This window comes from Antechinus flavipes, chromosome 2, assembly GCF_016432865.1.
Source record: "Antechinus flavipes isolate AdamAnt ecotype Samford, QLD, Australia chromosome 2, AdamAnt_v2, whole genome shotgun sequence".
Classification (NCBI taxonomy): domain Eukaryota; kingdom Metazoa; phylum Chordata; class Mammalia; order Dasyuromorphia; family Dasyuridae; genus Antechinus; species Antechinus flavipes.
In genome coordinates, this window is record NC_067399.1 from 235,313,800 (window position 1) to 235,385,888 (window position 72,089).

At 39.6% G+C, this 72,089-nt stretch overlaps 2 protein-coding genes across 5 annotated transcripts in view; one reads left to right on the top strand and one right to left on the bottom strand.

The window, feature by feature from the left end:
• The first annotated feature begins 2,438 nt into the window (after positions 1 to 2,438).
• On the top strand, positions 2,439 to 31,772 carry LOC127548893 (somatomedin-B and thrombospondin type-1 domain-containing protein-like). 4 transcript variants are annotated; one of them, XM_051976554.1, is made up of 7 exons: positions 2,472 to 2,703; positions 3,956 to 4,219; positions 5,864 to 6,058; positions 21,494 to 21,688; positions 25,037 to 25,115; positions 29,847 to 30,023; positions 31,397 to 31,772. In XM_051976554.1, the coding sequence occupies exons 2-7, from the start codon at positions 3,988 to 3,990 to the stop codon at positions 31,512 to 31,514; spliced, it is 996 nt and encodes a 331-aa protein (XP_051832514.1). In that variant the 5' UTR covers positions 2,472 to 2,703; positions 3,956 to 3,987; the 3' UTR covers positions 31,515 to 31,772. The 4 variants fall into 4 exon arrangements, with proteins under 4 accessions (XP_051832517.1, XP_051832515.1, XP_051832514.1 ...); XM_051976555.1 differs by lacking the exon at positions 29,847 to 30,023 and having other exon boundaries at positions 2,470 to 2,703; XM_051976556.1 differs by lacking the exon at positions 5,864 to 6,058 and having other exon boundaries at positions 2,477 to 2,703.
• Positions 31,773 to 53,401: 21,629 nt separating this feature from the next.
• Positions 53,402 to 72,089, bottom strand: part of KCNB1 (potassium voltage-gated channel subfamily B member 1) — a 130,852-nt gene continuing 112,164 nt past the window's right edge. Inside the window, exon 3 of the mRNA XM_051976558.1 lies at positions 53,402 to 65,230. Within this exon, the coding sequence (XP_051832518.1) occupies positions 63,179 to 65,230 (2,052 nt within the window). The 3' untranslated portion in view covers positions 53,402 to 63,178. The remainder of the gene's footprint in view (positions 65,231 to 72,089) is intronic.

Sequence of the window (72,089 nt, forward strand, 5' to 3'; positions counted from 1 at the left end):
TCTGTTCCCTGAATGAATGTAGAACTGAGGACCAAGACTTTACCAGAGTAGCTGTTGCTGAGCAGTGGAAATTTTAGAGCTTTATTGGAATGGTTATACCCAGGCCTTTGGGAGTTTTAATGTTATATTCTTTTATTTTCAGTTCCATTCAGTAAGTGTATTCTAATCTATATTGTGAGTGCATAGTTCTTTTGGGGTCACTCAGAGTTGAGGAGACAAAAATCTTAATGGTAATTGGGGGTCCAAGCCAAATAATTTACCGTAATCTTTATATTTTCAATTTTAGGCTAAGCAAGCCAAGAAAAAACCTGAGTGAAGGCACTAGGAGATTGAAAGCTTCAGGAAATTCAGCTTGTTCTGTTCTCTCCCCAACCCAAAATGATCAGACTGGAAACTCTGGCAGCTTAAATGAAATCCGGCATTTGAGCAGAGGTCCTGGGTAGTCAAGACATATTTGCATGTTTTGAGAGGGATTGAAGCTGAGCCCGGGCAGCCTGAACTTCAGTCACTATCTAGTGACTTATGCAGGGATTACATTCTATCTCTATTTATTTTCTTTTCCACACAGTATCCCAGTAAGGCAGGGAATCCTGTGGAAACAATTTTTATACCATCCATAATAAGTTCAATGGGATTAGGTTTCCAGAATCTTTGTGTAACTTAGTGAGGAATAGACATGTTACTTGCCAAATTCCCCCCTCCCCAGTTCCAAGCCCCTCACATAGGGGACTGCTGAGGGAGATCAGCTGAGAACTGGGTCACCAGATGGTCTGCTACCGAAAACTTGGTGGGTGGATAAGGATGGAAGCAAGATAAGAAAACCTAGAGAATTTTTAAGGCAGTCAAGTGAATCATCCTTTCAGGTAGATTCAATGGCCTGCTTCCCCTTTAGTCACTTTATGACACTTTATAACTAACATTTACAAGCATTTTAAAATTACAAAACTCTTTCCTTACAATAACCCTATGAGGCAAATTGTATTTTACTCACTTGGAAATTTAGGTTCAGAAAGATTATGATTTGCTCATGGTCACACAGCCATTAAGTATACTGTGGCATCATAGAATAACAATGGGATTAAAGTCTTAACCTGCCAGTCTACTTCGAGTACCTCTAGCCCTACCTGTAGTTTCTTCACTTACCTCAGGCTTCAGTTTGCTTATCCGTAAAATGAGAGGCATGGACCATCTGGTTTCAAATCTGAGAATCTAATTATTATACTTTTTTTCTACACAGGGAAGGAAACTGAGGCCAGAGACCTCAGGGGATTCTTGCCTGTCTTAAATTATTTGCTATTACATGGAATTCAATAAGAAGCTGGTTTGCCTTGCTTCCTGTCTCTGCCTTATATGATCAGCTACTGAAGTCCTGAAAGAGCCTCCTGCATGTTGGTTGGATACTTCGTTCTGTGGAGGTGTTGTGTATTGATGCTCAGTAAATTCTGTCTGATTGGGAGGGAAGAAGTTTTTCCTCATAAACAGATATAAAGATAATTCAGATACCATGGAAAAGGATGTCATCTTGTCTCTACTGGAAATCTATTTTTTCAAGTAGTAGTCTTTTTTTTAATATATATTTTTATTATAGCTTTTTATATACAAAATATATGCATGGGTAATTTTTCATCATTGACCCTTGCAAAACTTTCTGTTTCAACTTTTCCCCTCTCTCCCTCCACCTCCTCCCCTAGATGACAGGTAGTCCCATTCATGTTAAATATGTTAAAGTATATGTTAAATACAATATATGTATATATATTTATACAGTTATTTTGTTGCACAAGAAAGATCAGATTTAGAAAGAAGGTAAAAATAACCTGAGAAGAAAAAACAAAAATGCAAGCAAACAATAACAGAAAGAATGGTCCATATATTGTGGTCCATACTCATTTCCCAGTGTTCTTTTTCTGGGTGTAACTGGTTCTGCTCATTACAGATCAATTGGAACTGAATTGGATCCTCTCATTGTTGAAGACAGTGATGTCCCTCAGAATTTATCATTATGCAGTATTGTTGTTGCCATGTATAATGATCTGACTCTTCTCATTTCACTTAGCATCAGTTTTTGTAAGTCTCAAGGAGCAGTCTTTTTCAAAATGTTTAATTAAGGGGCAGCTAGGTAGGGCAGTGGATAGAGCACCAGCCTTGAAGTTAAGAGGACTTAACCTCAGACACTTAACACTTCCTAGCTGTGTGATCCTGGGCAAGTCATTTAACTCCAATTGCCTCAGCAAAAAAGAAAAAAAATATTAAGCTAAAAGCTCCTTTCTCTTTCATCAACCTGCCCTCTTTATTCTCCCCTCTACCCCCAGTATCTGGCCTGATTAGAACTCTGAGTCTGTTAGGTATGAAAAAAAGGAGGCATAGGAGGGGGAGTTGCCCTTAGAATCCAAGGCTGTCTCATTGGCAACCTACCATAGAAACTCTCATTACCCTTTTTGTTTCCTGGATGAGCAGGAAAAAAAATACAGCTCAGCAAAGCCCTATCTATAGCCTATCAGAAACCTCCTCTGCAGCTTCATTTCCCTCCCCAGGGCTGCTAGAGTTTATCTCCCTGAATTTGGCTAGAATTGATTAAGTCCTTCCTGCCTGAACCTCAGGGAATAAGAAAGCTCAGATTACTAACTGGTCCTACTTTCCATGCCAAGTCCCCAAGATATCCCTGGTTAGAAAAGTGTTGGTGAGTGCCTGGGACTTCTTGAAGTAAGTAAGTGTGTGTGTGTGTGTGTGTGTGTGTGTGTGTGTGTGTGTGTGTTCCTTTAAGTTCACAGGCCCCAAAGTGGAGGACAATTCAGAGTACTGAATGAGAGTGAGAAAGGAAAAACATAATATTGACCTGGGAAAATATGTGGACAGAAGTGGAGGAGATAACAGGTGTTTTCCTCTCTCTCTCTCCTTCTCCCTTTCCCTCTCCCTCTTCTTCCCTTCCTCCCTCCTCTCTCTCTCTCTCTCTCTCTCTCTCTCTCTCTCTCTCTCTCTCTCTCTCTCTCTCCTCTCTCTCTCTCTCTTTCTCGGCATTAGAGCAGATTTGATTTAGGTATCTGTATTTGGGGTGGAGTTTTGCAGCTGGGAGAAAGAAGGAAATAGGAACTAAAATGGAGTGTCTGGTAGAACTGGGAAAGTGTATTGGGTTGAAATTTATTTCCACACTTGTCAAATGAGCAGGTTAGGCTAGATTTGTTAGTTAGGCTAGATTTTTGGCCTTGCTTAAAACAAAACAAAATAAAACAAAACAGAAACAGAAACCCTCACAATAGTTTGATAATGGCATTTCACTAGATTTAGTTTCTTTTGTAACTGCATGTCTTTTATTTATGTGTTATTCTGATGAAGGGTCCACAGGTCTCCTTGCCCAAATGACCAGTGACACTTTGGAATCCCTGAGCTAAAGGATCCTAAAGGTCTCTTTCAGCCCTAATATTTTATGACTCTTCATGAGAGAGGCTGAATGTTGTAGTGGAAACAGAGCTAGCGTGGACTGAAGAAGAGCTGGTGAAATCCGGTTTCTGACACATATTGGCTATATGATTTTATGTGTGCTTCAGGCACTAAGTCTAGAAGTTGTCCCGTCAGATGCAGTTACATCACTGTAGGAAGATTCTGCATCAGGATTTATTTTACAGTTAACACCAATGAGATGAGAGGGTAGGAATAGATCTCTAGAAGCTTGTGCTAACCCCTGTGATCCTGAGGTTCCTGGAAGAGGAGGTGTCTCCTCCCTTCCTCTACCCCTCATCCCCAGTACGCTCCAGTTCCTTACAGGTTATTCCTTTTCTGCAGAAGTAGAAGATATGGAGGGGAGGGAGTGAGGGGAAGCATCAGAGTATCTGCGTACAGGACTACGTACGAATCTGGACCCGGGGAGGTAGTCTGACTTTGGTTCCAGCCCAGGGAGGAAACCTGTGGCCCGCCTGAGTGACTTGCCCCTCCTTTTCCCTTTCCCATCCTTCCCTAGGATTGTCCGGCAGGCGTGGGATTCCTTAGGATATGGCCCATAGTGCCATACTGGCCTGGGTCTGGGTCCTGGCTCTGGGAGTGATTCCAGGGGTCCAAGCTGGCTGTGCCGATCTCGGTCGCTGCTGTCCGGGCCGGGACTTGACGTGCGTTTCCCGGGGCTGGACAGAGGCAGGTCTCTCTCTGGAGCCCCATCCCTGCTACTGCGACCAGGCATGCAGCGGAGCAGGGGACTGCTGCCCAGATTATGGGAGTGCCTGCCCAGGTGGGAGCCGGATGAGCAAGGGAGGGTGGGCGTGGGCGGTCCACAGGGACTCGGGAATGGCGCGGGTGGAGGGTGAGTGAGCCTGGGGTGGGAACGTAGGAGCAAAGAAGTAGATCTGAGCGGGGGAGGGAGGAAGGCTCGAAACTGCAGAGAGGCTCGGAAGTGGGGAAAAAGGAAAGCAGAAGCCTAAATCGAGAGGTTAGGGATTTAAATGGTCATCTAGTTTAACCCCCTCATTAGGTAAATGAGGGAATTGAGGCCCAAGAAGATGAACCTATTTGCCCCAAAATCATGGATGAAGATATAAAGGGGTCAGTGGAAGTGGAGAGAGGGTCTGGGATAGAGGGGTCCTAATTAGGAATAAGGTTCTGAAAGGTTAAAGATTAGGACTGGGGAGGGGGAGAGTCTCTGAACCTGGTAAATAGTAATGGATTTTAGGCAGGGGAAGGAAAAACCAAAAGGAATTGGGGTATCTGTAAAGGGGATGCTGAGACAGCAGAAGGCCATGAAAGGTGGGACTTTGTACTTGGCCTTTGGTCTAACTTTCCCTTATTCCTAACCTCTTTCACAGGACCTTCATGGTGGTGTCTGGAAAGCCACCTTTACTGGAAGTTATTGGCCATTGCCAGTATAACTTCCCAAGTGACTAGAAATAATAGAACTCAAACCATCACCATCCCTACCACTACCTTATTAAAACCATTAACACCACAACCAACACTATCATCTGTATTAATAATGTGTGTTCATGAAGCATGATTTAAGTGAATGCTTATTCCAATTTCTTATAGATGTAGAAATTCTTTAGGGTAAAAAGTTATTTTATTCACCTCCACTTAAAAAAAAAAATGAGGCAGACACAGAAAGTTGAGGCATTGAGGTAATGCTTTAATTCTTGGTCATTAGAAATGCTGTTTCTGCTTTTTTTTTTCTTTGCAATATTAGAATTTTCATCTTTGCTTTTTTAGGGCTTGACTAGATTTGGAATCGTGATAATTTTTCTCTACTTTAATACTGATATATTATGCTATAGTGATAAGAATCCTAGATGAGGAGTCAGAAGACTAGATTCTGGCTCTGTTTCTGCCCCTAACTCTCGTGTGATCTTAGGAATCAATATCCTTCCTATTTCTAAGCTTCAGTTTCCCCATCTGTAAAATGAGTGGATTTGACTAGATGATCATTAAGGTCCCATACAACTTTGACATTTTAGCCTTGAGAAGAATCAGAAGACCTAAATTCAGTGTTATTCCAGATTCACTCTATAATGTTGGACAAGTCACTTCCTCTTGGTGAAAATCGGGTTTATCTTCTGTAAAATGAGGGGGTGGAACTAAATGATTTCTAGGATTCCCTGGAGCACTGACATAACATAATTCTAAGGTATTAACATAATAAGGTTACCTTTTCTGGTGACATTTTCATTTTAAAATAGACAAAAGCAGGAATACATTATTAACTAAAGAATAGAGGAAATTAACAGTACTGTATTAGACTTTAGTCATCAGTGGGGGAAAGTATTTTTTTGGGAGTGAGAAGGAAGCAGAGGGTGGGAGGGAATTTCATTCCATGTTAAATCCCACTAACGGTACCAGATGTATACTGGTATCTCCATCTCTTCTCTGAATATTATGAAATCACCAGGCTGGTCCCTTCTAGACTATACTTGGAAAACCATCTGCCTAGAACAGCAGGACTCTTCTATCTGTATACATCTGGTACCTGTACCTAACTGGCACACATCAGCAATCATCCCACACATACCTGCAAGGGTGGATCCTCAGGGACTCAGGAGCATCATAACTACTTCTGCCTGGCATTCTTATATACATTTTACAGGTAAGAGAATTGAGGCACATTTTCAGGGACAGGCCTTTAGCCTGAGGGGTTCTATAGAGGCCAAAGGTCCCATTCCAGTCCCAGAGAGAAGTCAGTCTGTAGTTTCAAATTGTTTTTACTTCTATTTGTTTATTTTCTATGTCCTACACAGTCTCTTCTAGGACTAATATCTATGTTTATAGATTCCTCATGAGGTTCCTTTCAGCTTTGACATTCTGTACTCTAAAGTCCGTTCCAGCTCTAATATTCTAGTCTAAGTTCCCTTCCAGTGGGAAATGCCTTTGTGTATTGTTATTCACCAGTGGAAAGAAAGGGAGTGCTGTGGGGCCCTAGGAGGGGGAAGATAGAGAGAAAGGACCAGTGGTTATATTGTGTAAAGAGCCAGAAAAATGTTCCCACATTCCTGACCTAGAGCCCACAAAACCAGTTGATGTTATCAACACTTCATCATTCTCTAGAGCATAAAGAGCTCAAACCAGGGTGGCAGGAGATGGGCAAGAGGGTGGGTGAGAGGGGGATGATAAAGATGATTCCTTGTGTTCATCAAAGCTTCTGTTCCTTTTGTTTGCCCCAATTTATGTCCTGCTTTATACAGTAGGTGCCAAAGGACTGTGGGACCAAAAACCAGCTTTTTTATTATGGGCTGGCACATCTCCATCTGCTTATAAACAAATCCCAGATTCAGCAGAAATTGTTTTAGGGGCTCAAGGCCAAGGAACTGAAAATTTTGTGAGTTCCAAAAAATCAAGGAAACTATGATTCAAAATCTCTTATTTACAGTGGTGGGAAATTCTATTCAACTTATAGAATCAGAGCATTAGAAATGGGAGGGAGTTTAGAATATAGAATGTTAGAAGAGGTTTGAAAAGTAGAGAATGTGAGAACTAGAAATAATCCAAGAATAAAGAACATTAGAACTAAAAGGGACTTTTTAGTTAGATTTAGAACTTAGATAAAATATAGACTGTTAGAGATAGAAGGGACTCCTTATCTTGTTTTACCAAGGAAAAAGAGCTGGGATTAGGTGGTTTGATTATGAATCCAGCACTCTTTCCACCATATATATCTTTATGAAAAAAATTTATCCTTGTTAGGTATTGTGTTAAATGTAAAGTGAGGATGAAAATGACTTAAGGATCTGCCCTCCCTAATTGTTGCAGACTCCCACATATGCCAAGTGTTCTGTGTGGATGGGTAGTCTACAGATTTCTCAGCACCAACCTCTTCTATCTATTCCCAAATTCTAAGATTTTTTATCACTTGTTTCTCTTACTTTACCCATTGGCAATTCCCTTCTCTTGCTTGGTTTAGCTGTTGTTAAATCACTTGAATTATAGATTGTAATCATCTACAGTTTTATTAGGAAAACTGTAATAATATTAAGGAGTAGCAAGCAGATAGCTTAAAAGACATTTGCCACAGACTGTCTAAAATTGCAGTAGGTACCATCAATTCAAAAAGTAATTTCTTCCCTCTCTTCCATGATCTTAGCATTCAAATCTAGGGTTCTAAGTGTCCAAGCTTGCCTTGTTGAGCTACTCAAAGTGGTTCTCAATCTAGAGGAAACAAGGAAGGGAGTAGAATTTGCCACAAACTCTACTCACAGATGTTATTTCATAATTAAAGTCTTAAGTGATTTTGGATTTTTTTTTGGGGGGGTAGTTTCATTGACCAATAGGTTTATCATATCTGCTCAAGATACAAAATAAACTTTTAACATAAAAGGATAAATGTTTCACAAGCCTTGAGAGGAATAACAATCTCTTGTGCTTTTAGGAGATGTAGGGAAAGGGAGGAGGAAGTGAAAATTAACAGCCATGACCTGAACAGATTTTTAGTGATGTAGATCCTAGCCTAAACATGACACACACATAGTTCATTTATACTGACCTGATACAGTAATATTCCCTTCCCTTCTTATACACTTTTCATAGCAACCATTTCTTGGCTTCTATCTACCTGGATTTCCCTACTCCCACAAGTCCAAAAGAAAAGAGGAAGTAGCTTAGAAATCAAGCAGATGCAGTAATCTCCAGGTTTTGTTCAAATGGGTTAGATTTGGGGTCCCATCAATGTCTCCATTGCCCGGAACAGGTCAACCATTGAATTAATTTCTCTGGCCCATTCCAAGAATAGGAGCTCCCCAACTAAGAGATTTCAGAGCCTCCCTTCCAACCAAGGAGTACCCACCTGCCAAAGGGACAAATTGATAGTGAAAAAAAGAAGTGGGGAAGTCCAGTATATCATAAAAGTCCTTTAATAATCACGTAGGTTACTTACATAGAGACTGTCTGGGGTAACCACCAGACAAATTTAATGGATCTCCACAGAGGCTCTGAAAAAGCCTCAGGGTTATTATAGAAATTAAAGGGAGAAAGGGCTAATGTCATTGCATATATTAGTATGTTTTGACCAGTGTTTTGATTTACTGTTCAGTACTAGACCTAGTTTTAGAACTGGGGTGCAAGGCCAATGCAGGTGGTTATATGTTCAGATCATATGTTGGTTAGTTTGAATTAGGTTCCCAGATACACACAAGGTTATTTGCTGGACCCTGTGTCTTTGTAATGGCTTTTACCTCCTTTGATATGACTTTTACTCCAATAGGATCCCACAAGACAGATCATCCCTACTCATCTCAGGGTGGTTATAAAGAACTCACACTGGTATATGACCACAGCCATTTTTTCTTTTCACCATGACCTTCTCCATCTTTTTTGCTTTCTGCCTTTACAGGTAGAGATGTGGGTCAAAGCTTCACAATTGGGAATTCCTGGGATATCACTTTTGATAGATGAATACCCTCTTTGTCCCAAAGCCATCTCTGGTTCAGAACGTGTCCTTTGTCTGCCCTGATACATTTCCCCAAACCTTAAGTGATATCCTTTCTTTACATCTCTAGGGATAGATAGGTGGCTCAGTGGGTAAGAGTGCTAGTCTTGGAGCCGGAAAGACTCAAGATTTGGATTAGCTGTATGGTCTTTGGCAAGTCACTTAAATTGTTTTGGCCTTTATTTCCTCATTTATAAAATGGGGATAATGATAGCACCTATTTCAATGGATTTTTTTTTTTTTGAGGATCAAATGAGATGATATATATAAGATGACTTAGAAAAACTTAAAGTGTTATAGAAATGCTAGCTACTACATTACTACTTTCTTCAGTAAAAATTTGCTAGACCTGAAAATTTTCAGGGGAGTTATACTCTGATATTTATAACAAACACATGTAAATTAGCATATAATATTGTTGTTGTTATTCAGTCATGAAGGACTATTTGTGACCCTATTAAAGGTTTTCTCAACAAAGATACTGGAGTGGTTTTCCATTTCCTTCTCCAATTCATTTTACAGTTGAGGAAACTGAGGCAAACAGGGTGAAGTAACCTAACCAGGATCACACAATTAGTAATTGTATGAGGGCAGATTTGAATGGATGAAGATGAATCTTTCTGATTCCAAGCCCAGTGTTCAATCCAATGTGTCACCTAGCTGCCCATTTTATGTTGAGCAGCTTTAATTTAAGATTGCCCAAGAGGCTCATGACATAAAAAGAAAATGACAACTTTCCTTTAGTTTGACTAGAGTCACGTATTCATGTATGTGATAGCAGTCTCTCTGAGTGTCACAAATCACCTTTATCCCATTCTGTGATTATTATAGCTTCAAAGTCAGGTGGCTTACAGGACAAGGCTTCATCTGCATTCATGTTCTTTTTTCCTGGCTGATAGTACACCCTGAACTCAGAGTTGCCTAACGCTTCTGCCCATCTCTGGCAGGCAGCATCCAATTTGGCACTGGTCACATACATATTCTTAGAACTTATTAGCAAAAACCTACTTCAAAGCCAAGAATGCCAAAATGTGCATGGGATAATGAGTCTCCCTCTCAGTAAATTCCTAACTAGAAAATGCAATAAGCTTTTGATGTCTATTTGTTGGAAGATCCTCAGTGCCAACAATCTCTTAATTTAGGTTGAATGTTAGAACAAAACACGATACTCTTAAGGCACTGAATGGTTAACAAAGGAGATTTACTTTGCTCTAACATAGCAAGAATATTTAACAAAGATATAGGGACTCAGTTTCTCTAGACATGACTCCCTGGTCTCCTTATGGAAAAGTTTCTGGTCATCAGGGTATGATATGATGAAAGAAGATATTATGTGTTGTGTGATCTTCAGAAATACATCATTAGAGCAAAATCCATTCCTTTTGGCCGGCAAGTTTTATGCCCTTAGATAGCTAGGAAGCTGCATCAGGGAAGCTCTATTTCCTTTTGGGAAAGGCTCATCCAAGTTACAGTAGAGAAGAAGGAGAAGTAGTTTTAACCCATATTATAGGGAAATGCTCTTAGATATTCCTATTGCATTGTTCTTCTGAAATAAGATTGTTCACAAGCCTTCAAGGCTAGCATCAGTGTGTAACACTTGGATGTGAGAAACCAGCACCAGTGCACATGTGAACTAGTCCCTAAAAACTCATTTATATTTCTTGTCATAACTACCTCCAAATTGTATCAAAAGAGTGAAATTCCCCCCCCCCCTTTTAATGCTTGTCTATCTAGTTTTTCTCATTTTACACCTACAAGTGAGCTCATTGAGAGACTTAACAATGGTGGCAATTTTCTTATGGTAGATAACATCTAGAACATCTTGAAGATTTTAAGCAAAGTGGACAGCTTGTGCAAAAACATGGAGGCAGTGTTTTGAATTTAGGGAACCAAACATGTACTTTATGTTGTGCATGAAGATAAGTGATGTGTAATAAATTTGGAAAGTAATTGGAAGCCAGATTGTGAAGGACTTTAAATGTCAAACTCAAGTTTTTTTTTTTTTTAATCCTAAAGGCAATAGGTAGCCCCCAAAGTTTTGGGACAGGAAATCGTCAAGCTTAAACTTGTGCTTTAGGAAGATAATTTAGCATCTATATGGGGGATGGATTAGAAAGAGATCCAGATTAGTAGCTGGGATTCCAATGAAGAGACTATTGTACTGTAGAGGAGGGAAGTATGAGTTCCTGAACTCTATGTGGTGTCCACACTAATGGAGATAAATGGGTACCAAGAGATATTGTGGAAGTAGAATCAACAAGTGTGGATATGGGGGATGAGGGAGGGAGAAGAGTTGAAGATGATTTTTCAACTGTTAATGTGAGTGATTAGAAGGATAGTTGAGCCACAAATAGAACCTGGAAAGTTTGGCGGGGAGATGGAAAAAAAGGCTCTTATCTTTATATAGTGAATACTTTGTCTTTGCACTGGCTAGTTTGTTATCCTTTTAAGCAGATTCCTCACTTCATCTTTCATCCATCTCCCTCTCCCCAGGAAAGTTTTAAGTTTTCTTGCCAAGTTCTTGTCTTCCATAGGGGGTCTAGCAACTAATTTCCAGATATCCTCTTCAACTTTTATCTCTTTGGGGATACTGGAGTGTTGTTCTGTATCCAGTAATTGGCAAGAGAATGAATGAACATTGTTTCATCCTCCTTTTTGAGCACTCTTTCCAGAATAGCTTTATCATAGCATTCAATGGATAACCCTGAAATTAACAGTGCCTGGTGAACTTCCACTGCCACTAGAATATACAACTTTCTTTTTTAAATTTAAATTTAAATTTAAAATTATTTTTGTTTTTTCAATTAACAAGTAATTTTTTATTGTACCTAGGATATACTGCAACATATCTAACATATATAGGACTGCTTGCCATCTAGGGGAGGGGGTGGAGGGAGGAAGGGGAAAAATTGGAACAGAAGCGAGTGCAAGGGATAATGTTGTAAAAAAATTACCCTGGCATGGATTCTGTCAATATAAAGTTATTATTAAATAAAAAAAAAACAAGTAATTTTTTCCTTCAGCTTTCTTCTCCTCCTAGCCACAGAAAAGAAGATGTAACAATTATACATAATTGTTGAAATTATGAAAAACAAATTCCCATTTTGGCCAAGTCCAAAAACTATGAGTCTCATTCACACAGAAGCAGTGGATAGAGTGCTAGACTTGGAGTTAAGAAGAACTGAGTTCAAACTTGGCCTCATATACTTACTAGATGTAGATAAGTTACTTAATTTCTATTTGTCTTAGTTTTCTCATCTATGAAGTGGTAGAAGAATATTACCAATCTCTTAAGGCTATGAGGATCAAATAAACTGATGTTTGTAAAGCACTTAGAACAATTCTTGAAGCTTAGTATATACAAATAGCAATATTGTTTTAAGAATGACTTTGGGTGAATAAGTTATTTTGCCTATTATAAATACCCAGATTAACTATAAAGGATATATGAAGAAAAAAATCTATTTGCATCCAGAGAAAAAACTGATAAACAGGAGATGTAGAATAACTTTACACACACACACACACACACACATATATATATATATATGTATGTATACACACATACACACACACATACACACACACACTAATTGGTATCTAATGGTGGGCATTTCTAGGGAGGAGGAAAAGGAAGAAAAAAAGAAATTTATATGATAGTTTTGTAGTATATTTAAAAGGAATAGCTAGTTATAAATAATAGAGTTGAAGTTTTATGTGCAATCATCTTTTCTATTGTATTATGTTATGGACATGCTTACATAAATTAAAAATTAAATAAAAAAGAATTTGTCTGGTAGGCACTGTATAAATATTAACTATACTTCTTATCATCATTGTCATTCTGCATTTTTAGTCCATATGTCTTTTTTTTTTTTTGCTGAGGTAATTGGGGTTAAGTGACTTGCCCAGGGTCACACAGCTAGGAAGTGTTAAGTGTCTGATGCCAGATTTGAACTCAGGTCTTCCTGACTTCAGGCTGGTGCTCTATTTACTGCACTGTGTAGCTGCCCCTAGTCCATATTTCTTTGTCAGTGGGTGGGCAACATTCTTCACCATTAGGCTTTTGAATCATGATTAATCATTGCATTGATCAGAATTCTCAAGGCTTTAAAAACATTTTTTTTTACAATGTTGATATTATTATATAAATTGTTCTCCTGGTTCTCCTTACTCCCCTTTGCATTATTGATTCATACAAGCTTTCCTAGATTTCTCTGAGGCCATCTTTCTCATTTTCCTTATAATACAATTGTATTTCATTATATGTATGTACCATAATTGGTACTGCCCATTTTCTTTTTTCTTTTTTTTTTAATTTTTATTTAATAATTACTTTATAGTGACAGAATCCATGCCAGGGTAATTTTTTTTTTTACAGCATTATCCTTTGCACTCGTTTCTGTTCTAATTTTTTTCCCCTCCCTCCCTCCATCCCCTCCCCTAGATGGCAAGCAGTCCTTTATATGTTGGATATGTTGCAGTATATCCTAGATACAATATATGTTTGCAGAACCCAACAGTTCTCTTGTTGCATAGGGAGAATTGGATTCAGAAGGTATAAATAACCCGGGAAGAAAAACAAAAATGCAGATAGTTCACATTCGTTTCCCAGTGTTCTTTCTTTGGGTGTAGCTGCTTTTGTCCGTCATTTATCAACTGAAACTCAGTTAGGTCTCTTTGTCAAAGAAATCCACTTCCATCAAAATATGTCCTCATACAATATCGTTGTGGAAGTGTATAATGATCTCCTGGTTCTGCTCATTTCACTGGTACTGCCCATTTTCCAACTGATGGTCTTCCCATTAGTTGCCAGTTATTTGCCAACATGAAAAAAGTTGCCATAAATATATAAACAAAAATGTGTGATTTTTCTCTTTCCTTTTTTTTAATCTCTTGGGGAGTATAGACCTTGTAGTGGTGTCACAAGGTCAAAGGTTATGCCCAGTTCAGTATCTTTTGGAGGGCATATTTTCAACCATTTTTCCAATTTTCTGTCTCAATTTAAAATTCCACTGCCTTATATATACACATATAAAATATATATATTTGCCCGGAATAGTGATTTCATGAGTGTCAGAAATACCCAGTGTGGAAACCACCCCTGTTGATATATTGATATAGACCAGTCACTTGGATGTAACTTAAAATCTTAGTTGCTCAGAGCCTTGAGGAATTAAGCATCTTCCTTTTGATTATACAGGCTACTCAGTGTTAGAAAGAGGTTTGTGCTTAGGTCTTCCTGAATCCAAGAATACTTTCTTTCTCCTGTGCCATGCTGCCCTTAAATAATAACTGTCCTTTATGTAACATTTTAAGGTTTGAAAAACTGCTTTACAAATTTACATTTGAGAATATTTGATCCTCCCAGAAACCCTGTGAATTAGGTGTTGTTATTTTCATTTTATAGAAGATATTGAAGATAAGAGGTAAAGTGATTTGTCAAGGCTCATACAACTAGTAAATATCTGAGGTGGGTTTCAATCCATGTCTTCCTGATTTTAGGTCCAGCACATTATCTATTATGCCATACTTTTTTGAGACAGCATACATCTTGGTTCTTACTATACCACAATATCAACGTTATAGTGAAATAATAGTTGGACCATTCAGGAAGAGTCTCAATTGGAAACAATAATTTTAAAGGACAAAACTTTAAGCTACCATATACCCTGGACAAATGACCAAAAAAAAAATTAGGGGGACATCAATCAACACTCATTCAAACTTATAGGCTTACAAATAAAAAATCCACACAATTCAAAAAAGGAAGAAAAAAATCCACCAAATTACCTACACATAAAACAAGGTTTTCCCAACCCAATGTAATAGATTTTCCCTTCTGAAATCTCTTTCTGTGTGAAACAGACTAGTCTTCCCAGTACTGCTTTCTTTCTATTATTCCCAAAATCAAGGATTATTTCTCGCCTGTGATATTTCCCCTATCTATTGGTAAGTCTTTTCTCCTAGGATGATCTAGATATTGATCCAAAACAATTTAACTAGAAAGAGCTGTGATTTTTAAAAAGATTTTTTTTTCTTTTATAGCAGGTAATTTAAATTGTAACAGGTATCAATAATGATCACAATGATAGCTAACATTTATATGATGCTTTAAGGTCTTACAAAGTGCTTTACATACATCATCACATTTGATTCTTACAACCCTAAGAGGTAAGTGCTACTATTATGTCTATTTTACAGACAGTGAAACTGAGACTGAGATGTTGCATGACAATGTCCTTCCCTTTCCCTCTTTTCCCCACACTGTCACTTGAATGACTGAGATGCTGAGAATGCAGGGTTTTTTAGTCAAGTCTCATTGTCAGAACAGCTCTAAATCTAAGCAGAAAAGATTTGGTCAGTGGGAGTAAATCTTATCATAAACATTGCCCCCAAACACCGAAGTTGCCACCTCCTTCAGCTTCCTTTAATCTTGAGGCACAAATTTCTCTGGGCTACACTCATCCAATTAGAGCAGAAGGTTAAATGTAAAGGTTTGTGGAAGATAAAGTTGTAGAGGTCAAATCACCGATGGTGAGATCTGGGAGGGCCTTAGGTTGGAGAATGTCAAAATTGGAAGAGACCTTTAAAACAAGAAATGGCAGAGCTGCCAAGGGTCTTTGCAATCACAGAGTCCATCCAACTCACTTATTTTTCAGATGAGCAAACTGAAGCCCAGAGACCAGAGCAAAGTTTCATAGTTACAGTTTGTACATAAGAGAAAGTTACATAGTGACAGAGGAGGGACTAAGCTCTTCTGGGCTCCAATTAACTCAGATGCCATAATGTTATCTGGGTAACCTGGGCAGGCTGGCTTGCTTTAACTCAAGGTGTTCAGGAACTATTGCTGCTAAGTTTAAGTAAGTAGTTTCTACTAGGGAAACAATGTATTAATAGATACTCTATATAAAGGTTATGTACAGTTTTACATAAATTATATATACACTATTTTTTTCTGAAATACTGCCACCTAGTGTTATATATATATATATTTTTTTGCTATGACATGGTCCACTCCCTAAGTTCTTTGTATGTGAGGCAATTTTTATAGAGTTAATAGTTTCATTTCCCCCTTTACAGGTATGTAGATGAATTTGTGGTGAATTTACATTTTGAAATCAACTTTCTTCCCCTCAGTAATATTAGTCTCTTGCCATAAGAGGAATGGATTATATTAGAATAGAATCTCTCATATTAGAATAGATTCTGTTAGAGAATGACTTCTTTTTTTTTTTTTTTTTTTTTTTTTCTGAGGCAATTGGGGTTAAGTGACTTGCCCAGGGTCACACAGCTAGGAAGTGTGAAGTGTCTGAGATCGGATTTGAACTCAGGTCCTCCTGACTTCAGGGCCGGTGCTCTATCCACTACGCCATCCAGCTGCCCCCAGGGAATGACTTCTTATTAATATTAGACATTATAAATAATCCTCTCCTTCTGCCTCACCTGAGTTTTCATGACATTACTTGGTTGTGGTTTTTATCTTATCTAACAGATTTGTATTTCTCAGTCTACTTTGTGTATTAATCACTTGTGTCCTTTTTCATATCTGTGGGTGTGCTCCAGGATTCTATCCTGGGTTATTTTCTTTTTCTTTTTCTACTCTTTCTCAATGGTGTCCTTAACTAACATGAATTTAACTCTCTATGTGGGTGATGCTCACATCTCCATAGCTAGTTCATACCTCTCCCTGAGCTCCATTTCTGGCTCTCTAACTACCTGCTGGACATTTCCATCTGGATGCTCCATAGACATAAACAAATCCAAAACAGAACTAATTCAATTATTTCCTAAACCCAGCCATTCTCATTTTCTTTTTTTGTTCAAGGACGCTACTATTCTTCCACTTATCCGGATGAGAAATTTAGGAGCCATCCTAAACTCTCTACTCTCATTCACCCTTCCACAGTCAATCAGTTTTGAAGTCTTGCTTCTACTTCCTTAGCATCTCTCAAATCTGTTTTTCTTCCTGTTTGCTTCCTCTTCCCCTCTCCTCTCTCCTCTCTTTCTTTCTTTCTTTCTTTCTTTCTTTCTTTCTTTCTTTCTTTCTTTCTTTCTTTCTTTTTTCTTCCTTCCTTTTTCTCTTTCTCTCTCTCTCTCTCTCTCTCTTTCTCTCTCTCTCTCTCTTTTCCTCTCTCTCTTCCTTCCTTCCTTCCTCCCTCTCTTTTTTTCACAGCCACAACCCTAGTCCAGGTGCTCATTGCCTCTTACCTAGGTTAGTAATAGTGCCTAATTAGTTTCCCTGGCTCTCTTCTCTTCACTCCATTCTCCATATAGCTGTCAAATCAATATTTTTAAAACACAGTTTTGATCATGTCACTCTCCTACTCAAAAATTTCAGTGGTTTCTTGTTGCCTATGGGATAAAATGCAAACTTTTTGTTTGTCAAATAAAGCCCATCACATTCTGGCTTCAGTCTATTTTTCCAGGCAGATTAAATATTATTCTGCTTCACATTTTTTCCCCACAAGCAAATTGGCCTACTTCCTGTTCTCTGTATATACCATTTATCTCCTGATTCCTTTTCTTTTCATGCCTAGAAAGCTTTCTCCTCACCTCAGTCTCTTGGGATCTTTGGCTACCTTTCAAGGATAGATTTCAATGTCACCTCATTCAAAAGTCCTTCCTGATTCCCATAGATATTTGTGGACAAGACAGAGGATCAAAAGTCCATAGATTTCCTGTGGGAAGGGATCTTAAAGATCACCTAGTACTCTCTCTTCATTTTATTGAGGTTCAAAGAAACTTGACCGAGTTCACTCAGCCACTACATGAAAAAACCAAAATTCTAGCTCAGGTTCTGTGACTCCAGGTGCAGTGTTCTTTCTATAGTACTACACAATTCCTACTCTGCTGAAGCCTCAGTTTCCTTGCTGGTTTTTTTTTTTTTTTTAAATAAAGGACCTGGAATGGGTGATCTTCAAGGTACCTGTGTGTCTATATGTGAATTTAAACTTGTTTCAGAATGATTGAACCTGAGACCTGTGTCTATATGTGAACTTAAACTTGTTTCAGAATGATTAACTTTCAGAGAAGCAGCAGCACAGTGTAGTGGAAAGAATATTGCTTCTGCACCAAGGAAATCTGATTTTGTTTCCTGCCTCCACCACCCAATAGCTTTGTTACCTTGAATGAATCATTTCTGAGATTCAGATTTTTCCTCTCAAATGATTTACATTGCTTTCCTATTAGATAGCATTGCTATTCCTATTTTGGGGAAAATAGTTTATAAACCTTAAATGCTATAGAATTGTGACTATTGTTCTTATCTGGAAGCTTTGTTACAGCCCTTCTAGTTCTTTCTCTTAATTTTACTAAGGATGGAAATGAAAAACTGTTGGCCTAAGGTGGGCTGGGGAGTTGGGGGTTGGGTGGAGGAAGGAATTATCTGAGATCACAGAGTAAGTTAGTGGCAAAGCCAAGACTAAAAACCCAATCTTGTGACTTCCAGTCTAGAGCTTTTCTGATATACTGGGGTAATGCCATTTACTTTGCTAATAGTTGCAGCTCACTGAACAATAAAGCTGCTTCCATGGAAATCTTTGAGAATTACACTAATTTTGGAAGCTCGACAAATGGCTAAATGCTGGGGTGTCCAGGCTGCAGACAGTCACAGCTGAGAAATCATAGCATTTCAGCTGATTAATGGTCTTTTGAGTTGACCATTACACAAATAATCAGAATATGTATGTTCCTTGTGAATTTTTGCCTAGAAAATAAAATTAAAAAGCTGGATTTTGGTATGAGGAGTAAAATATTTGGACTGGGAGGCTGAAGTTATGAGTTCTAGTCTCTGCTCTCTCACTAATGCTTCGTGTGATTTAGTTTTCATATCTGTAAAATGAGGAAGTTGGAGTAGATTAACTCTAAGATACTTTAGCAATAATAAGGATAATTCACATTTCTAGAACACTTTAGGTTATAGAAAGTAAGTAATCTCCATCAGCTTTAGCATTCTGATTTGGTTCAGTGAAATGAGCACTAACTTAGACTCGGGAGATGTGAATTGGGGTTTTGGCTCAGCTACTTGACAGTAACAGAACTTGAGGGAAATGACTTCCTCTTTCTGAGTTTCCATTTTCTCATCTGCAAAATGGGAGTAAAGATAAAACTTTGTGAAACTACCTGCCTCTCAGAATTATGAGGAAAGTGGTTTGTAAAATACTATATGAATATAGCAATGATGATGACTTATTTATGATTCTCATCTTGCAGAGAAGGAAATAAAGAATTTCCTCACTAGCCCCAGGATCAATGCAGCTTCTTATTTGGAAGCTGCAAGAAGGTAAATACACATCTGGTCTGGAGCCTAGACATCTCCCTGTAGTGCTGGGGCTGAAATGTTTAGGGCCTTCAGACTGTTATCAGTTTAGGACCCAGCATTTGCAAAGATTTTTGTTTAGATGAAGTCAGTATTTATTAAACTTACTATATAACCTACTATATACCAGGCACTCTGCTAAACACTTTACATATATTTCACAACTCTGGGAGATAGGTATTGTTATTAACCCTATTTTGAATCCATAGATGAAAATGCTCAGAAAATAGTGCTGAATGAATAGGGAGGAGAATTGAGTCTGACTGAGAGCCACCCCTTGGCCACTCACTCATTGTGTAACCTGGGATACTTCTTAAGTTGTCTGAGATTCCCTATCTGTAAAATGTCTTTGGGGGGAAAGCAGGGATCATTGTTGGCCTACTTGATTTCTAAAATCTTTTCCAACTTTGATGGTCATAATGATTCTTGTGAGCTAGGGTTTAGTTAATAGAAACAATAGTATTAAGAGCACTGGTTGAAGTTTACCCTGGGGAAGAGAAGGCTCAAGCAAAACGTGAGAGTTATCAAGTATTTGAAGGGCTCTTATGTAGAAAGAGGGATTTGATTTCTGGTGATTGACCCAAGAAGGCAGGACGTAGAGTAGTGGGTTGAACTACTGGTTTATGGATCATAGATTTAGAGAAGGAAGAAATTTTTGAAGTAAAATGCAATACCTCTGGAGGTCTTAGAATTTAAAGCCAGAGGGGACCTCAATGAATTTTTTTGTTCCTCTTTTACCAAGTTGTAGATTTTTTTTTTTATGCTTTTCTTGCATCACTCTCTTTTCTTTTTTCAATTTTCCATCTTATTAATTTTTCCATCCCCTCTCTTATTAAATTTCTTTTTTTCCCCAATGCAAATGCCCTTTAAATCAATGTCTTTTAATTTACAAATAATCAATTTAATCTTTAATCAAGGAATGACTAAACAAAGTGTGATGTATAAATATGAGATAATATTATACAGTATTATGAGAAATGAAAAAATAATCTCAAGAAATTTAGAAAGACATAAACTAATAAGGAATGAAGTAAGTAGGACCTTGAAAAACATCTCTTATTTAATTTTTAAGATCCTTTTTTAGTTCTTTCAGGAATTATGTTTTTTGGGGAGGCCTGAAACCAATTCACAGTTTTTTTTTGATATTTTGCATGTAGCTGTTTTGATAGTGTCTTCTTCTGAGTTTGTGTTTTGATCTTCCCTGTTACTATTGTAATCTTCTATTGTAAGGTTTGAAGGGAGGTTGCTCATTTTTCCAGACTATTTCTTGATTTTTAACTTTATGTTAAAATTGGGTTCTGTTCTTGGGATGAAGGGGGCACTGTCCAAAACTTCAGGTTTTTTGTGCTGCTGTTTTTAGAGCTAGTTCTGAAGGTCTGTAAGTTTTCAGTTCTTCCAAAGTGGTATGATCTAAGCAGAGATGTGGTTATCCTTCTTCTGACTTATGTTTTGGTTTGTGCGTGAGCAAAATCTTCTTTTCCTCTATGAAACTTTGACCAGGGTCTCTCCTCTAACTTACCTTGGAACTTTGACCCAGAATTAATTATGGGCAATGTAATAGGATCCTGTTCCAGTGCCCTTGGAATCTCCTTCTGATCAGTTATCTAACCTCACAATCTGTGGGATGAGAGCTGAGAATTCAGACACCCCCACTGATTCAGTCATCTCCACAACCTGCTCTTGACTTGCTTGGATGGGATCCGAGACAGAACTTTCCTGCCAACCTTCTAAATTGTTTTGGACTAGAAAATTGTTTCACTCATCCTATTGCTGGTTCTGCTACTTCAGAATTCATTTTGAGGCATTGTTTTAACATTGTTTGAATGGGAATTTGGGAGAGGTCAGTTGGGTCCCTAGTTTTACTTCCCTTCCACTTGTTTAGATATGTTTGGATTAGATTACCTCTGAGATCCTTTCCAACTGAGATTTTGTGTTTCATAGGTGATAAAAATTATAATTAATGTTTTAATTTTGTATATATTTCATTTTATACCATCTAAACTTCTCATTTGTTATCTCACTTGATTATCTCAATATTTCAGTGAGATATGCATTGTTATGCTTGATTTACAAACTGAAAAACAGTGACATAAAAAATTTAAGTGACCTGCCAGATCAGTTAGTAATGGAGGGAGGACTTGGAACGCAGTATTTTTTCCATCACTGCATAATCCTCTCTGGGGATTAATTTGGCTCAGAAGTCAGAGAAAGGTCTGGAAAGGTCTGGAAAGGTCTGGAAGGGATGGGAGAGTCACACCATGAAACTCTGTTTGTTCTTACAGCTGTGACCTGCGTGGTGTCAGAGTGGAGTGGTTGGAGCCGGTGTATTGAACCCTGCACTGTCACTTTTCGAGTTCGAAGGAGAGAAGTTCTAAGAGAGCCAAGGAATGGCGGTGGTCCGTGCCCTGCACTGGAAGAGAGGGCTGGTTGTGTGGAATACTGGAGTGATGAGGGTGTGGAGTGCAAACAGGCCCTGAGTGAGTGCTAGAAATGGGCCAAAGAGGCAAGATGTAGAGTCAAATCTTTTCTAAAACAACAAGTTGGGGAAACTTTCAAAAAGTCCTAAGGGTCTGGGGAGATAACAGGGTATAATGGTCACCAATCTCCCTGGGCTTCCTTTAAATCCCAACTAAAATCCCACCTTCCACAGGAAGCCTTCCCTAACTCCTCTTAATTCTAATACCTTTTCTTTTTTAATTATTTCCAATTAACCCTCTATCAAGCTTGCTTTCTGTATATTTGTTTGCTTGTTATCTCCTAGATTGCAAGTTCCTTAAGGGCATGGGCTGTCCTTTGTATCTTTTTGTATCCCCATCTCTCAGCATAGTGCCTGGCATATAGTAGGAACTTAATAAATGCTTATTTATTAAGTGATTGATAGTGAATAGAGTGATGAACTTGAATTCAGGAAGGCTGGAAATGAAATAGCTCTGTGACCTTGTTCAAATCACTTATCCTTTCATCCTACTTTCTCAAATAGAGGTAGGAATAGCACTTATCTCATAGAATCATTAATATGAATAGCATGCATTAATACAGCACTTTACTTATCTTATCCCCTTGATCCTCACAACAAGCCTGTAAAGTAGGTGCTTTTATCATTCTCACTCTAAATATGAGGAAACTGAGATTGAGATAGATCACATAGTGAACAAGTATCTGAATCAAGATTTGAACTCAGATTGACTCTCAATCTAGTTCTTGATACATTTTACTTCTTGCCTGCCTGCTACAGTAAGGACCTAGTAAAATAATAGCACTATATAAATGTGAGCCATTATTATTACCATTATTATCAACCCTGAGGGCAAATGGAATTTTAGACTTGGGAAGATCCCTAGAATATAGAAGTATAGAGCAAAAACAGAACTTATATAACATATAAACAGTATAATAGTACTGAAAGGGCTCTTAGTGATCTTAGGAAAGAATGATCAAATTCTCTCATTTTATAGATGTAGAAACCTATAGATGTAGGTCTGGAAATTGACTTATCTTGAGACGTACATCTAGTAAATGGCAAAGCTGGGACTGACTCCAAGTCCAGAGGTCTTTCTATTCTAAGATAGATCTGGAGGACAGTGCAGGCAAATGAATCTCTAGAATCTCAGTTCTAATGTCTTCTAGTTTTACCTGCCCAATAAAATTTTGAAGCTCTCTTTTTTTCCTTTTCCTCCCCCTCTCCCTCTCCTTTTCCCTTTCTTTCTCCCTTTCCTTCTTCCTCTCCCCCTCCCTTTTCCACTCCTTCCCTTTCTAACCCCCCTCTTTTCTCTCTCAAAAATAGTCTTTACTCAAGAGTCAAGAAGACCTGATTCTACTTCTAGGTATATCACATACTGGCTATGTGTTCCTGGGTAAGCATTTTCAGGGCTCTGACTAACTTTTTAACATCCTAAGTTGCAAAGAAGATGTTACCCTGCACTATAGAAGGAATCTCCTTCTTTGTGAACTTCTTTAATGTGAGACAATCAACAAAACAATAAATCAAGCCTTGAAATGTAATATTTTCTGATTTCTGATGTGTAAAGGCTCACACTGAAAATTTATGTTAGCTTTCAGAAGCCTGTTTGAGCTTATTCTAACATATCTTTGGTTAGAAAGAAACTCAGAATCATTAATGTCCAACTTTTACCTGAACAGAATTTCTCTCCACAACACTCTGAGTAAGTGATCATCCAAGATTCCCTCAGCTGTATCTCCATCCATTGACATCCTTCATGCCTGAGAGCCAAATATGAGTTCTGTACCCCTAAAATGAGATTACTTTGAATGGAAGAAAAAAATTACAAATTGAAAAATGACATCAATTGTAGCCTGCATTTAAGTTTTATACAAGGCAGATAGATTGGGGACAAGACTGTCCTAAATTCAGCTTGCTCTAGTCTAATATGACTCACTTATATTATTAAGTAGTAAAAAGAAGCAGGAGAGATCACAGCTAGAAAATTGTGTACTAGGAGAGGCACAAAGTTTGGATATGATTCAGTTACTGCCTTGTGGCATTCACAGTGAATTGTGATAGAATGAACACTGGCTTTGTTTGACTTTTGGGCAAATCCCTTAGCTTCTGAATCTTGGTCTATCTGACTCGACCTTTATTTGACCATCTTGACTCTACCCTCTAGGATTACTTGATTCTAAAATCAGAGGTGGACCAGATGACTTTTAAAGTTTCTTTCCAACTCTATGTTCTAAGGTCTAAATCCATTCTAACTCTTCTGTAAAATGTGTGATTATAGGGCCAGATGGATTTTAAGGTTCTTTCTAGAATTAAATCTTTTTTCCCTTTCCCCCAACTTATTATTTTTTTCCAATTACATGTAAAGATAGTTTCCAACATTCATTTTTGTATGTTTTGAATTACAATTTTTTTTTCCTTCCTTTCCTTCTCTAAGACAGTAAGCAATCTGATTTAGGCTATTAGTACAATAATATTAAGCACTAAATATATTTTTTTAATATTTAATTTTCTTTATAACATTTTAAATTCCAAACTGTCTCCCTGTCTCTCTCTCCATCCTGCATTAGAGGTCATAGTTTGACACAGATTTATAAATATATATATAAAACCATACTATACATACTTCTTTTTGTCAGTTCTTTCTCTGGAGATGGATAGCATCTTCCTTTGTAGGTCCTTTGTAATTGATTTGAGTATTTGCAGTACTCATAATAACTTAGTTGTTTATAGTTGTTCTTTATACAATATTGCTATTACTGTATACAATGTTTTCATGGTCCTGCTCATTTCACTCTTCATTATTTCCTGCATGTCTTTCTTTGCTTTCTTTAAATCAGACAGCTCATCATTTCTTTTAGCATAGTAGTATTCCATCACAATCATATACCACAACTTGTTTAGCAATTCCCTAATGATGGAAAAACCTTCAGTTTTTAATCTATCATTAAAGTTTTGCTCCAATGAGCTAACCATAGAAATCAAACTCTACTGCAGAGATGGCATTTAACATTGTCTTTCTTAAAGACACTTCCTCTAATAGCTACTTTGGGTCTTTTACCTATTGCAGCCCCTATGATGTACTGAAACCATTTTGAGCTTTTGGAAGAATTCACCAACCTCCTATAAAATGGCTCTCAGATCATCTCCCTCCTCCTGTCTCCTTTGCACCTGTGCTGATTAAAAACCTGCTTGCTGGTGGGAGGAATGGTGAGCCTAGACTTTGGATTGTTATTATTTTTTTAATGGATTAAATGCCAAATTGGACTAGCCTCAGTACTTCTGCAGATACTTCTCTGTTGTACTTCAGGAGCCCTGGTTGGGGGCAGTTACTCATTCAGTCCTGTTCTTTCTCTGGCCCCCACAGTCCCAGCACTCATAACCACTGGGGCCTTCAGGACTGGGAGGAAAAAGAGGGCCGTGGCCCTTGAGAGAAAGTCAGCTGGGTAAGTAGCATGAGAACGGGGACCTAGGAAACATCTCTTGGGGCTAACCTTGGGACACGGCACTTCCTTTCTGAGTTTAGTTTCCCACTTGTAAAATGGGGAATGATAATCCCTGCCCTTGTTTACTACATGGAATTGCTGTGAGGTTCGAATGAGGTAGTATGTGGGAAGTGTATTTAAAACTTAAAACCCTTATGTAGAATTTAGTTACTTCAAAAGGTCCACCATTTTACTGATCTGGGCACTTTCTCTACAATTCAGACCATCACTCCTTTACATCAGCTTATTATAAACAAACAAACAAAAAATCATTCTCTGGTGACCAATCTTCAAGTAGTCTTTTTATAATTAGCTGGGCTGGGCCTTGAGTGACATGAGGCAACATGGTAGGTCCATTATAGGGCTCATTCTCCAAGACTTTCAATCTTCCGGGGTTATGCCAGAGCTCATATACTACTGGCAAAAGCTTCAAGAATTGGGGTTATACAGATGAAACATGGAGGAAGTCTGTGATGGAGAATAAAAGTAAGTTAAAAGAACAAGAAAAACAAAGCCCAATTTTCATCTAGTTCTTGATCTTCTGGAAAATCTTTCTAGGACTTCTTGTTTCCTTGCTGAGTCAAATCTAATCTCTATAATGGAAAGTGAACTGGACTGGAGATACAGGAAAACTGGGTTTGGATCTCAGCTCTGATATTTACTAGCTTTGTGACTATGAGCTAATCACTTTAGTTCTCTCAGCCTCAGTTTAGTTGCTATAAGATCATATGAGATAACATGTAATTACTATTATTGTCATCATTATTATTCTTACATTCTAAAGTCTCTTCCAGTTCTGACACTCATTCCATAATGTTAAATTTATAAATGCTTGTTTCATTGTTTTTGTTATGCTCATGTTTTCTATAAGAGTCATGAAGTCAAAAGAGTATCATCTATGAATGTAGTCAGACCCTATTAATTGATAATAATCCATCCTCATAGAATTTAGAGTTTACAAAGTTATTCATTTGCAAAGTGGAAATAAAAATACTTGTACTTCCCCCTTTATCAGGTTGTTGTAAGGAAAGGATATTGTTGACCTTAAAGTCAACATGGAAATACCCATTATTGTTTTTGTTAGCCAGTTTTTAGGTGGTGCAGTGGATAGAGTGTTTGGCATAGAGTCAGGAAGATGAGTTCAAATCCCTCCCCAGACACTTTCTGGTTGTGTGACTCTGGGATTAATCTTTGTCTCGGTTTTTTCATCTGTAAAATGGGGATAATAACATGGTCTACCTCCCAGGTTTGTTGTCAGAATCAAGTGAGATAATAATTTAAAATGCTTAGCACAATGCCAAGCGCATGGTAAGCATTATATAAACGTTAGCTATTATTGCCATTATTTTTCCTGATTTTAGGAAAAGAAAGTATTCTGCACATGAGATTTTGTGAGGAAAATTGTCTTTATTCCATCCAAAGAGCACTTATTTAGTGCCCATTATATGACAAACAGACAAACAGGCACTGTGCTAGGGACTGGGAATACAAAGAAAAAAATGAAATTGTCTCTGCCCTCAAGGAGCTTGCCTTCTCTTGGAGGAAACAATGTATACTTAGGTAATTAAATATATCATATATACAATGTCATTTCCCTGAAGAAAGTGCTAGCAATTATATGTCTCCAGTTTATGTTAAGAGAACATGCTTATTCTTCATACGTGTAATGGGTATCACTTTTCTTGTCTTCTCAGTGGATGGGAGAGAAGGTGAAAATTTTCCCATTAAAAAAAAAAAAAGGTTATTTGCTCTCTGGGAGGATGCTGGCTTTGGCTAGGAGGGTGTCTCTGAATTGCCTTTGGTTTGGTGTTCTGCAGCAGAGATGTCAAACCCATGGCCAACAGATTACATGCTGTCCAAAATGCTCTGAGTGCTACTGAACCAGTTTAAAATGTAAGTGGGAAAATACTTAATGAAACAAAAAGAAATACAATAAAACACAGATAACATTGCATTTTAAAACTAAATTACTATACAGCTGCAGGGATATTTATGTATGGTTTAATGCCTGTGTTTCTGTTTGAAACAGAAATTCTCCAGCACAGACTGGGCCAGTCGGGGGAACCTTGTCAGTGCCCCACAAACTTAAAAAAAAAAGCGCTATTGATTATTTCCTCAGAGGCTCCTGCCACTAGAGGGCACCAGATACACATAGTCACAGGTGCATTGGTGGGAGGGGCAGTTTTCCTCTTTCTTCAGCAGGGGGCGATATTTCCAGTCTTCCTTTCCTTTCTTTCCCATCCTCCCCACAATAGATCTTCACAAAGTTGAAGGCAAATAGAAATTTTGGAAATAGAATTACATTTAGATGCCTTAGGACAACTTCTTGGATAAAGATATCCAGTGGAATTTTTTTTTTTACAGTAAAACATCATTTTATAAATTGAATCATCATTCCCCCTAATTGGAAATTTTTATAATGCACATTTACTGAAAGCAAAGCAAACCCGTGTTTTCTTTCTTGGGCCAATGACTCCATTTTTTAAATGTTGAAGCCTAGAAAACAAACCTTAGTGAATAGTAATGTACATATATATATATACATATTTTTTTTTTTGCGTGTGAAAATTCAAGTTTCTCAATGATCAAGAATGGTAGTGATTATCATATGAGTTTTAGTTCAGTTGCTGTTAGTTAAGTGGTAGAAATAAAGAATGGAGTTTCCCCACGAAGATTTATGTGGATGCCATGGCTGATTAAGTAGAGTCCATCTCAAAAGTAGTGTAATTTAGTGAGAAAAGTACAGGATATGGACTTACAGGAGCTGGATTCAAATTGTGACTTAATTATTACTTTAAAATAATAATGACTGGCAGTTATATATTACTTGAAAGTTTACAAAGTGCTTTGCATAAGTCATCTCATTTGATCTCTCTAGCAACCATGTAAGGAATATACGACAAATATTATTATTATTATTTTATACATGGGATACTTGAGACTCAGAGCAATAAAATGACTTGTCCACAGTCACATAGCCAGTAAATGTCAGAGTTAGCATTCCTGACTCCAGGTATAATTCTCTTTTCCTTTTGGGTAACTTTTGGCTCTCTGGCCTTCAATTTTTGTTGTTGTTGTTGTTATTGTTGTTTGGTGAGGCAATTGAAATTAGGTGACTTGCCCAATGTCATACAGCTAGCGTATATTAAAGTTGCTGCAGTTAAAAAGCTCGTAGTTGGATCTTGGGATCGAGCTGGCGGTCCCCCGCGAGGCGAGCCACGGCCTGTCCCAGCCCCTGCCTCTCGGTGCCCCCTCGATGCTCTTAGCTGAGTGTCCCGCAGGGCTCGAAGCGTTTACTTTGAAAAAATTAGAGTGTTCAAAGCAGGCCCGAGTCGCCTGATACCCCAGCTAGGAATAATGGAATAGGACCCCGTTCCATCTAGCTGATCCTAGCTCTCAATTTTTTTGTCTGTAAAAGGAGGTTAGAATAAATCATCCCTCAGAGGCCCTTCCAGTTTTAAATCCTATACTCTTAGCAATCTTGAGATGTTTTGCTGCCTAACTATCTATTGAATAAATGGGTAGAGACAGGACACTCTGGTTGAAAGTGTCAACCATAACATTATACAATTAAGCTTTATCTCTTTGAGACTTTTGAGTTTTAAGCCTTAAAATTGTAAATAAGATTAGATGTAGGGGAAGAGGAAACATCCTAAAACCATTATCAGTCAATATCCTTAGTTATTTTTTAGTTTAAAGTTTAAGTTTAAAGACTGTTAGACTAAGGCCTAGGAAATTAAGCTCTAATTCTATTACTATTATTATGTATAACTTTAGATAGTTTCCCTTTTATTTGGGCCTCAGTTCTGTATAATACCCATAAAATGATGGATTTGTGCTAGAAATCTCTCCTAGCTCTTACTATTCTCTACCCTGTGAATAGAATGGAAAGCTGTAATGGTGGCAACAGGAGTCAAGAGTGTTGGACTTCAAGTCTGGAAGGCTTGAATTCAATTCAAATCTTTTCTAAGATAACTTACTGTCTGTATGATCATGTTAAGTAGGTCAATCGCTTAAGGTCTTTTAGCCTCAGTTCCATCACCTGTAAAAATGGAGTTGATAATATCACCTAATTTATGGGGTTGTTGCAAGGATCAAACAAGATAATAGATAAAGCATTTTTCAAATCTTAAAGTGCTACCTGTGATGATGATGTCCTAAGATCCTTTCCCTTTCAAATGTTTTAAGTTCTGGGGTACATTCCATCTCTGACATTCTATATTTCATATCATCAGTCAATCAAAAGTCTTTATTAAACTCCTGATTCATATTCCAGGGACTTGATAGGCACTGGGAATACAAATACAAAGGCAAGAGCAATCCTACCCCCAAGGGAATAGCATTCTATTGAGAGAAATATAATACGTTTACAGTTATATGGTCCCTTTACCTTCTCACATTAAGTATTCTCTGTTCTAAGGTCTTTTCCTGTTCTGAGTTCATGGTGAGCAGTTAACACTAACCTTAGCAGGGATTGTTAGGAAAAAGAACACAAGCTTAAATAGTTTGTGGGGGACAATGACATAGACAAATGAGAGGAAAGAGCCCTAATGAGGAAATAGGAATATAATTAAATTTTTTTTGTTGCTCTGATTGGTGGGCTAGAAGTGGGAATAGTCTCAGATTGTATACTATTGTTGCTAGTAAATATGGTTGTATGTATGCGTGTGTGTTTCCTTATGTTGGCCACAGGTATTGTGTCATGTTCGAGCTTGTGACCATCACTGTGGGCTGCTTTCAGACAAGAGCCCCCTACACTCAGTGGATGAGGTACCTCAGCCAAGGGCACACGGTCTGTGTGTTGTGTGAGCCACCTGCACTGGATATGAGAAGCCTTCGGTGCTATGGGGATGGTGAAGGATCCAAAGGGTGAGATACTAGGCCCTAGCGCTGGGTGAGGAGTGTGTGTGTGTGTGTGTGTGTGTGTGTGTGTGTGAGACGGAGACAGAGACATAGAGAGACACACACAGAAACAAAGGGAGAGAGAAGAAGAGAAATACACACACAGACAGAGAGGGAGGAAGAGAGAAACACAGGAAGTGGGAGAAAGACAGAGGAGAGACAAAGAGAGAGAAAGGGAGACAGAGAGAAGGAGGGAGGAGAGACGCACACACAGACAGGGAGAGGAAGAAAGACAAAAAGGGAGAGGAAGAAAGAGACAAAGAGAAGGAGAGAGGGAGAGACAGAAAGAGAGGGAGGGAGAAGGAGACAGAAAGGGAGGGAGAGATAAGAGAAAGGGAAGGAGGGACAGACAGAGAGAGGGAGGGAGGGAGGGTGAAAGAGGGAAGGAGAGAGAAAGAGAGAGACAGACAGAAAGAGGGAGGGAGAGAGACAGAGAGAGACAGGAGGAGACAGGAAGAAACAGGGAGAGGGAGACAGAGACAGGGAGATGGAGGGAAAGGGAGGAGACAGAGAGAGACAGAGAAGCAGAGAAAAAGACAGAATCAAAAAGGGGAGGTCAATCAGATAGACACAGAGAGAGATGAGGGAGAAATCATCCCTCCAGGTTCATAGTGAGCATGAGAAAAGGAAGCTACAGGAGGGTTGAACCAAGGCCTATGGATAGAATTTACAGAAAGGAAAATAGTGGCTTACTATTAGCAAGAACTGAGGTTTAGAGCTATCTAATAAAGGAACTCACTGACTTGTGAAAGGAACTTTTCCTGGATATTCAGCCAAGCCTGATGTCTACTTCTTAGAGAGGTTGTAATGGGGACTCCCCTTTTAAGGCGGAGGTTGGAGTTTCACCTCTATCACCTTCGTTGGGTCTCAGCGTCCTCATCTGTAAAATGGAGGGGTTGGACTACATGGTTCTTTTGAGTTCTAGAACTATGATCTTGAGGTTCCTTCCAACACTGAGATTCTATGTCCTAATATTAGTTCTAAGATTCTAGTTTCTTAACCCCTATCTAGCTCTGATATTTTTATTTTTTTATGGGTATTTCCAGCTCTAACCTTTGGTATTCTTTGTCTAAAGGTTTTTTTCAGCCCGGACCTTCTTCTTTTTTTGTCTTAAAGTTCTCATTCTAAGGTTCTCTCCATTTCCGATGTTCTTTGCTTTTTCATTCTCTGATTCTGAAATGTAGATTCTTTGTTGGTTTATTTCCAACTTTTCTAGCCTTGGGAGATGTAGATCCCTGTGAAATGTATCCAGATGGCCTTGAAGTGACCCTGCCAATGGTCAAACCAACATGCAGGTGCTTCCCCTTGAAGGTTTATGTTCTGTGCTTTGTTCATTGCAGGGACCAGCTGCTTCAGTGGCAGGCCGTTGGCAATCCCAGCTGTAGAGGGACCTGGAAGAGATTTCAACAGCTGGAAGCCTGCTCCTGCCCTGCTGTCCACAGCTTCCTGTTTGTTTAGGGGCCATGAACTTCTGCTATCCACCCACAGAGAGCCTCTGAGCTTTGGGATAATGGCAGACAGTACTCTCTCCCTACCTTTCCCTCTCCCAGACTGAAAACACCCCTTATTTTACATTGTGGTCATGTGAAGTCATAAAAAACACTGGAACTCTCCACCCCCACTCCTTTTTCTCTTTTTTTTCCTTCTGTTCTTTTCTTTACACCAGTGCGGCCTGAAACATTACTGTAAAGAATAAAGCTGTTTCAGAGAAACACAGCTCAGCAAATTTTTCTTTTTGTCTAATAGAAGAAAACCAGACTGAGAGGTAATGTTGGCCTTTTGCAAAGTCCTTCATCTTAACTGGGGCATGCAGAGAGTGAGTGTGAATGAGTGAATGAAGAGTCGAGATCTTTTAGCTGCCCTGTCTGGTACCTCCAATCTGCCTGCCAGATCCCCATCCCCTGATTTCAGGTGGAAGGTCAGAATCCTATAAGAACTTGCTAGCAAGATGGACCACAGTGACCTATGCTGATGAGGTAGGTCTAGAGCGAGGAAAAGACACAGTCCTAAGAGATTGGCTTCTGTGCGTCCTCAGACTCTATTGAAAGGATTCTTATTTTTGGTTTCTATTTCTATTTCCCATTTCTATTTGAATTTTGGTCTCCTTGCTTTAAGAGATGAACATGGGAGAGGAGTCCATTCTAGGCACAGGAGGACGGCATGAGATCAGAATAGGATCGAGGAATAGAAAGTAGTTCAGTTTGGCTGGAATTAAGAGTACAGGAAGGGAAGGAGTATGAGACAAGGTAAGAGAGCTAAATCAGAGTCAGATGAAGGAGGGTCTTGAATGAATGAGAGCAGAGTCCTATTTTATTCTGTAGGTGATGACAACCTGAAGGTTTTTTTATGGAGTGACGTGACTGATCATGGAGGTGCTTTAGGGCACTTATCTGGGAAAGGGGGTAAAGGATAGATGAATGAGTGAAGATCAGAGGCTGAAGCAGGGAGATGAATTATGAAGTGTACAAGGGTTACTGAAGTGGGCTGAGAGGAGGCAATCTCCCTGAATCTTGGAGTCTTAAGAATGGCTCTGTCCTATAAGACATCCTGACAAGTCATTCCCAATCTAGCCTCCCCTTTTCTGTCCCACCTCTTTGAGACTTCAGCTCGCAATCTCTCCCAACCCTATCTATCTGCCTTTTCTCTCTGCCCTACAGCAGCAAGGCCTCCTGGGGGAGCCTTGGGCTACAAGAAATTCAAGAAATGTGTATTGAACTTCTACTGTATATAGCAGGGGTTAAAGTTTTCCTACTCACAACCCCCTTTTCACCTGAGAAATTTTTGCATGACTGCAGGCATATAGATATATGAAATAGGTATACAAATCAAACATATACGGATGATGTCATAAAATTTATTTCATTATTTATTTTTGCCAAAAGGTAGGTTTGTTTATTTAGGAGAAAAGTTACAGACAAAAATGAAGAGGTAAAATAGACACCAGAAGTGGCAAATAGGAAATAGCAAAAGGGTTTTCAAGGAAAGGAATTTAGAAGAATCCATTAAAGGAATATGCCATGAGGCCTGGGCATTCCATTGATTGACAGGTTATATCCACAGAGGAGTTTAGCAGACTAACCAGAGTTAGCTATAGTAAGGAGAAAGATGCCATTAAAGGGAAGACACTATGAGAGGGAGAGAGAGTACTTCATGGCTGGATTAATCCTGGAAAGGTCTTAATAAAGATCTTATTGTGGGCACATCTTTTATAGGGGAAATACAAACTTGGGGATTTCTCAGGGAAGGAGGGAAAGTACTAGGGAAGGATTTGGTAGTTCAAAAGGAGGGATCAAGGAGGAACCAGATGGAACACATCTGGCAAACCAGGTCCCAGCCCTATCTAAAGATATGCTAATTAATAATGCAAAGGTTGTTTGAAGATGCCCAGAGATTTGAGAGATAGACAATGGAGGTTGATAAAGAATTCTAAAGAAATATAGTTTAAAACAAATTTTTGGTATACATATAATGCATATTCATAAGATAGATGTACTTGTTTATTTTTACATACCATTAAGTCTTAGTGGAATATTTGATAATGAAGGATGAAGAGCATTTAGAACCTTTTACAATTGCCTAATTTTTCATGATCCCCCATATTCAGTTACTTGACTCTGTATGAGGTTGTGTCCCACAGTTTAACAAGTTTTGGTATACATGACCTTGTTGTGCAAATAACAATGAATGAGATGTAATTCCTGCCTTCAAAGAATTAATAGTCCAGCAGAGGAAATTGCTTATAGAAAGTTTTTTAAAAAGGATTTCAATTTAAAATGGACATTTTTTTTTTTTAGTAATTAGCCCTCAGATTGAAAACGATGTATTATCTTTATCTTTGCGCTCTCTCTCTCTCTCTCTCTCTCTCTCTCTCTCTCTCTCTCTCTGTCTAATATTCTTTCTCCTGCTCCCTACCTGCTATAAGCTTTGTTTAAGTTAAAAATTCTGCATTCTTCAAGGAACTTCTTTCTCAACATAATTACTTCCCTTTGTGATAACCTACAGTTTTGCTCGCTCTCTCTCTCTCTCTCTCTCTCTCTCTCTCTTTCTATGTTTCCTGATTGGGGCGCTACTGTAGGGCATAGAGTCTCATGTTGGACACCTCTGTCTTAAAGTTCCTTTAGGAATTGTACATGTTTAACCTATACTGGATTACTTGCTGTCTAGGGGAGAGGAGTGGTGGGAAGGGAGGGAAAAAAAATTTGCAACACAAGGTTTTGCAAGGGTGAATGTTGAAAACTTTATTTTGAAAATAAAAAGCTATTTTAAAAAAAAGTAAAGTTCCTTCAGGGTGCCTTCTCTGATCCTTGGAGGGAAGCAATCTCTCTCTTCCTTGAATATCATTTATAGTTTTGCCCTCAACTTTCCCGTGCATTTATCCTCATCTTCACTGTATCAGTTAGATGTATATTTGTCTTTTCTGCTATTAGATTCTAAGCTCTCTGAGATTTAGGACCATCTTTGTATCCCAAGTCCTCAGCACAGGGCCTTTATCATAGTAGATAATTAATAAATATTTAAATTGGATTGGATTGCCCTGGGTTTCCAGAACTAAGAGGGATTCAAAGGGAAACCAATAGCTCAAGGCAAAAGAAGATAGCCATATTAAATTATATCTGGTCATGTATGGAAGCTTGGTGAATGAGGCTGATTCCCCAGCCTGGACGGCAGAGAAGGATGGTCTGGGTTTCCCCGGTGACCTGGGGAGAACATGCACCTTGTAGCTGTCCAGCATCACCACAGTCTGGACCCGATGGAGGAGGCAGTGTGGGTGGGGATTTTCAGAGCTACAGCCCTAAAGGGTGTATCATTGAAGAATTAGGCAGAACATGTTGCTCGTTAATTATTGGCTCTTAATTACTGGCTGGGGATTATTGTCCTCAGGTAGTCATGGTCTGTCATGCCCCGAGGAGGCGGCAGCGGCAGCAGCAGCACCAGTAGCAGCTTAAGCAGCATCACTTTCTGCCCTAAAATGCATCTATCAAGTCCATTTATTCCCATCTAGACCTAGAAGGGACTTAGGGACATCTAGTGTGAATGAATTCCTGAAAGGGCAGTCACCAGAGTTCCTTGAATTTTAAGGTTCCTCTCAGCTTTAATGCTGTTTTGTATTTTAACGTGCCTTTCAGACCCATCAGTCTGAGTTCTAAGACTTCTTTCTGTTCTGACCTTTTATATTCTATTTCTAAGGTCCTTTCTAGCTCTGTCTTTGCTTTCTTTGCTTTAAGGTCCCATCCAGCTCTGTCATTCTCTATTCTAAGATCCCTGCCAGGTTTAACATTCCATCTTCTAAGGTTTCTTCTCGCTCTGACAGTCTCTGATTCTCCCCATGAATGCATATTGACTCAGTCTAGCCAGTGGTACCATCCAGGTTTGTAGGATCAGAACTCCTCATGATGGATCTGCTACTTTTGCAAATTTCTGAGCTGTCAGACACCAGACCGTCCCTCCCTGCCTCACGTACAGTACAGCATGTGATGAGAGATCAGGACCTGATGGTTTCCTTGTACATTACAAGCATGCACAGTCTATAATTGGCTCCAAGTGAAATGATCTCATCTCTGAGTACCAAAGAGGGAGTGGCAGGGCTGGGGGGATGGTGGCTTGTAGCTTGCCTTGCTGCATCTAACTAACATAATTTGTGTCTAACATATCTTTCTGAGGGAGACAAACAGACAGAGACAGAAACAGAAAGAAAGAGTGAGAGATAGAGACACACAGAGAGAGACAGAGAAAGAGAAAGACAGAGACACAGAGAGACAGAGAGTGAAAAAGAGAGACAGAGAGAAAGAAAGAAAAAGAGAGCACAGGAGGGAGGAAGGGAGAGAGAAAAAAGAGAGAGAAAGAGGAAGGGAAGGAAATGAAAGATAAAAGCAGGGAGAGAGGAGAGAAAGAGAAGAGAGAGGAGAGAAGGAGAGAGAGAGAGAGAGAGAGAGAGAGAGAGAGAGAGAGAGAGAGACAGAGAGAAACACAGAGAGACAGAGAGAAAGAAAGAGAAAGAGAGAGCACAGGACGGAGGAAGGGAGAGAGAAAAAAGAGAGAGAAAAAGGGAGGGAAGGAAATGAAAGATAAAAGGAGGGAGAGAGGAGAGAAAGAGGAGAGAGGGAGAAAAGGAGAAAGGAGAGAGAGAGAGAGAGAGAGAGAGAGAGAGAGAGAGAGAGAGAGAGAGAGAGAGAGAGAGAGTCAGAGTCCCGTCTCTGGAAGACAGCTTAAAAGTTCCAAGAATGGCCTATTAATAAATAACGAGGCTCCAGTGTGTTGGGTTTGAGAAGAAGGCATTCTGGCAGGCTTCAAGGCCCCTTTTGATACCTCAGACACATGGAAGGTGGTCCTACCACATCTTAAAACTTGCAACTCTAACCCCAAATGATTAATTCTTCCAAACCCTGCTGTCAGATGTAGCAGAGGGAGGTGAGTGTTTGACCAATCCTTTCAAAGGTTGTCCGTTTATGGATTCTTGATCAAGTTATGTGGTCAGTTTCTGCTCCGCCAGCGACCAGCTCAGCTCTGCTAAATGCCCATACATTAATTTTACAATATATCCCTAATCATCTCCAAAAAGCTTGTCACGGCACCATCTGTGCAGCATTCGTCATTGCTGCATTACATAAGAGTCAAGACATTTTTAAAGAATGCAGCTACATTTAGGAATTGGAGCGCAGGAGATATTGGAGACCGGCACTCAGGTTCCTGAACTCTGGGAGATAGCTGGTCATTCCTGTGGGGCTAGATTCCCAAAGTTCTTTGGAAGCAATCCAAAAGTCAGAGTTCCTGGGGGGGCCTGCATGAGGGTGAGGTCGCTCTTTTGGCTTCCTCCGCCTCTTTCATCCTCCCTCTTTTTTCTTCCTTCATCCCAACTGCCTGCTCTTCTCTCATTTTCCTTCTCTTTCTTTGCTCTTCCCTCTATTTACCCGTGGCTTTTTACTCTCCTCCCATCTCAATTTCCTCTTCAACCTTTAGCTCAGATTTGTTTTAACTTTGTATCCTTCTCCATAATCCCTTGTTCTCTCTCCTCTGTTTTGCTTCCTAGCTCTAGTCTCTCTCTCCATTATTTCCCATCACCCTTCTTCCTGCTCCTTTTAACACAGATTCATAGAATATCCTAGCTGAATGGGACATTTGAATCTCGAAAGACCTAGAAGGGACTTAGGGACATAGAAAATCATAGATGGAAGTCTCTTAGAATATAGAATGTTAGAACTGGAAATGACCCTTAATATTATTGCATCTAGCTACTTCATTTTTAAAAATAAGGAGCCTGAGATTCAAAAAACGGAAATCGCTTTTCTAAGGTTGAATAATTGGCTGGTGGTTGGCCTGGGACTGAACTCCATGTCTCATAACTTCCAGCTTAGTGTTCATCTTTGTCCTCTTGTTTTTTCTCTTCTCCTCCTCTTAATAACTTCTTTTCTCCATCCCCTCTCACCCTTCTTCTGTTCCCTTTGCCCTTTCCTTTTTGTTCCTCTATCTTCTTGTCATCTTGGTGACTTTCCATCTCTCTCAGCTCACATTCTGTCCTCTCTCTCCATTTTTTCTTGTTTTCTGGAAGATGCAGAGATCCAGGTTTAAGGCCTATGATAGTGAGACTTATAGTCTCTTCTGGGCCTGAGAATCTGGACCAGCAGAAACTATTCGGGCAGCTGTTTTCTCCTGCCAATCTCAAAGACATTTCAGAACAGAGTTAAATTACTGTCTCTCTCCTGGGATATTTGTCTTTCCATCTATAGTTTCTACCTTCAGAACAGAGCTTGAACCTTCTTGGTAGTTGCGGGGACCAAAATGGACAAAGCTCTGCCCAACCTTACTTGAATAAACATGAGGCTGCAGAAGACAGCTGCCTTTAAGCATGGATATTCCCTTTTTAAAGGTCCATTTCTCCTGGATTCTGGATTCTGTGTTGCAAAGCTACTTCTGGGCACAACATTCTTATGTTCTATGTTCCAAGGACCTGTGAAGATCTGACATTCTATGTTGTATGTTCTAAAATCCTTTTTACCTCCAACGTTTTATGTTCTAAGATCCCTTCCAGCTCTGACATTCTATGTTCTAACATCCCTTCTAGTCTTGGCAATTACTATTCCTTCAAAATGACTGAGTTTGACTCTAGGTTTATGGGATTAGAGCTATTTTTATGGATTTACACCTTTTTAAAAAAAATTTGATATCAAATCTCCTGGTTGCGGGTAGGTGGGTGGACAGCAGCTGTATCCAGCTTTGGTCTCATCTTGGCCCCACAACTTGACTCAACAAAAAAGTGATCACCCCAATAATTTTAGTTTCTATAAGCACTATGCTCTGAATATATCTTGTACATCCCTGCTGGCAGTGATCTTTTTCCTCTTCTTTCTTTAAAAAATACATTTTATTGATGTCATTTGTCTTTATATTACATTCATTTCCTATTCCCTCCCTCTAAATGAAGCCCTCCCATTTGACAAAGAAAAACAAGCAAAAAATTGATACAAAAGTCTTATCTGACTTTATAGATGATAGTCTGTCCTTGTAATCCCCCACCTCTCTGAAGGTTTTTTCTTACTCTGAATGCAGCTTCCTTTTAGTGAGCTCTTTATTTATATTGTTCTAAGCATTCTGCATATTGGACTTTTGGTTCTGCTTTACTTTTTCCTTCATCAATTCAAATAAATCTCTGAGATCCTCATAGCTGTTATTTCTTACTGCACCATAGCATTTTTCAGTTATTTCTTGATTGATGGACACCTAGATTTTTTTTTTTAGTTTTTTTTTCTGCTATAAAGAGTGTTGCTATGATTATGTTGCTACATATTTGACCTTTGTCTCTGACTCTGATGCTGTGTCCTTTCTTTTGATTGGAATTTCTCCCTTCTTACTGAAATCCTTTCCATCCTCCAAGGTCTAACTCAAAGCTTCTTAAACTCTGCGTCACGACCCCATATGGGATTACATAACTGAAACTGGGGGTTGTGAAATTATGATTTATTATTAGTAAATGTTTGATTTGCATATCTATTGTATATACCCATATACCTGGGGTCATGTAAAAATTTTTCTGGCCAAAAGAAATTATGAGTAGAAAGAGTTTAAGAAGCCCCAATTTAGCCCAAGGTCTATATCTTTCAGGAAGCTTTTCCTGGCCCCCACTAGCCCATGCTGATCTTTTCTTTTTCTAAATTTCTATAACTTTTCTCTGTCTTCTCTTTACTGCACATGGTTTTTAATCTTTTTTTTTCTGCTTACGTGTCATCTCCTCAATAAAGCTGAGCTCCCAGAGGTCAAAGACTATATTTTGTTTCTCTGTCTCCTCTGGCCCTAAGATAACCATTGCAAATAGAGGATTCTTATTAATCATTCATGGATTGACCAAGGCATGGAACTTTACAATTTTAGATGCTAACATGTAGGGGTGAACTCAGTGTGTGCTGGTAAATGTTTAACAACTGACTCTCCAAAACTACTAACTTTCTCTCTATCACTTTTTTTTTTCTTTTTGTAAGGTTACAGGGGTTAAGGATCTTATCCTGGGTCACACAATAATCTGAATTCAGATTTGAATTCAGGTCCTCCTGCTTCCTGGACTGGTGCTCTATCCACTGAGCCACCTGTCTTATTCTATAGCTTTCTTAATTCTGGACAGGTCAGGCCCTCATTTACATTTGCCAGTGGAAGTGCTCCTACAGATAATTTAACAATTGGCTCTGTAGAGCCAGTATGACCTGGCTCTAGCACACACCAGAAGCAGCTGGTGGTAGAGTGGATACAGCACTGGGCCAGGCGTCAGGAAGAGCTGAGTTCAAATTCAACCTCAGATACTCATTAGCTGTATGACTCTCACCAAGTTATTTAACCTCTCTCTCCATCATTTTCCTCAATTGTAAAGCGGGGATAATAGTAGCATCTTCCTCTCAGAGCAGTTGTGAAGGAAGAGATAATATTTGTGAAACACTCAGTACAGTGCCCAGCACAAGCAGACGCCATGTAAATGCTTGTTCCTGTCCCCTGTGAGATGAGAGTGTTGGAGGGGACGGGCGTAGCCATTCATAGTGAACACAAAGTCACATACCCAAGGAGCCTTAGATCAGAGAGTGGAAGGTGCTTTCAAATGTAGAACATCAGAGCTCAAAGAGACCTTTGAATGTAAAAGGTCAAAGCTGGGGAATGTCCTTAGGAATTAGTCAGTTTATTCTTTCCTCATCTCATTTTTTTAAAATTAAAAAACAAAACAAAACAAAAGTGGGAAGTAAAAGGACTTATCCAGAGTCAAACAATGATTCAGCGGCAGAGTTGGGATAAAACTTAGGTCTCTGGTCCCCCGGTCCCGTTTTCCTTGCAGGATGTTTTCCTTTTGTTCCCTGCACTTGGGGCTGCTCCTTTGGTACAGACCAAGGCCAGATGTCAGATAAGGAGGCATGGGCTCTTGAACCCACACCACTTTCTAGAATGGACCCTGCAGGAGCCCCAAGGCTCGTCTGGGGGAGCACAGGGTGAGCCGGGCTGAAAGGAGGCCCAGGCCTGTAAACAAGCCAGCCAGCTGGGTGCTATGGCCCTGAACCAGGGACTGTTTACGAGAGATGACAGCTGTTCCCATGGCAACCTTCTGGGCCTTTCACCAGCCAATGTCAACACGAGGAACAGCTGCCTTCCTGGACCCTGGCAGCCAGAGCCCCTGGGGTATCTTGGGATCTCTTCTGTCAGAGCCTGTCCCTTCCTGGGGGAAGGGCCCTGGGGATTGCAGTGTGTGGGGAGTGGTCTTTTGGAGGGCTAGCTTGGGGGGAAGGGGCCAGGGGCCTCTAAATACCCAAACTCAAAGGTCAAATCTCAGCGGGGGTCACCAAGAAGAGATAAAGGAAGTTCTAGGCAGTGGTGGTCCCTGTGGGTGGTCTTGGGATTGGGGGGCCGAAAGGGGGGTGCTGTCAGCCTGGAGGGTTGTGGGGGGAGGGGCTTTGTCTGGCCGCTGGCAGAGGTCATGTTCCTGGGAGCTGTCTGAAGGCTCCGGGTATGTGTATTTCTGCAATCTGTGTGTCTCCTCAGTTCTAGCTCCCTGCACATGAAAAATAATTTGTGTCTATAGTGCTTTATCCATTGCACCACCCACTTGCCTCGTTATATAGCTCAAAGACTTTCAACCTCCTCTCCTGCAAAATGGGCACGTTAGTATTTGCTCTGTATTATAAAGTATGATAGAGATAGGAACTATTGTAATTATGTGTGTTCATACATACATTCACATACAGACTCATGTGCCCTAGTGGGTAGAGGGCTAGGTCTGGAGTCAGGTAGAAATCAGTACAAATCTGACCTCAGACTCTTCCTAGCTGTGTGACACTGGGAAAATTGCTTAGCCTTTCCTCATCTATAAGATGGGGATTATAATAGCACCTACTTCCCAGGTTTGTTGTGGGGAGCAAATAAGGTAATTGCTTAGCACAGTGCCTCATACATAGTAATGGCCATATAGATATTTGTTATTATTGTTGTTTTCATATGGATTCACAGGTGTAAGGAAATGTTCATTCATGACTGCCATGAGTGAAGTGATCTTCCCACGTGGGTTAGTCATTTTCCCAGGATGCCACGTGATTGGTCATTTTGGGGGCTTCAAGATCTACCAGCTTCTTTCGCAGAACTTGGGGAACATATCCCAGTCTTCTCTGGTGTAGCCCCAGGTTAATATTTTTAAAAAATTATTATTTTTTCCTCAATTACATGAAAAAACAATTTTTAACTTTTTTTGAGTTCCAAGCCCTCTTTCCCTTTCTTCTTGAGAAGGCAAGCAATTTGATATAGATTCTACATGTGCAGTTATGCAAAACATATTTCCATATTAGCCATGTTGCAAAAGAAAACACAGACCAAAAAAAAAAATCCCCAAGAAAAATAAAGTTAAAAAAAGGTATGCTTCGATTTGCATTCAGACTCCATCAGTTTTTTCTCTGGGGGTGGATAGCCCAAGCTAGTATGCTGAATGAGTCAGGGCAGTGAGAGGGAAGAGGGAGGGAGCTGATACCTGTCTTCTTCCCCATCCTAGAGAAATGGGTCCAATTGGCCTCTTCTCTCATTTAACTTTTCCATTGTCGTCCTATAACACGTCATCCCCCTCTGTGTTTTGGCTGGCTTCTCCATCACCTCCCTTCCAGATTCCCCTTTGAGACAGAATGGAAGAGAAAGTTATTTTTCATGTGCCAGAAGATAAGGTCTCTTTCAGTTAGAATTGAGGAGACACAGTGATTCGAGTGGGTGCCAGCCAGCTGAGAGTGATGGGCTGTTTCTGCCTTAGGAACATAACCTCGTGCTGGAGAATTGGGTTGGACTTCTGCCATGTTCAGGATCTTCTTTTGTCCTTCTTAATCTAGCTGCTAAGGCCGAATGCATAAAAGGAGTAAGGGATCTCAGTTTCTCCATCTATAAAATGAGCACATTACACTGGATTAGGTAATAATAATAGTAGCTAACATTTATATACTACTTGCCATATGCCAGGCATTGTGTCACGCACTTTATACTTAATATGTCATTTTGGGAAGTAGGTGATATTATCGTCCCCATTTTACAGATGAGGAAACTACGGCAGATAGCAGGTAAGAGTTTTGTCTAAGCTCACATAACTATTGAGTGTCTGAGAAAGGATTTAAACTTAGGTCTTCCTGATGTCAGCAATTTTATCCACTTCACCACCTAATTCCTCATTATTAGCTCTATGATTTTCAGTTTGCTCATCTGTAAAATGGGAATATTAATTAACATTTGCTCTCCCTTGTAAAGTATGACAGAAACATGGCTTGCTGTTGTGGTCATTATCTTAGGAGTACAAGTGGTATTGCGGGACTGAGTGATAAGGTCTTATTCCCAGAAGTTTAGCCTACTATGGTTCCTTCCAAGTGTTCCTGCTAAGGAGGATGTAGGGGAAGTGTGCTAGCTTTGTCTTGCACACTGCAGACTGGCCTTGTTCCAGGTACCCTATTTAGGGCTACCTTACATCTTGTTGGAACCAGCTCAATCCAGGTCTGGAGAGCCAATTGTTAAATTTTTGATGTGAGCATTTATATCTTGGATATCAACAGATGCTACAAATCAAGGCTTAATTTATTGTTTTGCTGACTGTCTGTACTTAAGAAAGTGATGTAGAAAATGTCAATAATGTACATCGAACTTAAATGTGTGTCAGACAGACATTTTTCTTCACCACAGAACTGGTTGTTAAACATTTATCAGCACCCCACTGCCACCTGTCTCATTTCCATGGCTCCTATTCTCAAGTGGAAGTCTCTATTCAGCATCTGGATAGATCTCACTCAAGTTTGGGGCTTCAGCTGCCACATTCCCGGCATGTCCAGGCTGTCTGCGTCCCTCAGCTGCTCTCTCTGTCTCATCTTGCAGCTTTCAATGTCTGCTTTGTCCAGATTCCAGGGCAATGGTGAAGTGTGGGTTACCATTGTTAATCAGGTAAATGTAGGGGCCAGGAGAACTGGGGGAGAGTAAGGAAGCCTAAATTCCTTGGAGCTCAGAAGAGAAAAGGAAGTCAAGACTCCCTAAATATTAAGCTAAGTTTCAGGGAAAAACAGGTAAATGGAGCTAAGGATGGTAAAAATCTGAAATCTGGACTAGCTAGGCAGCAGGTCTGATAGACCAATAATCTTGGTGCTGGGATGTGAACCTCCCTCTGAGGCAAAATCAGACTTTAAATAGAAGTTTCTTATATATTTCCTTCCAGGACAGGATGTGGTCCCAGGACATGGACCACTGATTGAGGATGTGGTTGGATCTGACTGGAGAGGATTACTGAGTGGCTGACTGGAAGTAAGGGCTAATCAGTGGAGGTGATGGCCTCTGTTGGGGACTGAGGTATTGGCAATCCTTGAGAGAAGGAAGGGCCAGAGACTGAAGAATGTCAATGGTAAATAAAAAGACAGATGTATTTCTTTAGCCTAGAGAGCTTAAATGATTTCCCTAAGGCAATAAAACTAAATAGTACCAGAAGGAACTAGAATAGGAGACTTTAAACTATGGTGGTTCTTTAACGGGGAACAAAAGAGAGAGTAAATCCTAGGTTCCTTGATCTAGAAGGTCATTTAATCCAATTCTCCCTCATTCAATGATATCCTCTCTGGCACCTCAAGTCTTTGAATATTTCCATTAATGGAGAACTCATTACTTCTCTGGGTTATCTATCCTAAATTTGTGACTTTTGCTAACTGTGTGACTGTGGGTAAACCACTTTAATAATAATAGCTAACATTTAGATGAAACTGTACAATTTTAATCTCATTTTTATCCTTGAGCTTGAGATTTGAATCCAGGTCCTTGGACTCTTTCTACTATTAATAGTAATTCACATTCCCATACTACTTTGCTCACAACAACTCTATGAGACTATTATTATACCCATTTAATAGATAAGGAAATTGAGATACAGAAGGGAATTGACTGAGATCACATAGCTAACCAGGCAGAAAAGGAACTGGGGCTTGTACCCAGGTCTTCCATTTCCTGGCTCATGTTTTTCCCTTCCAGCACTTAGGAGAGCTCTTTATATTGAATAATAATGATGAGCCAGAAAATGGTACTGCCTTTTTTATTCACCATAAGGGTGAGGATCACTCTGAGGCTGTGGACAAAGTAGTAGGGCTTGCTCTGTTCCCACCGGAGTCAAAAGGGCCGTGCCTTCGGTCAGATAGGTTCATGTACTTACTGTGCTCCTGAGTGAAGATACCTGTCAGAACTCATTCATTTTCTGGAGACAGAATGGCTTAAATGTTTCCAAAGAAAGAACCATTGTTTATCAGAGCAGGCAGCATTGGCTGCCTAACATATACACTTCAAGGGGGACTTGACAAGAAACCAAACAGAGATGGGGCCCAGGAATCTCTTCTGGCTTAGAAGGGAGAGAAGATGGAGTGAGTCCTTAGGGAAATGGAGAGTCTAACAGAGCTGGGTTTCTAGGAAAACTGATTTTCCAGCTTGTGGGCTTGGCCATAAACTGTTTAGCTCCTCTACTATCCTGGTGACTTCTGGAAATTCTCTTGGGAAAAGATGGGTATCATGGGAAAGGAAAAGGGCCCAGTTAGGCAAAATTACTTAGAATTCAGTAAACATCAGCTTTTTGCTTATTTATTTATTTTATTTACTTTATCTATTTATTTTTTTTAGTTTTATTCATTTATTTTTATTTTATTTGCATTTTTATTCATTCATTTGTTTATTTATTTTGTTGATGTACCTATTTATTTTATTTGCACTTTTATTCATCCATCCATCTATCTATTTAGTTAGTTTTGCATTTGCTGGGACATAGTCTAAACTATCCATACTAATTGCTACCAGGGGAGCTGAATCCTTTGATACTTTTACCTTTGGGGAAAACTTTATTTTGCAGATTTTTTCCTGTAATAACACCAGATGGAAGCAATAAACTAAGAAAGAAACTGATCCTTTGGAACCAGCCCCAAGCTCCAACCAGGTCTCTTATCCCTCAGACACTTATCAGTGTTGTTTTGCAGGGTTATTATGAGCATCTATTGAGATAATGTTTGCAAAGCCTTAGCATGTACCTGGCAAATAGTAGGTACTTCTAAATTTTTATTTCCTGGCCCTGAGCACTTAACCTCCATATGCCTTTATGTCAGACCTGAAGGTTTCTAAGGTCCCTTTTTAGCTCTAAACCTATGATCCTATAATCCTGGGCCCATAGAAGTGTTGGGGCCCTGGGCTACAGATTACATTTTAAGAGAACATTCCCATCCATTATCTCACTGGAGCCTGGGAGGTAATGGATAAAGGTCATTAGCCCCATTTTACAGATAAGGATTCTGAGGCTCACAATTCAGCTAGTAAATGGTAGAAACTCTAGGGTCCAAACGCTGGGTCCTTCTCCAGGACACTTTCCATATTGCCATGCAGCTGTTGTAGCTCTATCTGCTGCCTGTCGATTGTCTCTGCCGGCCCTTGTTCACCCCCTCATCCGTCTTCCATGCCATCTGGGGACCTAGAGCACTTAACTAGAAATTGGGCACTTATGATATTCTTCCCCAATTTTCCTTTTAATTTTTGTTACATAAATTTCATATTTCCCGAAATGGAGATTTTGAACTACTGAACTCATTTGAAAATCAAGTCAGTGCCAGCCCTCATCTATATTAATAGGGACTTGATTCTCACATTAGAAGGCAGAGATGAGGATGAATGACTTCAGACTCTGTCCTTGTTCTTGTATTCTTCGTTTTTTTGAGGGGGAGCGTACGGGAGGGGGTGACCGTGTGCCATCCCAAATGGACATTTCTCAGGATACAATGGGACAAAGAGACATGATGATAGCTGAGTGTATGAACTTAAAAGTCATAGACCTGGATTTTAGTATTGTTATAACTAACTATTACTTAGCTGAATAATTTGAAAAGTCAATTCCCTTCTTCTTTTTTGTAAAATTAAAGCCTTAGTGCTTGGCCCCAGAGAAGAGAATGAAAAAATGTACCTCCTTCCCTTCTTTGCAGAAGTGGGGGACTATGGGTCTGAAACATTGCATATAATGTCAAACAAATGAGATGTTAGTAGTTTTGCTGAACTTTTTTTTTCTTTAAAAAAATTCTTATAAGAGATGACTCTTTGGGGGAGGAGTGGGTGGGAAGGAAGAAAACAAACATTTATAAGTACCTCCAATTTGACAAGCACTATGCTAAATGCTTTATAAATATTATATCATTTGTAATAATATCTCATGATAATCCTGCAATATTGATGCTATTATTATTTCCACTTTTGACAGGGTATTTTAAAATAAAAATAGCTTTTTATTTTTCAAATATATGCTGATAGTTTTTAACATTCACCGTTGCAAAAATCTTGTTCCAAATTTTTCTCCTTTTCTTCCTTCTTCTCCCTTCCCCAGACCACAAGTAATCCAATATAAATTAAACATGTACAATTTTTCTAAACATATTTCCACATTTATCAAGGGGCACAAGAAAAATCAGATTAAAAGGGGAAAAAATGAGGAAGGAAAAAAAAAAACAAGTAAGCAATTAACAACAAAAACGGTGAAAATACTATGTGGTGATCCACATTCAGTCCCTATGGTCCTCCTTCTGGATGCAGATGTCTCTCTCTATCACAAGTCTATTGGTCTGAATCACCTCATTGTTAAAAAGAGCCATGTCCATCAATTTATCATCCCCACTTTTACAAATGAAGAAACTGAAGCAGAATTGTCCAGGGTCATAGAACTCATAAATATTAGAGGTCAAATTTGAATTCAGGTCTTCCTAATTCAAACCCCATGATCCATCCACATGGTCCTGCTAGCTGCTAAAGTAGGATATATGTGTGTGTGTGTGTATGTATACATATATGTGTGTGTGTGTGAAGGTGATTTTTTAAAAGATGTTAATATGAAACTTTTGAAAAGAAGAATTTGGACCCAAATGTCATAGGACCAAAGGTCCAAAGATTTCTTTCTAAGTTTTCATGTTCTATGTTCTAATGTTCCTCCCAGCTCTAATATTCTAAGTTCTTAGGTACCCCCCATTTCTAACATCCTAGATTTGCTTCTGACTTTAAGAGTCTATGAGAGGATGAGTTGATTAAATTCATGCAGTCCCCTTCATTTGTTAAAGTGCCCTGAGTGGGTAGCTCAGCCTTTGGCAAAACAGATGAGCAGGGTTTGGTAATAACTAACCAAAGAGACCACGTAAGTGCGATAGGGGTAGTGGGGAGGGCCAATTACAGAAGGGAGCCGTCTGGCTTCACTACCTGCCTCATGCTCATTACCACAAAGCTCATTTCAAATGCGCCTGCCGATTAAGTGATTGGCTCCCTCCCTGTGTTTTCATGGTACCAATTACAGGGCCACTTGGGAGCCAGAGTGTATTTTGCTGTAGAATATTTTTCTCCTTACAACTCAACCTAGAACTCCAAAGGGGGATATTTGGAGCCCTCTCTTTCAATTGCCAAAATAGGGATAGAGGAATCAGAATAAGAGCTTTTCTCTTTTTGATTTTTTTTTTAATATTCCTTGGAAATGAAATAAAAGAAGGAGAGCTGAGCTGGAAACCTGAGCTAGACGAGAGAAAGATTTGTCTTCATTCTATCACTCACTCTGGGGGGAGTAACTTCTCTCAAGATCTCAGGTTTCACATCTATAAATCTATAGGGAAAGGTGGTATAATGAATAGAATATGAGGTTTTGAGTTAGGGAGACCTCTTTTCAAAAAACGTATTAGATCCTAGTTATGTGACACTGGGCAAGTCTCTTGGCTGAGGATCACTTTACTCATACATAAAATGGGAGTAGTAATAATAGCATATATCTCCCAAATATTTTCTCATTCAATTAAAAACCTGCTTTAAAATAGCAGCACATTATTGATATGATTCTCACAAATTGTGAGGATCGAATAAGATAATATTTGCAGAGTAATTGATAGATCTTAAAATGCAGTATAAATGCTAGGTATTATTTATCATTTATTATTATTGGCATGGAGGATTGCAATGCAATGACTATTTGTCTATTTGGCCTTCCCCCAATTAGACTGTAAGCTCATGGAAATCAGTGATTGTGCCATCTTTGTAATCCCTAGACAAAGCACAAGATTTTGTAGCTGAGCATTAGTTAGTCTGATTGGATTGGAAAGTATTGTATTTGGAGTCTTAAGACCTAAGTTTGAGTATCAATTCTTTTATTTCAATTTATTTCAATTTTTGAAATATTTATTCTGAAATATTTATTCAATTAACCAATAGCTATGCAACTGATGTCTCGATGACCTGAACTATAAATTAGGGATAAAACCTACCTTTTCTATCTCATAAAGGTATTATGAAGATGAAATAACATAATAGATGCATAGGGGGAGGAACTGGACTCTGACCAAACCGCTCATCAATTCTAGATAAAATCCCAGAAAATAAGAGGCAGATAAGAATGTATCAAATTAAGTACAAAGCTGTCTATAGTCCTATATTCGCTCTATATCCTTATACAAAACATGAAAAATTTCTTTGATTGAATTAGAAAAAGAGACTAGTCATTGGCCGACCAAAGATTAGCCATTTCCCAGAGGTTAACTGACATCCATCAGCTGAACAGTTTGAGACTTTGTTTAGAGAGAATTTAAGGCATAATTGAGATACATTCAGCTAGAAGTAGCGCCATGTGTGTTACATGGAGACCCAGACACAGTGTGAGGGATATTCTGGGCAGGAAAAAGATTCAGTGAGTGAGACCTCTGTCAGCAGAAAAGGGAACTGACTATGGATTCATGAGAGAACTCGTTCTGGCCGTCTAGAATTAAAGTAAGGGCAGGAGCAGATCAAAGACCAGCTGATAACCTAGTGGTAATGCTTCCTCAAGGAAGAACAATGAGAGAACTCCATAAGAATACAAAGAATAATAAGCCCTGTAGTACCAGTGGTATAAATTGTCCATATGCACTGGCACATGCATGGCTATATGCCTTTCTTACTGATGTATCACTACCATGTCAGTCTAAATTTATGGTTACTCTTCCCTATGTGGGTTTATGGAAATGTATAGCCCAAGTTTATGTGAGGAATGTTTTGTATAAATCAATCAACAAACATTAAGTGCCTACTATACATCAGGCATATTAAAGTCACTTTTTATACTACACCTTTATAGTAAATGTCTCTGGTTTGAGCTAAATGTGTCTGCTGGCTGACTATGAAGGGGACGCTCACCCCTGGGGGCTTGTGAGTTATACTTTTTATATTGTAGCTCCACAGGGTAGCCTAGTGAATAAGAACGGCAGCCTCACTCTAGGGATCCAATATATAAATGTGAATGTTGAAATGGGGAGCTAATATAGAAGAGATGCCATAGATATAATCTATTATATACCCGTGAGTTAGTTTTATAATCAAGATGACTATAGTTCTCTCAGGCTCTAAAATTTTTCTGTTTTTAATCCAACCCAGTGCAATCCAGCAAGAATTTATGAAGTAATATATGAAAGCTAAAAGAGAAAATTAAACAATCCTCATCTCCTAGGCGTTTGTATTCTACCACATGAACCTGTGGGATGGGGTGGGATAATGGATCTTCTCCTTGGGGGTAGTTTAATTAGCCATGAACCTGACTCATTAAGATCTTGCTTCCCCTTCTTTTAAAATTCATCTCAAATGCTACTTCCTCCAGGAAGCTGTAAAGCTCTGCCTCCTCCAAGTGAGGGTCTCACGTGTCTCTTTGTTTGCATCCCTCTGGTTCACTCATTAGCACTCCCATCAATAATTAGAGCTGTTCGTGTTTGTGTCTTATAGCTCTGCTAGAATATCAGCTCCCTGAAGGCAGGGGCCGTGTCTTACCTAACCTTCTTCCCTCTGTGTGACTGGCCCAGTCGGCATTCTATAAATGCTGGTTGTTGGAATGAATGAATCTCAGCAGTGAGTAGCTCCTGAGCTTCCTGGTGCTGGCTGTTAAAATACTCGATATCCTAATATGTGCAGTGGGGGATCTCGAGATGAGAGGCCATATGGCCGGCAGGAGAGAAGGAAATACAAAGATAGACCATGAGCTACAGAGTACATCTATTTGTACACCTGCTCTCTCTGCCGAGATCCGCTGGAGAGGGAGAGACAGCTGTGCCGGCCACTCCAGGGGCCTGACGGTAATGGCCCCTTTTAGACTTCCAGCTCTGTTCATGTAATTGAGAAGGGACTAGAAGCAGGCAGTGGAAGGATCGTGACAGGCCAGACAGATGAGTGCTGGGCAGGGGGGATGGAACCAGTGACACAAAATGCAATTTTTAAAGTCCTATTAAAAACAGCTTCTATAGGCCTTTGAGGTTTACAAAGAACTCTCTTCCTGTTAGTCCCAATATTCTTAACCCCATTTTACAGATGAAGAAATTGAGACTCAGATTCAAGGTCATATAGCTACAGTATTAAAATTGGATTAGAACTCAGGCCCCCTGACTCTAGATCTAGCATTCTTTTCATTATGGTGAATATGTTTGTTTGTTTTTTTTTAAGGTGATATACAAAAATCCAGAACTATAAAGCTCTTCTGTCCTTTTAAGGTTTAGATGATTCCAAATAACCTAGCCTGGGGGTCTCTCCCAGAGGGTAATGGAGCATATCTCTTGGCATGGGGGCAGGTGATCTATGCAGGGCCTTTCACAGAGGGGAGGAATCCCAGGGGCCTGAGGGAGCCCCAACACACTCCCCCGTGACCTTTTAGGGTTTGACCTGGCCAGTTTGGGGGAGATAAGTTTACCCTAGTGGGGAGAGTATTTCTTTGCTAAACATTCCCAGACCTTACTTTAGAATGCCTGTGAAACTGCTGGTTTAAAATATATATTTTATATATATTTCATATATATTATATATATTAACATAAAATATATATTTATAACTGTATTTCAATATAATTGATTTCTTTTATAATTCTATATATTTTATTGTTTTCAATTAGAAATCTTATTCTGTGAAAGTGTCCCCAGACTTCCAGAGGCACCTCTATCACATAAAAAGGTTCCAGATTTTGGAAACATCTTTGTTTCTCTTGGGAAAGATGGACCTGGGCCCAAGTTAAGCAGGTGCCCGGATTGGGGCTGTTAAATTTCTCAGCGGTGTATGGCCAAGAGCCTTATGTGAGTGAAACAGGAGATCTGGGTTGAAATCTTGGCTCTACTAGTCACTGGTTAATATTACTCTGGGCAAATTATATCTCCATTTGGACTTCAGTTTGTCTTCTATGGAATGAGAAGAATTATTTCTGCTCCGGTTATACCACAAGGTTATTATGAGGAATTGTGAAGATCAAAGGAGATAATGAAAGGAAGAGCCTTTCAATAAATCTATTGTTTTTGATATTATATCCCCAACAAGTTCACTAGTGACCATTTGCCCTTCTTCCGATTGCAAGCAGCTGAGCTGAACTGCACAGTGCCTCGCTGGAGGATGGAAGCCAGGGCAGACTCAGAGCAGGCTATCTATTACAGAGATTTTTCAGTTTCAACATAAGGCAAGAAGCACCATGCCAGGGGGGAGGGACAGGATGACTTCAACCGTAGGTTCAGCTTAATGGGAATATTAGAACATTAGCCTGAGGCTGAGGCAAAAGGCAATGGTTGGACTCCTAAAACCTGAGCTTGAATTCTAGTTGTGGCATTTATTAGCAAGCTGTGTGATTTTGACCAAATTACCTCTCTGGATCTCTGTTTTCTGATTATAATAATTTATCTTTCATTAGCCCTTTTAGGATTTTCTGATCCTGAGTCCAGAATTGCTCTGACTGTTATATAGCCCAGCTGCCTCAAATATGAGCTTGTTTCATGTTCCAGATTCTCCAACCCCTACTCCCCAGGCTTTTATGAACTTTAAAACTCTTCTCTCTGGAAACACTTGGACCTCATGGAACATAGTTTGGGAAACCGTGTTAATGACTAAGAAGTCATTAGAGATCCATCAGAAATGTTTAGGATAAATTAAAGGGTAGCTCCATGATGACAGAGCTAGTAAGTCTGAGGGACTAGTATAGTCAGTACTTCTTTTCTATCAAACAGGGACAAAAGCCCTCGTCCTACTGTCACCCAGAATGGACAATTTGCATCTGTGTGGGGTTGGGTGTCTCTCAAACACATATCTCATGGATTTTCCTAAGACTGTCTATCTCACTGAAGACATACACAGATTCTTTAGGTTCCTCTTATTCCATGTTCCCAAATTTCCTTGACTTCTACTGAGAGATAATGAAGTATAGAGAATAGCCCCCTGATTTTGATGTCAAAAAGACTTAGATCTAGATCTCCTCTTAGATATTTATACTAGCTGTGTGACTGTGCAAGTTACTTAAAAATCTCTTTGGATATCACTTTACAATAGTCCATTGAAGTTTTTTTTAATATTATTTTTTCCTAGCTGCACGTAAAGACAATTTTTAATATTCATTTTTAGTGGATAGAGTACTAGGCCTGAAGTCAGGAGGACCTGAATTCAAATTTGACTTCAGACACTTAACACTTCCTAGTTGTATGTGACCCTGGGCAAGTCACTTAACCCCAGTTGCCTCAACAATTTTTATTTTTGCATTGAGATTTGAGAAGGTCTAGGTTGAATAAATATTCTTGCACTGATCCTCAATTTCCTTGTCTATGGAATGGGGGAATAATTACATCACTCACCTCACCAGATTGTCACCAGGATTCAATGAGATAATTCATGAACCTTAAAAATACCATACTTACATGGATTTCCATTGTTTATCTGAGAGGGGCCACCATATCCTATCTCTACCCCTTTTTCTGGTCAGAATATTTCCAGTATAGGAGTGTTCCATGGCAAAAGAAATTTTGAAAACTCTGTTTTAAAGCTTGCCAACCCCTGCACCATTAAGAACAAACCAAAGTAGATCAAGACCATTTTCTCCATACCTTTTTATTTAATTCTGCAGATTGCAGTAAGGGACCATTGCTTGAAAACCCTTAGACATTTGGACACAATTTACAAGACAATAAGTACAGTATCTGAATGTCACACAATGATCACAGTTTCATCTCACTACATGCATATAAAGACATCGAGTTTCTTTTCCTCTGTGTGTGTGAGTATGTGTGACATTTGTTTTTCCCTTTACGGAAATGATTGGAGAGGTCAGTAAACTTGGAATGAAGAAGGACTAGATGGATGTTGCCCAAAGAAAACAGAGACCAAGTGCTCTCATCAATATGGCTAATGTCAGTGGCTTACTCCCTGTCCCAGTCAGAGTGGCATTGGATGGCTTAGGAGGCAAAAATAACCCAGTAGCCCTCGGGTGAGAGATAGGAGACTGAGGTACGCTTGCCCAGTGGAGGAGAAAGGCTCATGTGACGCAATCAGCATGGGATGGGAAGAAGGACCACTCATTTCATAGGAAGAACAGGGCAGTTGGCCGATCAGCTGGCTATCCTGTACCTATGGCTGAACCTCCCATTTACGCAAAAAGGTTTTCCAGTTTGAGGCTCAGAGGTTCCCTTCTTCTTTTGCTTTTTTTGGGGGGGAGGGGGAAGAATTAGTGGATTGCAGAGTAGTTACAAGAAGAATATTATCCTGGGAGTCAGTTTTTATCTCTGACCTTCCCTTTTCTCATCTGTAAAATGAGGACCATGAGACTTGAACTGCCTGTGAGTTCTGATTGTGAAGAAAGAACTTTGTGAAACCATGATTTTTACTGTTTTCCTCAGTGGGCTTTCTGCATCTGATTTCTGAGGCTAGGAACAGGGTACCCTTTTTTCTTGAGGGTGGGGAATATTAAAACTCTAGTTTTCCCTTATTTGAAATCCTTCTCCCTTGGGGAATATGTCTGTGTGTGCAGTCTGAGTGCTTGTACACAAAGTGGGAGCTGGATATGGGAGGCCAGAAAGAAAGGACAGAGGCTGAGACAAGCCCTTTTTGGTTTCCCAATAAGTACAGCCCTTGAATCATTCACTCCCCCCACAGCAGCTGGTTGCTGCCACTCCTGCCCCTTCCACTTGAAGGTCCTGCATTGCCTTGGTTCCAATTTGAGTCAGGAATCAAGCCCTTCAGATAACTTGACTCAAGGGCATCAGGGAGTGACATAGTCCCTCCCCACATACTCCCTTCCTTTCCTAGTGGTCACTAGTCCAACTAAGGTCAAGTTTCATTTGTTTGAGCTCTAAAATATTATTCAAGCGTCCACTATGAGCAAAACATACTCTGGGGAGATGGTGAATGTTGTAGGGGGAGGGAATACCAGTTCCCAGCCTGGTTTTGTTGCTGAGCAAATTCATGTGGGGTTAGAGTTCCCCTGATGCTAACCTGACTTAGTGTTCTTCTGAACAAGTGCAGAATCTAAATAGGCTGGCTAAAGATTAGGATGATTTCTATGTAGCAGAGACTCATTCTGGGGTGGTTTTTCTCCAACTCCTAAGGACTTCAGAATTACCTGCTACGTTTCAAAGAGAACTTAGAATAACAACTTGAGATCAAATGCCAAATTTTGGAATTCTGGAAAAGTTCTAAAGCTTTGTTCTGAGGTTTCTAATGAGAACCCCAGTGACTCTGGAGACATTTACTTCTCTTCCTTCCAAACTCCATCTGTGTTCCCTTTGATGGTTATCCTGTCCTGTGCTATCAAACATTCAGGGTCCTCGAAGTGAAAGATCCTTGTAGGTTCCTAATATAGACACGAGGGATTCTAGGAGCACTGACATAATGGAAAGAATAGAATGGAGTCAGAATAAACCTATTTTTGGCTGCCTCTGATTTACTAGCTCTGTCATTCTGGACAAGTCATTTCACCTCAGTTTCCTCATATAGGGACAGTAATATTTTTACTATGTACCTCACAGAGCTGTTGGAGGTAAACACTTTATACACCTTTAAGCACTACTGAAACATGATTATCATAATTATTATTACAAATAAGAAGTGGTAATGGTCAATAGTTGCAGGTGTTATCTTAAAAAGCAGACACTGAAATGTGTTGTTTCTAGACACTGACTTAGCTGGAATTTTGGAAGTTTTCGTTCTAGCTGGATATACAGAGGAAAAATCCAGGAGTGTTGGTCTATTCCAGGAGTTCTTAACTTTTTTTGTGTAAGATTTGACTCCTTTTGGACTTTTAGTAAAGCTCATGGATCCTTTCTTAGTATCATGTTTTTAAATAATTGGAGGAAATGTTAAATTTTAATTATAGGTTTAATGAAAATAAAGATAAATATTTTTTACATCCAGACTCACAGATCTTCTGAAATCTATCCATGAATCATTAAGTGTCCATGCAGTTCAGGTTAGGAACCCCTGGTCTGGTTTCCTGTGGAATACAATCTTCATTATAGTAGGGCTTAGATGTAAGCCACCAACAATACTACAGACAAAAAACTTGATAGAAGGAAGTGAGCTTCTGTTAGGTCTTGTCCTATTCTAGGAGCTTTAGAGAAGGAGTCCTCTCTACTTAGATGCAATGGAAACAGCACCAGCCTCAGCCTTTATACCAGTTCAGAAATATTCTAAGGGACTCAGAGATGGGGGATATTACAAGTTGTCTGGTCAAAAAAATTCAGTTTGGTACCTGGAACCAAATAAGGCATTGGTCTGGAAGGTGTGCTATGTTCTAGAACCCAGAGAGAAAGGAACTATAATGCCCAATACTCCAGCTCTCCCTTTCCCTGTTCTCAAGTTGTCCACAATGACATAAGTTCAGAGAAAGATGTAGACATGGGAATTGCCTTTAAACATAGAATAAGAGATATGCAAAGGATGTGAAAGGCTGTCTAAACTGAGGCCCCCAATTAGAAAGCTTCTTGTACAAAATTAAGAGTTGTATTCAAGCCCAAGTCCTTTTGATTTCATATTCAGACCTCTTTCCATTATTCCATGTCTCTTTAATAAAACTTTGAGAAGGCAGAGAACAAGATCTTTTCCTGACTCTTTCAACATCTCACATACATGTAAGATATGCTTGAAAATAGGAAATAGAATTTGATCAATTCCCAGAATATAAGACCTACCCCCTAAATAAACCTTATAACTTTGAACCAAATACAAAACTTTGGAACCAGAAAGTTCTAAAGCTTTGTTCTGTCATTCCCAGGCCACTAAGTAGAGGTTCTTTGGTCTTACATCAATAAGACTTGGCCCTCCTTGAAAGGGAGAAGATACTGTGTGTGTATGGTCATTTTATACTGGGACCATTCTAAAAACCAGTCCTGGTTCAAGTTGACATTTGGGGAACTTTGGAGAAATTTCTTAAGCAAGTGGAGTCTGGGATTACAACCAAATATTTACGTAGGTGCTTGTATGTAAAGCTGGAATTTCTCTGAGAAAAGGTTTTGGATGTCTCTATGTTGTATTGGTTCAATAGTTCTGGACTCAAAGCGAAGTCAGAGCTGAAAGAGACTTTAGAACATAAAATGTCAGAATTAGAAGAGACCTCAGAACATAGAATGTCAGAGCAGCAAGGAACCTCAGAACATAATGATTGTCATTGTTGGAAGGGAACTTAGCCCACAGAACACAGAATGTCAGAGCAGGAAGGGAACTTACAACACAAAACACAAAATTTCAGAGCTGAAAAGAACCTTAACAAATTGAACATAGAATTTCAAAGTTGGAAGAAACCTTAGAATATAGAATACCAGAGCTGCAAGGAACCTTATAGATCATTGAATCAAATCTCCTCATTTTACAGAGAAGAAAACTGAGACTCAGAGAGGAAAAGAGAGTGGCAGAATTTTGTTCTCCTGGTTTCTGGTATAGTGCTCTTCCTACCACTGTAAGAGATGGTACAATAGACTGTCTCAACTGGTTGACTAGAATTTGCTTGGGAAAGATCTTTGGTTCAATTCACTACTCACTATGGAAACTGAAATTTATTGTTCCATTCAGGGTTCAGAATTATTATGACCCATTCCAGTTTCTCATTCACAGTTTGGTTCAAGTCCCTACATACATACAGTATATATCCACATACAATGTAGACTATTGTATATTACCACTGATAGAAATCAGCCAAGAAAATTCAGATAGTCTAGAGATACTTTTAAATAAGAAGAGGGCCAGAGAAACTTTTAGCCCCAAGACCTGACACATAATAACCACTCCCATCCCTTGTCATTGAGACATAAGTGTGGTACATTATAACATAGACTCAGAAGAACAGCATTCTAATCCCCGTTCTTCTACTAAATAGCTTTTTAAACCTCAGTTTCCTCACCATAAAAATGTGGAAAATAACTTTCAAATCACATGCCTCGGAGGGTTTTGTGAGTACAGTTCCTCATAAAGTGCTATAGAAGTGTGAATTCTGATTGTAATCATTTCACAGAGAAAAGCTCTCTGCCCTGAGAGAGACTGGAGCGGTACCCCTGGACAAGCTTAGTGGAAAAATCAAGTGGACAATGAGGGTATGAAGACACAGTGGCACTATGTCCATATCCATTTTGCTACATTTCTGGGCAGTCTTCAAGGAAAGGAAGTTTACTCAGCACATCCTGGGAAGTAGTTTCCCTTTCCAGGTGTGGGTGAGGCATGTTGGTCTTGGATGATGTATCGAGATACGGGCCAGTGGAGGACCTTCATCCTGAAAACACTGATAACTTTCCACTGTATTTGGTAATGTTGTAGAATTGGGTAGTGGGGCCGCAGACTGGCTGAGAAAAGTCAGTTTGGGGCTAAAAGGAACTTTAGAACATAAAAGGGTGACTGAGATTTGAATGGGAAGAGAATTTTGGTTCTAAGAAGTCCTGGTAAATCCAGGATCTCTGGAAGGGACAGCTCTGGTCAGGTCAGCCTTTCCAGATTTCCAGATTGGGTGGATTGCATTCAACAAATCATACTTTCCTTCCTCTTTCCCTTCTTGCCTTCTCTTCCACTTTCAGTCCCTGCTTTATGAGCCTAAACAGGAACAACATAGAGACAGGTTATGCGAAATGACAATACCAGACAGTTGGCAGACATTTCCACAAAGGAGTCAGACACCAAAACCTTGGATGGGATTTTCTGCACCCTTCCCTACCCCCACCCCCCACTCCCCTTGGAGCAACAAAAACCAAGGAAGGGAGGAATAAAATAAAAAGACCAGAAGAAATCAGATATAGAAATGACCATAAATAAGTCTCCTAATATATTATTCTGTAATACAAAAGAAGAAATTTGACTCAATTTCCCTATTATAAATTTGCTAAAAATACATATATATATTTATCTGAACAGAAAAATAGACTATTCTGAGATGCACGAAAGTCTTGTGGCATTTTCATACATCAGATACTTAAAGGGCCAGCATAAAGGTAAACACCGAGGTAATTCCAACTTTTGTACCTTTGCAGGAACTAATTAAAGCCATCTTCTCCCTGACCGGGGTCATCCAAAACATTCTATGGTTGTGTGAGGTTAGTTTTGGTTTCCTTAGCACAAGGACTTGAGAGGTTTAGAAACTTCTGAAGAAGGGAAACCTCTAGTTTTACTTGGTCAATTCTGGCAGGATGTCTATGGATGGTAACGCTTTCTTCTCCTCTCACTTGTGTGGCCACTTGAATCTATTGACCAGAGTCCCTCAGCACAGTGGTCCTGCTATTCTGGACCAGATTCCAGAGTTTTGTTATTTTCTCAAGTTCTTGTTTAAATTTCTTTGATAATGTGATGTGAAACTTGGTGGCAGAGAGAGGAAAGAGAGAACCTGGCTTTAGTGACCTGGTTGGTTTTAAGTCTTAAATTACCCGCTGTTCATCAACTAGAAATTGTACCAGCCATAATTTCAGCCAACACAGAAATATACAATAGATACAAATATTAACAGTACATTACAATTTTACAGAAGAGAATACTGTTTTGTTTTGCTCCTTATAAACAGGTACCTTATTAGCTGCAAGGGAAGAGAAGGCTTAGAGTCACCAAAGATACCCATAGGATGTGTTGATAGTTCAAAGAAGTTGCATTGCCTGTGATTCCCAGGGGTTGACTGCACCAGTCAAAAGGGAATCTTTTTTTTTTTCTTCTTCTGAATTCTTAATTCCCTAACTCTTCTAGGAAAGTGGGAGTCACAGGAACAAATGTATCTTTTTTTTTTTTCTTCCTCCTTCTTTTGTGTTCCTTTTCCCCTTTAAGTGTGCTTAGATGAAATTCCTAAGAGAAAAAGGCACTGAGAAATCTACTGCCGGGAAGTACCGTTCTTCTTTGTTCAAAGCTTAAAAGTTCAAGAAACCATCTCCTCCCAGGGTTAGCACTCTATCCACAACTGGCCACAGTTTTGTCTCTGGAGTGTGGCACTGGGATGACCAACTGGCCAGTATTTGACTGAGTTGGCCAAGGTTATGTCACAGAATCCAGTTGTTGGTTTGGGATCCATGAGTGGATGAAAATAAATTAGTCATTAGGATATGCCATCATTTCAACAAATTGGATGGGGATTGGTGATGGGAATGACCTGTGCATGTTCTTATTGATATGATCTGTTCTGGCCCTTTTGAAAAAAATTCCTTTTTGATTTTTATCATCCCTAAATGTATGAGGAGGCATAGAAGCTGCCTTTACTTGCTCCCTTAGTGATGAATGGTGGAAGTTCGGGTCTGTTTGACAGGTGAGTTTTGCTGAATTGATTGCCCAAAGAGAAGGGAACCCTGGGGTCACCTGTACCCATCTCTGCCCACCTCTATTCATAGCTGTACAAACCACCACCTGGGGTTTGTAGATGTCTTATTTTTCTTCCACTTGCTTTTTGTCAGCTCCAGGAAAAATAATATAATGGGAACTTTTGAACAGCCTTTTTCTTGAGATACCTATAGGATTGGAAAGGAGGGCAAGGAGGGAAGCACTCTATGGATCCAAATCAGTGCTTTTTCTCTACCAAGGACATTTGAGTCTCACCGTTTAGTAACATTTATGTAGATTTCCCAGTGTATATGTACATATGTGTACCTAAGTACAAGACTGTATGTGCACACACATAACATCCACATAATTAAAAAATTTGGATTTGTTATGTTTTTATTTTGAACTGGGAGCACGGTAAGAGCTACATTTCCCATAATACATACACACAAAAGTGAAAAATAAAAAGAAATCAAAACATTCTTCAAGCATAGTATATGCTGGGTCTCCGTGATTCTGTTTCTATAAGAAATCTATAGGGTTTTGGCTCTGATGCCACAAAAGGTAGGTTTTTTTTTAAGGATACTTCTGAATTCATCCTTCAAAAGTGACTCAAAATGCTACTTTAAAGTGAGACGAAATAGGCGAGCTAAGGGTTAAGTCCTAAGTGACCACACAAGGCAGACTGGGCCTTTGGTTACAAGGAGAGTTGCACCAATTGATTTCAGTTTTAAAAACCAAACCAAAACTTGACATATTACTGATCTAGACACCTCTTGTCAACATCACCTGCAAATAAGATGCATCAATTTAAACTAGGGTTGGTGAGTTCCCTTGGTATATGGCTATATTTAAATGTGTTCACTTTCCTGATATGTAAAATATGCAATGTCATTTTTTTTAAAACATAATAGAATAGCATCAGCTCTAAAAGTTTCTCAATTGGAAATCACTACTATTTACTTTTTATATATATACATATATAATATATGTAAAAAAAAAAGCTATTTTTTTCCCTGAATTTTCACATTTGTGCTGATGACGAACATGAATGGCGACCCAAACAAAGAGAAGATGCTAAGAACGGCGGACGTTGTTTTGGACTACTTCCCATTGCCTCTCACAGGCAAATAGGCCACCCCAGTCACCTTGCCAGAGAAAGCCCCCTTGGTGAATAGTTGCCATAGAGTGTGCTACATTCCCAGGCCAACAGAAGGAAACCGGGAATACTTTGCAGCAATTCTTCTAAGTACACTTGCATTTGCTGCACATGCACTGTGAACAGACCTTGGCAAGTACTTCCAGTTGCTACTTTTCTCTGTCACCTGGCAAGGACAGAGCCCATGCAGAGCCCACCCTGACTCAGTGAGAATTCATCTCCCCCAGCATGCTGAGGTGGGAGGAGAGCCAGGTGTATATGCAGCATAGAAAGTCATTGTACTAAGGACAGGAGAACTACAACCACTGACAATGTACACGTGTACTTATTGCTGTTGTCTGTACAGGCTGCCCTGGCCATCACTGGTCACAGGAATATGAGAGCACAGCATTATGTACAGACAGTTACACCGAAAACAGACCCAAGACTAGTTTACAAGAAAGGAACAGAGACACCTGATTCCAGACTCTCGACCGATTTCCTCAGCGGTGCAGCAGTGGTGTCCCTTGGACAGGTAGACTCGAGGATTAATTTTCCAGGTCACCTGCACTGTTATTGGGGTGTTAGAAACCTTTTCTCTTAAGACTCATGGGGATTAACAGGTTAGTTTCGTGGGGCTGGGGAAGGGGGAGTGAGCCCTCAGACATAGACACAACACAGAGGGATAACAGTGCACGGGTCACATGGCCAACTGGACCAGTGACCAACGTCTTAATGACAACCTTGCCAGTCATGACAGGTGGCCCCCATGAAAATAGTGCTTGTTTTAAAGTGCTAGATGTTTATGCTGTCCTTGGTAGATCCCACCTTTGAGAGACCATAAAGTGCTTTTTGTTTATAGCATTTTTTTTTGTCTTTGTTTTTTTTTTTTGTTTTTTAGCGTGAATATCGCAGAAACAAAAGTTAATCCCTTTATAGTTGCTATAGCCTGTCATGGAAGGATGTATTGAAGAGTCTAAACTGGGCGTTGCAAGTGGGGGCTCAGTTTCCTTTTGAATTTTGCAGTTTTTTTCTGTTTTAAATCAATTAGGTTTCGTTGTGGCTCACTGGTGGTCTCTTTGCTTATGGTATTTCTTTTGCATATCTAACACTTGTATTATCTTTTTGATTCTAGGCTAGCTAAATCTCCAAAAATATTCTCGTTTTCTCCCACAACATTCTATTGGTGCCCAAATTCACTGCACTGGGTAAATGTCAGAGTTACCAACCCCTTCCCAGAAGGTAAGGAGTCAATTTAAATCAGATACAAGTGGTGCAACTCACCCTGCTTTGACCTCAAAACAAAAGCTCAGGTTTCTATAGAATATTGAAGTAGATGAAGGGTCTGCAATAAGTTTTTCAGGCCAGAACCTTGGCTCGTACCATTGCTCACATTCCCATAATGTAAGCATCTCCTGCTCCCTTGAAACGCTGTCTCCAGCGGAGAGGCAGAGGAGTATGCCCAGTGTTTGGGGCCGCTGACCGGGCTCGTCCTCCCCCGTCCCTTCCTTTCCCTTGAGTTTGCTCCTGTACCCTGCTCTTTTCTTCCCTGGGAGGGATGGAGGCATCCCCATCCAAGGCTGGAACGTTTGAGTGAACTGATGGAGGTACAGGGTACAAAGGTAGGGGGAGAAGAGAGTCTGGGGAGGGAGGGGGAAACTGGGACTGCTGTGGACCTTGTACCCAGCCCTCCACAGAAGAATGTAACAGGAGAGATCCAAGGAGATAGTGTAGCGGGCCAGCCTCACTCTGACAGGTGTACTGCGACCTGGGAAGTTCCGTAGATAATCCTTCCAGAGCGGGACTTGCGTGGCTGCTCTGGGCATTTCCTTGGATATACTTCATTCTCTGTTTTATTTAGAAACAAGTGACTTGTTTCATTTGTAAAGTTCATGCAGAAAAGCTCAGTGGTGAGGGAGCGGGCAGCACCCCCGGGAACGTGCCATCGGGTCTCCTAATCTAGGGCTTTTCAGATGCTCGGATCCTTGGTGCTTCCCTGACCTCCACCCCCTGGCAGCACGTGGACCTCTGGGGATATGTGATTATCTAGTTTGCCCTTTTCTTGACTTCTCTGGTTCTTTCCAGTCAATGTTTCCATGGAATAAACACAGTTCTGCCCTAGAAACTTGGGCGAGGTGGGCAAAGGGGAGAGCTCCTGGTGGTTCTTGTCCGTCCTGTGCACACTGTCCCTGTGCCGGAGGAACCCACTGGTGGTGAGGCTGTACTTTGGACTGGTGTTGCTGTGAAGGCTCTTGGGGGGACTGGAGTCCACGCTGTAGAGCAGCTGCCCCTCATCGTCAGTGTCTGCATCAATGTACTGATGGATGCCGGCATCGTGGAAGTTGAATGCTATGGCTGCGTGCTTCTCTGGGGATTTGGTGGGGGTCCTGGCACTTGCTGTGGTGTAGACGGAGGACTCCGGGCTTAGCAAGGATCGATCCGCGAGTAGGGCGCTCTCAAGGCCAGGGGCAGAGGCACCGCCCCGGCTCCTCAGAGGATCTGGATACAGCCCCAAGATGCTGCCCATGGGCAAGGGGGAGCTTTGGTCCCCTTCCATGAAATTGACTTTCAGCGACCGCAGTTTCAAAGGATTGTTTGTCTTCATGGAGCTCTTGGGGCTCTCGATAAAGAAGCTGGAGTTCTGGCTGCCGTCGGGGGTCGGGTTGGAGTCCGACAGCCTGCTCCCGCCCGAGTCGGGAGGGCCCCGCCAGCCAAGCTCCTGGGCCACGGGCCCGCTCGCCTTGCTAGAGAGAGACGCCAAAGGGCTGTGGGAGAACCTGCTGGACTCCGGGAAGTCCGTGGCGCAGCTGATGAAGCTGTCGATGCTGGACATGCTGCGCATGTCGATCACCCCTTCAGTGCGCGTCGGTAGGAGGGGCACTACGGGGCCAGGGAGGCTGTCCATCTCGAGCTCTTCCTGGTGTTTGCCCTGTTGAGCCGAGTCCTTGGTGTTGAGGTTTGGCTGCGACTGAGTCTTGGCCATCTTGTTGTACATGTCTTCCAGCTGCTGGACGTTCAGGTGCTGGGGGCTGCAGGACGACCTGGCCTTCTCTGGGGAGCCCTGCTCTTTTGTTTCAAAGGACTTACTGGAGCTGGTTTCAGACAGGGTCCTCTTTGTCCACTTCCACTTGCTAGGAGACAAGTGGTTATCTTGGACCTTGTCCTTCTTCCCTAGGGTCTCCCCGTTCTTTTCTACTACAATGTCCATCATCTCTATGCTTCGAGCAAAAGCGTCCTTCATGTTCATGGAAACAATGCTGCCATTTCTCTTGGCTCTCTCCAGGGCTTCCCGGCGTTTGATGGCTTTTTCTTGTCTCTTCTGCTCCTTGTAGAACTCGGAGAAATTGTTGACAATGATGGGGATGGGAAGGGCGATCACCAAGACCCCTGCAATGCAGCATAACCCCCCTACGATTTTACCCAAGAGGGTCTTGGGGTAGATGTCTCCATAGCCCACCGTGGTCATGGTGATTGTGGCCCACCAGAAGGAGGCCGGGATGCTTTTGAATTTCGTGTCGTCCTCATCCTTTTCGGCAAAGAAAACCAGGCTGGAGAAGATCATGATACCCATGGCCAGGAAGAGAATCAGCAAGCCGAGCTCATTGTAACTGCGCCTAAGGGTGAACCCCAAAGACTGCAGGCCAGTGGAGTGTCGCGCCAGCTTGAGGATCCGGAGGATTCTCATGATTCGGAAGATTTGCACAACCCTGCGCACATTCTGAAATTGCAGCACGCTCTTGTTGGACTCGGTTAGGAAAATGGTGACATAGTAGGGCAAAATGGCCAGCAAGTCAATAGCATTGAGGGGGCCCTTGAAGAACTTCCACTTCTTGGGCGAGGACAGGAACCGAAGGAGGTATTCCATAGTGAACCAGGCAATGCACACAGCCTCCACGTGGGCCAGCTGGGGGTTGTCCGTACTCTGTCCAAACTCGTCCAGGCTCTGGAGCTCGGGAAGTGTATTGAGCGACAAGGCAATGGTTGAGAGGACAATGAACATAATGGAGATGATGGCCAAGATCTGTGAAGAGAAGAGAGCTGGATTTAGTCAATAATAATAGTAATAGTAACAGGAAAGTTATTTTATACTTGTATATTTGTATTGAGAGGCAATGTGATATAGCAAAAGATAATAATCAGTCTAGAATTTAAGTAGAACTCTAAGGTTTGCAAAGTGTTTTATATGTAACATAGCAGAAGATAATGATAAGGCTAGAATTTATATAGAACTTTAAGGTTTGCTAAGTGGTTTATGTATATTATTTCATTTAATCATCACAACAATTCTGTGAGGTAGGTGCTATTATTATTCCTTCTTTATAGATAAAGAAACTGAGTCTTGCATAGTGTCATATAGAACTTAAGTCTCTACTTTCTAACTGGAGGCAGCTAGATAGATCAAGGGAGAGAGTGCTAGTTCTAGAGTCATGAAGAGCTGAATTCAAATCCATCCTCAGACACTTATTAGCTGTGTGATCCTGGGCAAGTTACTTAACTCTGTTTGTCTTAATACATTGGAGAAAGAAATGGCAGTTACTCCAGTAACTTTGCCAAGAAAATTCCATGGATTATATGGTCCATGAGGTTATAAAAAGCCCTATATTAGAACTGGCTTCAAATCCAGGAAGATTTGGATAAGAATTCTGCTTATAACATATATAGGCTGTATGATCTGGTCAACTATATATGATTCTCAATTTCAGAGAAGATTCTGCCTAGTATTAATGGAGGGAATTTCCTCACTCCAGCCATTCATCATACCAATGAGATCATATGTCTAGTTTTGTCCCATGGAACTAGATCTTTGTATCATCTCACTTCATGGTCTCCAGGTTATTTTCACTATAGAAAGCCAATATGGTATAGGATATAGAATTTGGCATTTGGAATCAGGAACTTTAGTTTGTAATTTAATTCCCTTACTAGCCCCAGGATTATAGCCAAGTCACTGAACCCAACAAGGAACAAATTTCCTAATCTATACAATGGAGACAACAGTATGTTAATCAAGGCTTCTTAAACTGTGAATTGTAGTCGGTTGGATAAATGAATATAAAGGTCACAAAATTATGATTAATAAATTATTAAAACCACCAAATAAACAAATAATTGCTAAAATAAATAAAATCAAATAAAATTATTATTTTTGAAATCCATGCCTTTATTTTTTATACTAATAATTTTTCATTTTTCAAATATATGCAAATGTTTTCAACCTTCATCCTTGCATGCTCCACAAGAAAAACCCAGATCAAAAGGGAAAAAATGAGAAAGAAAAAAACAAGCAAGCAAACAACAACAACAATAAAAGGTGAAAATACTATGTGTGTGGTCCCCATATTCCTTCTTCTGGATGCAGATAACTCTCTCCATCACAAGACTTTTGGAATTGACCTGAATCACCTCACTGTTGAAACGAACCAAGCCCATCACAGTTGATCATCACATAATCTTGTTGTTGCCATGTTCAATGCTCTCTTAATTCTACTCACTTCATGTAATATCAGTTCATGTAAATCTCTCCAGGCCTTTCTGAAATCAGCCCACTGATCATTTCTTATAGAGCAATAATATTCCATAACATTCATATACTATAACTTATTCAGCCATTCCCCAGTTGATGGACATCCACTCAGGTTCCAGTTCCTTGTCACTACAAAAAGGGCTGCTACAAACATTTTTGCACATGTGGGTGCTTTCCCCTTTTTTATGATCTTTTTGTAATACAGACCCAATAGAGACACTACTGTATTAAAGGGTATGCACAATTTTATAGCCCTTTGGGCATAGTTCCTAATTGCTCTCTAAAATGGTTGGATCATTTCATAACTCCATCCACAATGTATGAGTGTCCCAGTTTTCCCATATCCCCTCTAACATTTATCATTATATTTTCCTATCCTCTTAACCAATCTGAGAGGTATAAAGGTGAACTCTCACAGAATTGTCTTAATTTTAATTTCTCTAATCAAAAGTGCTAAATAAAAATTATTATCAATAAATGTTTGATGTGTATATATGTTTTATATGCCTATTTATCTGGGGTTGCACAAAATTTCTGGGTGAAAAGCTATTAAGAAAAAAAAGATTGCAATCTACTTTTAACTTTAATCTGCATTATTAACACTAAGGTCTAGAAATCAACAAAACAATAACTCAAGCACTGAATTGCGGTGATTGCTAATTTTGGAAGTATAAATGCTCATTGATAATTTAATAATGGGTTTTATAAGCTGATTAGAGCTGGCTTCAGCATGTTCCTGGCTGGGAAGGACCTTAGAACACAACATATTAGAACCCAGAACACATAGGAAACTTAGCGCATAGGACATAAAATATCAGTGCTGAAAAGGATGTTAGATAAATATCAACTTGTCCAACCTACTTTTTTTATTGAGGCCCAGATAGAGTAGGTAGGGGAAATAACTTGTCCCAAAGACACAAAATAAATCAATAGCAACTTTGGGACTAGACCTCAGGTCTTCTGATTACTAGTCCAGTGTTCTTTTCATTTATGACATTAGCACCATATAAAGTACTATTAATCCCATTTGTTAGATGGGGAAGTAGTGTAGTGAAAACACTGGCTTTGAAATCAGATCTCACCCTGCAGCTTACTACTTATGTGGCTCTGAGCAATTCATTGAGCCTTTTAAAGCCTCTTTTCTCTTGGGCAAAATGACAAGAGTTGGACTCTCTCTTTCTGTGTCTCCTTCCAATTCTGACATTTTGTGTTCTGTGATTCTAATAATACACATACAATTAAATATAACATTATATATTATATATTATCTGTATAAATATTATATAGATATGTGCTGGTATTTATGTATATGTAGATTTGTATATATAACCATATATGTATGCATACATATATATTGTTAAATTTGCTTACACCCTCAAATTTGTTTGTGTGTGTATATGTGTGTGTGTGTGAGAGAGAGAGAGAGAGAAAGACAAAGAGAAAGAAAGAGAGAGAAAGACAAAGAGAGAGACAGAGAGAGACAGAGACACACAGAGAAATTTTCAGGGTTAGAAAGTAGCTGTCCTCAAAACTGTAGGGAATAATGCAAATGCATCATTGGAAGAGTGCTTCTTGGAGTTTTTATACACACACTGTATTTCAACCTGCATAAGACCCAGCCCATATCAAAGTGTGTGGAATACTCATAATTGATGTGTTGCAAAGACAGACACATAAATTATGTACCAGCTATTGTCTGTTTAACCTTGGCTGGTTGTTGAGATGGCTCTCCCCTTTACACCTGGGAATGTGCTCTGACAGAGAAAAGAAAGAAATATCTTCCTCATAGGAAGAGGAGAAAAATCATCTCCCTTCCTCCTGTATTCTCTCAAAGTTATGTAAGGGAGTTTCTGGAAGAGAAGGTAGAATGGTATATTAATCAATCAATCCACACATATTTATAAAGGACCTACTGTTCTGAATCCTGGGGATACAAAAATAACTTGTTTTTTTAAAACAAAACAGTTCCTGCCTTTAAGGACCTTTTATTCTACAAGGAGAAGTAACATATACACATGTAAGAAGGTAATGAATAAATACAAATAAAAAATTAAAAAATAGAAGTCACTCTGAACTCAGAGTCAGGACTAAATTTAAATTCTTCCCTAATTGATAATGTGAATTTGGACAACATGTGCATCTTCTCTCTGGGCTTTCATTATAAAATAATAATAGCTAGTATTTCCATACTATATTCTCTCTTTTTCTCTCCTATATGTGTGTATATCCATATATGTGTATATATACCTTCTGTCTCTCTTTCTCTGTCTTTGTCTGTCTTTATGTTCCTCTCTGTCTCTGGTTTTCTGCCTCTCTCTGTGTATACTATATAGCTATTAGCTAACATTTATATAGCACCTATTTTGTGCCAGACAATATGCTTTACATTTTGTCTCATCTGATGCCCACAAACAACCTGGGGAGGTGGGAGTCATCATTATCATTCCCATTTTACAAGTGAGGAAACAGGGAGACAAAAATAATGTGACGTGGCCAAAGGTCACATAGATCTAAAGTAATTGATCTCAAATTTGACCTCAAGTCCTCCAATACTCTAATTCCTGAACCACCTGGCTGCCTCCTATATGAGATACTTGGTCTGGATGGTCTTTAAAATCCATTCCATCTGTAACATTCTATTTTCTAAGTTATTTTTCACTTCTTATGTTTATCTGTTTAGATAAAGGCTTCTGAAGTAGGGATCCCAATTCCTATCTCCTTTCATTTCTGTCCTATATCCCACAAACCTGCCTCTCTCATTGTTCAGTAAACACAGGATCATAGCCATTCAGAGCTGGAAAAGATCTTAAGTTAATTTTTTTATATTTTATTTTTAAGTAACAAATCCTATTTTTATTTTTATAATACCTTTTTATTTTTCCAAATACATGTAAATATTGTTTTTAACATTCACCCCTGCAAAACCTCATGTTCCAAATTTTTCTTCTGCCCTCTCTCTCTCCCCTCTCCTCTCTCCTCTGGATAGCAAATAATATAGGTTAAATATGTGCCTAAATTTTTAAGTAATCAAAAGATGAAAAAATTAATTTTTTTTAAAAGAAGAAAGGATCTTAAATTTCATCTGGCCTCTAACCTAATTGCCTGAATGATGTAAGAAATCCAGGAGCTCCAGCTCACTCAGCCTATGTCTTAAGATTTGTAATCCAGGGAGCTCACTATCTCTCAGATCAGTTGTCTACATTGTTGCACAGCTGTAACTGTTGGGAAGCAAAATCTGCCTTCTTGTAACTTCTACCTGTTAGGTAAGTAGATGATACAGTGGATAGAGTCCTGGAATCAGGAAGATCTGGATTCAAATGTGGCTTCAGATATTTAGTTGTGTGAACTTGGGCAAGTCAGTTCAGCTATGTCTGCCTCAGTTCCCTCAACTACAAAGTGGGGATGATAAATAATAGCATCTACTTTCAGGGTTGTTATAAGTATCAAATGAGGTAATTGTGATTTGGCCTCTCAGTCTGGGATTTGGCCCATAGTAAGGTGGTTTTATAGTATTATTAGTAGTTTTGACCTCTGGATCAAAATGAGCCCTTCTTCTACCTGACAACTCTTCAGAAACTAAAGACAGTGTTCTTGTACACATTAAATCTCCTCTACTCTAGGCTAAATGCCCCCGGTTTTCCCAACTATTTCCTCATAGAACATGAGGAGTCCCATTCCTCCCTAATGCCCTCCAGCTTTTCTAATCCTTCCTATGACCTGACACTCACAACTGGACAGAATGCTTCAGGAGGGATTTGATCACCCTCATCCCCTTGTTTTGAATATTTTTCCCTATTTGGGGTCTGACAAAATAGCATATTTTAGATGTGATCTCAGAGACAGTGAAGCCAGGAGTCGAATGTTCACATTCTTTTATATCCCCAGTGCTTAGCACAATGCCTGGCACATAGTAAGAGCTTAATAAATGCTAATTGATTTATTAACTGTAAATCACTGGGTTTAGAGTTCAAAAATCTCAGTTTGATTTCTATAGTTTAGCTGTAAGTCACTTCCCCTTTCAAGATCTTATTTTTTACTTCAATAAAATGGATATAATATTTGTACTACATACTTTATGGGAATGTGTATAAGAAAGTGCCATTTCAACTGCATTAAGCTCTTATCGAAATGTGTTCTACGATAATTATTTGTAGAAACCATGAACATTCTAACAAGGTCTCTCCCCATTTCAACAGAGGAAGGACTTTTTTAAGGAAATGCTCCAGAACAAACTCTTGGTCTTTAGTTGACCCCGAAATGAATGAGACTGGTTTATTCACCTTTGTCCTTTCTCACAGAACTGAGAGCTGGAAGGGTCTTTGTACAATTGTGATTGTACAGGACAATAGAACAAGGGCTAAAAGGAATTTTGAAAGCCATTTTGCCCAATCCCCTCATTTTATGGATGTGGAAATTAGGACCATAAAGGTGAGACTCAAGCTCAGGCTCTTTATCTCCAGAACTGATGCTCTTTCCACTGTACCAGGTCTTATGACCTTGGAAAAGTCATTGAATTTCACAAAGAAGGAAAGTATATCTTAGAGATGCAGGCAACATCACAATCTCAGTAAATGCCAGATATGGATACAGATTTGGGGACTTTTTCTATTATGCCTGAATGTTTCCTCCAAGGTCTTCAGCATGTCTATAGGTAAATATTAGATGGGAAAGGGTCAGATTTAGGAGGGGGATCAGATACCCAGGACTTTGGGTCTCAGAATCTTTGTAGGATATTTCTTAGGACTCAGGATCCTGTTCTGGAACTGGCTCCCTTTAGGAACACAGAGAATACTGCAGAAAACAGGCAAAGCCTGAGCATGGTAGCACAGCTCTGAAATTTCAGCTCTTGGGGAGTATAGGTTTATGAGCTTAAGAGTTCTAAGCTATAGTGAGCTAAGATGATCAGGGAGCTGAACTGAGTCTAGAAGAAATATGTTGAGCCAGGGCTATAGAATCACTAGGTTGCCTAAAGAGATCAGGCATGGAGTAGGTCAAAGCCTCTCTGCCAATCAGTAGTATAACAGGGTAGCCCATGAATTTCTAATATGGGAGAGAAGAAAAAATGAAAAGAAGATAGGAAGAAAGAAAGATAAGGAAAGAAGGAAATAAAGAAAGAGGGAGAGAAAGAAAAGGAAAGAATAAAGAAAGGAAGGGAGTTAGGAAAGGAAAGAAAGGAAGACAGAAAGAAAGGAATGAATAAAGAAAGAAAGGATAGAAAGAAAGAAAAGAAAACAGAGATGGCTATCTGAAAATGGCCATTACTAAGCCCAGGCCCTAAAGCAATCACCTCTTTACAATTCTTCTCTAATCAAAGCCACTGATTGTGAAATGAAATTCTAGTCTTTATAGAAAACAA

What these genes read in the sequence shown, in the direction of transcription:
- LOC127548893 (XM_051976554.1), top strand. Translation starts at nt 3,988, where the DNA reads ATGGCCCATAGTGCCATACTGGCCTGGGTCTGGGTCCTGGCTCTGGGA. An exon ending in TTCTTATATACATTTTACAG is followed by an intron (nt 6,059 to 21,493) that starts GTAAGAGAATTG and finishes TTGTTCTTACAG; the next exon opens with CTGTGACCTGCGTGGTGTCA. An exon ending in CTTGAGAGAAAGTCAGCTGG is followed by an intron (nt 25,116 to 29,846) that starts GTAAGTAGCATG and finishes TGTTGGCCACAG; the next exon opens with GTATTGTGTCATGTTCGAGC.